The sequence below is a fragment of the Terrapene carolina genome, unplaced genomic scaffold (genome assembly GCF_002925995.2).
Source record: "Terrapene carolina triunguis isolate 2854851 unplaced genomic scaffold, T_m_triunguis-2.0 Scaffold68, whole genome shotgun sequence".
Classification (NCBI taxonomy): domain Eukaryota; kingdom Metazoa; phylum Chordata; order Testudines; family Emydidae; genus Terrapene; species Terrapene triunguis.
In genome coordinates this window covers 63005277-63077365 of record NW_020664419.1, presented here as the reverse complement: position 1 = coordinate 63077365, position 72089 = coordinate 63005277, and the positions used below count along the sequence as shown (strand labels likewise).

At 40.8% G+C, this 72089-nt stretch overlaps 1 protein-coding gene across 1 annotated transcript; it reads left to right on the top strand.

Annotated features, from left to right (window-relative positions):
* Window positions 1-24438: 24438 nt before the first annotated feature.
* On the top strand, window positions 24439-71596 carry CAPS2 (calcyphosine 2). Its single transcript, XM_024212165.2, has 19 exons — window positions 24439-24480; window positions 27346-27455; window positions 28439-28485; window positions 30861-30906; window positions 31011-31136; window positions 32180-32212; window positions 35426-35611; window positions 40076-40198; window positions 45219-45286; window positions 47746-47865; window positions 49460-49534; window positions 50325-50420; window positions 50530-50623; window positions 51768-51883; window positions 59857-59933; window positions 60844-60998; window positions 64154-64273; window positions 65484-65580; window positions 70339-71596. Exons 2-19 carry the CDS (start codon window positions 27375-27377, stop codon window positions 70512-70514), a joined length of 1836 nt encoding a protein of 611 aa, XP_024067933.2. The 5' UTR covers window positions 24439-24480; window positions 27346-27374; the 3' UTR covers window positions 70515-71596.
* The last annotated feature ends 493 nt before the right edge of the window (window positions 71597-72089 follow it).

The following is a 72089-nucleotide window of genomic DNA, read 5'->3' as shown; positions in this document are numbered from 1 at the left end:
AAACCACCTCCCAGACTGACCAGGATAACTAGTCACTGCACTGTATATGTGCCCTGCTGCTGCACCTGCCCCCTGCTAAAGGTGACTGTCCTGTCCAATGACCAAGGCCCTTCCCCCCCCCTCCAGACAGACTCCCCTCCAAAAGAAGAGGATGGAAACAGAAATGAACAGAAACGTATTCTTTATTAACAACCGCACATGGAACGGGGGGGTGAAACTTGGACGGGGTCTTGTGTGAGGCGGGTAGGAAAGGACTTTTCAAATTTTGGGGAATGAGAGCCTTCTAGTGGTAGAGCAGTCCGCAGGGGTGGAGTGAAATTTTTCCCGGCCCCTTCCACCCCTCCGTGTTTGGACTTTGGGTGAGGGGGGTATGGGACTTGGTGGCGGGGCAGGGCAGTTACAGAGAGACTGCAGCGGGGCTCTCTCCTCCTGCCTCCGGTCCTGCAGAACATCCACAAGGCGGCGGAGCGTGTCCGTTTGCTCCCTCATTAGTCCAAGCAGCGTTTGAGTAGCCTGCCTGTCCTCCTGTCGCCACCTCTCCTCCCGTTCCATGTTTGCCCGGTGCATTTGGGACAAGTTCTCCCTCCACTGTGTCTGCTGGGCTGCCTGTGCTCGGGAGCATCCCATTAGTTCAGCAAACATGTCTTCCCGTGTCCTCTTCTTCCTCCTCCTAATGTGCGCTAGCCTCTGGGCAGATGTGGCTGTGGGAATTGGAAAAAGGGAGTGAATTCCTGAGACAGATCAATGTATCTGTGAACAGAGAACATAGTCTTTCTCTGTGAACAAGACCATGCAGAGCACCTATCACACGCGCACTGAGGACAAGGTCGAATTTTCGGCCCTCGCCTACAGTGCCTGCGGTCTTGCTGTGGCGAGCTGAGGAGCAGGGCAGGACACCGGACTTTGTCTAGATGGCAAACATGGTAAGCCGTAGACTTGTGGCCGCTTAAAACTTTAAGAGTGGCACTGGCCTCCTTTCACATAGAAAGCAATGCGAGTCTCTGCTGGCAGCAATCCTGCAAGCATGAACTCTGGCCCTGTCCCAGCCCCTCGCGGCTGTAAACCGCGTGGCTGTAAACCGGCGGTTGCAGTTCTGTAAAGGGACGGGCAAGCAGTCCCAATACTAACTTTCCCCTACCTAATTCACAGCAGGGAGTCATGCCTGACATCACCCTCCTGAAGGTCTCCGAGAGCCAGAAGGAGAAGATGCTCCGGGACAGCCTGCAGAAACCGGGGCCATTTGCTGCACTGCTGTGCAAGGCCATGATCCCGGAGTACCTGCTGGCGTTGTGGCAGGGAAACGTGTCCTACCACGGGGGGCCTAATAAGCTGTCCCTGCCCAGGAACCTGCTGATGAGGCTTGAAAAACACCTGCAGGAGGTGTATGAGGAGTTCTCCCCGGAGGATGTCGCCTCGATCCCCGGTTACATTGACCAGTTCTTGGCTTAGGTGCCCTTGGAGGGACAAATGACTGCAGGGTTTTGGGCACTATAATCATGAAGCGGACATTGTGAGATTTTTTTAAAATGGTTCGGACTATATATTGAGGCGCCCAAAGACGGAGTAATCATGATACACTTTGCACTGATTCCCCTTTTGTTTGACTTTCCTGTTTACATGTTTTTAAGCACTTTACCCACTGTTAATATTTTCAATCTTCCTGTTTTGTTGCAAATAAATGTTTACATGTTTTAAAGCACTTTAGCTACTGTTAATATTTTAAATATGCCAGTTATGTTGTAAATAAATGTTTGGATATTTAAAACACTTACTGCTTGATCCTTCCCCTGAATCTGTGTCTGGGGTAACGGCTGGGGAGGGTTGGTAGGGGATCTCTGTCAGGGTGATGAAGAGCTCCTGGCTGTCGGGCAAATCAGCGTTGTAAGCGCTGTCTACTGCCTCGTCCTCCTCATCTCCTTCCTCCTCTTCCCCGTCCGCTGAGGAACCGGCCGCGGACAATATCCCATCCTCAGAGTCCACGGTCAGGGGTGGGGTAGTGGTGGCGGCCGCACCTAGGATGGAATGCAGTGCCTCGTAGAAACGGGATGTGTGAGGCTGGGATCCGGAGCGTCCGTTTGCCTCTTTGGTCTTCTGGTAGCCTTGTCTCAGCTCCTTGATTTTCACGCGGCACTGCGTTGCATCCCGGCTGTAGCCTCTCTCTGCCATGGCTTTAGAGATCTTCTCATAGATCTTTGCATTCCGTCTTTTGGAGCGCAGCTCGGAAAGCACGGACTCATCTCCCCACACAGCGATGAGATCCAAGACTTCCCGATCCGTCCATGCTGGGGCCCTCTTTCTATTGGATTGCACGGCCATCTCTGCTGGAGAGCTCTGCATCGTTGCCACTGCTGCCACTGCTGCTGAGCTCGCCACGGTGTCCAAACAGAAACTGCGCTTCAAACTGCCCAGACAGGAAAAGGAATTCAAATTTTCCCGGGGTGTGGCTGGTCAGAGCATCCGAGCTCGGACTGCTGTCCAGAGCGTCAACAGAGTGGTGCACTGTGGGATAGCTCCCGGAGCTATTACTGTCGATTTCCATCCACACCTAGCCTAATTCGATATGGCCATTTCGAATTTAGCGCTACTCCTCTCGTTGTGGAGGATTACAGAAATCGATTTAAGGAGGGCTCTATGTCGAACTAAATGGCTTCGTGGTGTGGACGGGTGCAGGGTTAATTCGATATAACGGCGCTAAATTCGACATAAAAGCCTAGTGTAGACCAGGCCTAAGCAACAAACACACACGGTTAACAAATGCTGCTTAAAATGTTAATGTCTAACAATTATGATGAAAAGCTAAAGTGCTCTAATTCTGTTCTACTTTACTTTTCTGAAAATGTTATGAGCAGATTTGGTGTCTGTGTGCCAGAAAAAAACAGGATTAACACCATAATTACAGTGGCATTTCAGGGCTGATGTAGTTCATGTGTCAGATTATTAGAAGTAACCTTTTCTGAAAGTTTATAATTCAGATATCACTTGCCTTGGACTGAGTTTTGGCATATGAAATCTCTGTCCAGGACTAACTTTTTAATCACTTTTTTTTTTTAATTGCAAGATACTCCTTGAAAGCCAGCGTGGCTTCCATTCTAGGCATGGTGCTTCATACGTGATTTGCACTCAGACAAATTCAGGTGAACACAATCAAAACCTATGTGTAGTTTTTGTCAGTCTTACTAATGCCTCTGATTTTGTAAATCAAGATGGCCTGTGGACAGTCCTCTGCAAGTTTGGTTGCCCCGATAAGTTTGTGAACATTATTAAATCTTTTCAAGCAGGAATGGAGGTTTATGTCCTTGACCAAGGCTGCTTCTCAGTCCCTTTATTGACACCAGTGGAGTAAAACAAGGCTGAGTTCTTGCTCCAATCTTATTTATCATCATGTTTGCAGCTGTTCTTATAGATGCATTCAGAGGTATGGTTTATGGCATTTATATTCAGTATTGTATGGATAGTGGTGTGTTGAATCTACATTGTGTGAGAAGACAAAAGTTATAAAAACAATTATTCATGAATTACTTTCCATTGATGATGATACTTTATTGACCTATACACTCAGGGACATTCACCTTGCTATTGCTCACTGATTGTTTTGCACATGCACCAAAATATTTTAGTTTAACGATCAGCCTAAAGAAGAAAGAAGTCATGGTGCATCTTCAATCAGGAAGTACTGCAACTACTCTAGTTTTGTCCATCCACAATGTACCACTCAAGGTCGTGACAAATTGTGCTATGTAGGCAGTGTCATTTCATGAGATGCATGGTTTGATGACAACATTACAAAGCACATTGGTGCAGCCAGTGATGTCTTTGGGAAAACTTCAGCATCATCTCTGGGACAAACATGCTATCAGTCTTCAAACAAACTGATGTTTACTGCAATGTCAACAGCATTGTGCTCCTCTACAGCTGCAAATCATGAACTACTTATCAATGCCACCTAAAATGCTTAGACCAGTTCCACTATGTTGTCTATGGTGGATAATGGGAATTAAATGACAATATTTGATTCCAAACACCAAGGTTCTCAAGTGCAGCATCACAGGCATTGAATCCTTTATAGTGAAAGTGCAGCTCGGATGGTGTGGTCATATGGTCTGAATGTCTGATAATAGAATACTGAAGGCTGTCTTCTACAGAGAATTGCAGGCTGGAACTTGTTTTAGGGGCAGACCAAGGAAACATTACAAAGACTCAAAGCTAACCTCCGATCTTGCAAAGTTGATGTTAACACCTAGAAGTCTAAGACCATGACAAGATCCGATGGCGGCAGCTTTGCCATCTCTGAAAGACTGAGAGCTCGTGGATTGCTGCAATCAAGGAGAGCTGTGCAGGGCACAAAGCTAAAAGCAGCGCACACTTATCTGCAATTATTTGTTTTTAACCTGTGGCATTTGTGGATGGGGCTGCAGGTCTGAAATTGGTCTTTGGTCTTATCTCATGACCCACAATAGGTGACTGACTAGCTCATCCATTGAACTCAATGGGAGATTCCATCCGCCGCCTCCTCATCATCATTAATTGTGTACTGGCTTCATGCTTATTCACACTTCTATAACTCAGAAGCTGCTTTAAGCGAAATCAATTAAATTTAATCATATGCAAGTATGATTGCTTTGAGTCTCTTTAAAAAAGCACAAACGTGCACATTAAATAACTAAAGAGGTATTAAACATGCAAGAGCTAAAGCACAGAATCATTTTAGGTACTGTTTATTTTATCTTGTAAGTTAGCAATATACATGGCATTTTTTTTTCTTCTAGAAGAGTTTTGGAAAACATTTTCCACTAAAATATATAAAAAAATTTTTTTCTAAAGACTGATTTTTATTTTTTTATTTTTTTTATAACAATAAAGTCTCACCAAGCTAAGAGAAGAACTTAAGCCACAGCCTCAACAAATGTCTCTAGTTGGGAAATGGGGCACCAGGACCTTGGAAATACTTAGGTTAAAAGTGTAGGTCTGAGGTAAGAGACTAGATTAGATTACTTCTAGGAATCTATTATGGCAGTGGTTCTCAAACTGCGGTCTGCAAGGGTACTCCAGGGGTCCGTGAGTCATGTCTGGCTCCAGGGCATCCACAAGTCCTATCCGGGGCCTCCGGTCCCACTCATCAACTCCTTCCCCTCCCTCCTGCATGTCATGAAACAGCTGTTCCCCTTCCCTCCCAGCACCTCCTGCACACCGTGGAAGAGTGGGCATGGGGTGTGCTTGGGGGAGGGGAGTGGGAAGAGGAGGAGCAGGGGTCGGAAGGGGTGGGCCCTTGGGGGAAAGGGTGGAGGCAGGGCAGGACCTGGGTCTGAGCAGGGGTTAAGCACCCCTGGGGAAAATTAAGTTGTCTTGGGGGTCCGTGAAAAATTTTAAATCAAAATAGGGATTCTAGGGTTGCCAACGTTTGAAAACTGCTGTATTCTGGCACTTAACAAAATAATGGAATCCTTCCTGAAGCTCAAGATGCTGGCTCCCTGTATTAATAAAGAAATTCTCTAATCTCCACTTTGTTTTTCTAATCTTTATTCTAAATAAGCAAAAGTCACTCCACCTTGAGTTGAACGCTGTGGACCCTGAACATGCTCAGTGAAAAGCCATTTCTAAAATGGTGCCCTGACCAAGTATGTGTGGATCAGCAGAATCATAGCTTTGAGGCAAATGACGAGAGTGAGCTTGTGCAAGATTGGTGGCTACTAAGCATGTGCAGTAAGAGATGATAGGTCAGTTAACTGAGCAGCTAGCTGAACGGAGCCCACTAACACAGGTCACAACTTTAAAACAAAGGTCAGAGCTATCATTCAGAATTCTGAAGTAATAGTTAATACTGGGCATGTGCAAGTGAGGTAATTGCTTCAAAAAATAAAAACATATATTAGAAGGGAGTGACAATGTAGCTTAAAAGGCCAGCTGCCAGCAGGCAGTTTCTGAGCCTGAGCCAGCGGGAGAGAGAGAGAGACGATCAGGAGAAGATGAAAGAAAAGCTGGTGGAAAGAAGTCAGAAAAGCTGTGCCAGAGAGCGAGAAAGAAGACCAAAGCTGACTGACCACAAACCAGAGCTGTAACAAGGAATTTTTGCGCCCGAGGCAAGGGCCGGCTCCAGGCTCTTCGGCGGCGGTAGAGCTGCCGCTAAAGCGCTGCTGATCGCAGCTTTTTTCCCCCCCCCCCTCCGCCCCGCTTGGGTGGTAGAGCTGCGCCCCTCTGCTTTGTGCACCCGAGGCAAGTGCCTCACTCGCCGCGCCCTTGTTATGGCACTGCCACAAACTGAACAGTAACAGTGACTAGAGGAAAAATACTAAAGAATTTATAAAGCAGTACCAACAGATTTATAAAATAAACCTGTTCTTTTAATTATATCATAGTATAAGTATCGTGTAGGATAGTATATAGGGTTAGCGTGTGTATTTATAAAAATGCATAAAATTCAGCTTTTAATTGCAACAATCTATGTAAACTTTAAAGCAATTTTAGAACTGCGGTCAGCGATTTGTTACAAACTGACCGTGTAACAAATCACTTTGCTTAGAATCATTTGAACTATATGCTATTGTAGTTTGAATGCTCTTTAACTTGCAATAAGGGATTGTGTCTCAGGTCTTTTGTGTTTTTTTTTTTTTTTTTTGGGGGGGGGAGGGTTGTCAAGAAATAAAAAAAAAATAATCGTTAATTAATTCCTGATTAAAAAAATTAATTGCACTGTTAAACAATAATAGAATACCTTTTTATTTAAATATTTTTGGATGTTTTCTACATTTTAAAATACATTTATTTCAATTACAACACAGAATACAAAGTGTACAATGCTCACTTTATATTTATTTTTGATTACAAGTATTTGCACTGTAAAACCCCCCAAAAGAAATAGTATTTAATTCACCTAATAAGTACTATAGTGAAAACTCTTTATCATGAAAGTTGAACTTACAAATGTAGAATTATGTAAAAACAAAACAAAAAACCCTGCATTCAAAAATAAAATGTAAAATTTTAGAGCTTCCAAGTCCACTCAGTCCTGCTTCTTGTTCAGCCAGTCGCTCACACAAACAAGCTTGTTTACATTTGCAGGAGATAATGCTGCCCGCTTCCTGTTTACAATATCACTTGAAAGTGAGAACAGGTGTTCTCATGGCACTGTTGAAGCCGGCGTTGCAAGATATTTATGTGCTAGATGCAGTAAAGATTTATGTCTCTTCATGCTTCAATCACCATTCCAGGGTATATGCGTCCCTGCTGATGACAGGTTCTGCTTGATAACAGTCCAAAGCAGTGCGGACCGACGCATGTTCATTTTCATTATCTGAGTCAGATGCCACCAGCAGAAGGTTGATTTTTCTTTTTGGGTGGTTTGGGTTCTGTAGTTTCCGCATCGCAGGGTTGCTCTTTTAAGACTTCTGAAAGCATGCTCCAGGCCTCGTCCCTCTCAGATTTTGAAAGGCACTTCAGATTCTTAAACCTTGGGTCAAGTGCTGTAGCTATCTTTAGAAATTTCACATTGGTACGTTCTTTGCGTTTTGTCAAATCTGCAGTGAAAGTGTTCTTAAAATAAACGTGCTGGGTCATCATAACATGAAATATATGGTAGAATGCGGGTAAAACAATTCTCTCCCCAGGAGTTTAGTCACAGATTTAATTAATTTTTTTTTAATGAGCGTCATCAGCATGGAAGCATGTCCTGTGGAATGGTGGCCGAAGCATGAAGGGGCATATAAATCTTTAGCTCATCTGGCACGTAAATATCTTGTGACGCCGGCTACAACAGTGCCATGAGAATGCCTGTTCTCACTGTCAGGTGGCGTTGTAAACAAGAAGCGGGCAGCATTATCTTGTGCAAATGTAAACAAACTTGTTTGTCTTAGCGATTGGTTGAACAAGAAGTAGGACTGAGTGGACTTGTATGCTCTGAAGTTTTACACTGTTTTGTTTTTGAGTGCATATATGGAAATGTAGAAAAACATCCAAACTATTTAATACATTTCAATTGGTATTCTATTGTTTAACAGTGAGATTAAAACTGCGATTAATTGCGATTAATTCATTTAATCACAATTTTTTTGAGTTAATCAGGTGAGTTAACTGCAATTAATCGATATACCTCATTTTTTATTTAGAATTTTAGGATTCATTGTATTAGGGATTATTAGTTACATTAATAAAAAATGTTGTTTTGAAAAGAATACTGCCTGCGACAATTACTTTATCAGAAAGTTACATCCGTGTCCTTTAGTGTTTTCTTAACCACCCTGGAATCTTTTAATGCAGGAAGAACAGACTAAGGGGACGATAGATGGGTTATTATAGCAGCATCCCAAAATCCATTTGGGGGGTGGGGTATACAAAGCTTATTAATATAGAGGATGTAGGGTTACAGTTAGCCCGACGCTTGCTAACAAACTGTCATGCATTGCAATCCCCTTCATGTCAGTTCTTTCTCTGCTGCCACACTGATATGATTTTTTGGGGGAGCGCAACATACTCAATACTACTGAAATAAAATAAATCCTTTAAATAAAGTTAGTCAACTCCACTGATGTAGGATTTTAAACTTCCATATAATGGACCAGATCTTCAGCTGCTGTCAATGGAGCTATGATAAGTTCACCAGCTGAGGATCTGGCCCTACCTGTCTTCAGAAAAATTCTGATAATAGGAAAATCTCTGCTGCTAGCAAGAAAAAAAACAAACTGCAGCTGCAGTCAAAAAAGCAAACAGAATGTTGGGAATCATTAAGAAAAGGATAGATAATAAGACAGAAAATATCATATTGCCTCTATATAAATCCATGATATGCCCGCATCTTGAACACTGCGTGCAGATGTGGTCGCCCATCTCAAAAAAGATATATTGGAATTGGAAAAGGTTCAGAAAAGGGCAACTTAAGTTATTAGGGGTATGGAATGGCTTCCGTATGTAGGGAGATAAATAAGACTGGGACTTTTCAATCTGGAAAAGAGACGACTAAGGGGGGATATGATAGAGATCTACAAAATCATGACTGGTGTGAAGAAAGGAAATAAGGAAGTGTTATTTACTCCTTCTCATAACACACAAAATAGGGATCACCAAATGAAATTAATAGGCAGCAGGTTTAAAACAAACAAAAGGAAGTATTTCTTCACACAATGCCCAGTCAACCCATAGAACTCTTTGCCAGAGGATGTTGTGAAGGCCACGACTATAGCAGGGTTCAAAAAAGAACTAGATAAATTCATGGAGGATAGGTCCATCAATGGCTACTAGCCATAATGGGCAAGGATGGTATCCCTAGCCTCTGTTTGCCAGAAGCTGGGAATAGGCAACAGGGAATAGATCACTTGATGATTACCTGTTCTGTTCATTCCCTCTGGGGCACCCGACAGTGGCCAATGCCAGAGGACAGGATACTGTGGGCTAGATGGACCTTTGGTCTGATCCAGTATGGCCATTCTTATGTTCTTAAGTAAGAGTTTGAAATTGGTCAAATATTACTTACTTAAACTAAATGAATGCTATTTCAATTAGAGTTGTTGATTAATTGCAGTTAATTCATGCGATTAACTCAAAATTAATTGCAGTTTTAATCGCACTGTTAAACAATAGAATACCAGTTGAAATGTATTAAATATTTTGGATGTTTTTCTACATTTCCATATATATATTGTATTCTGTGTTGTAATTGAAATCAAAGTGTATATTTTTTATTACAAATATTTGCACTGTAAAAATGATTAACAAAAGAAATAGTATTTTTCAATTCACCTCATACAAGTACTGTAGTGCAATCTCTTTGTCATGAAAATGCAACTTACAACTATAGATTTTTATTACACAACTACAATCAAAAACAAAACAATGTAAAACTTCAGAGCCTACAACTCCACTCAATCCTACTTCTTGTTCAACCAATCGCTAAGACAAACAAGTTTGTTTACATTTACAGGAGATAATACTGCCCTCTTCTTATTTATAGTGTCACCAGAAGTGACAACAGGTATTTGTATGGCACTTTTGTAGCCAGCATTGCAAGGTATTTACGTGCTAGATATGCTAAACATTCGTATACCCCTTCATGCTTCGGCCACTATTCCAGAGGACGTGCTTCCATATATTTCATGTTATAGCAGACTCGGATGATGACCCAGCACATGTTGTTCATTTTAAGAACACTTTCACTGCAAATTTGACAAAAGTCAAAGAAGGTACCAATGTGAGATTTCTAAAGATAGCTACAGCACTTGATCAAAGGTTTAAGAATCTGAAGTGCCTTCCAAAATCTGAGAGGGACGAGGTGTGGAGCATGCTTTCAGAAGTCTTAAAAGAGCAACACTCTGATGCGGGAACTACAGAACCCGAACCATTATTAACAGTGTGATTAATTGCGATTAATTTTTTTAATCGCTTGATAGCCCTACAAAAAAACCACAAAATACCTGAGACACAATCCCTTATTGCAAATTAAAGAGCATTCAAACTACAATAGCATATAGTTCAAATGATTCTAAGCAAAGTGATTTTTTACAAGTCATCAGTTTGTAACAAATCACTGACAGCAGTTCTAAAATTGCTTTAAAGTTTACATAGCTTGTTTCAATTAAAAGCTGAATTTTATGCATTTTTATAAATACACACGCTAACCCTATATACATCCTACATGATACTTATACAATGATATAATTAAAATAATAACAGGCTTACTTTATAAATCTGTTGGTATTGCTTTATAAATTCTTTAGTATTTTTCCTCTAGTCACTGTTGTTGAAGAGAGCTGGCAGATCCCAGTCCTAAACAGCAGCTTCGGGGGAGACAATCCAGCAACAGAATCCAGTGCCATAAGCCTGCAGAGCATATTAAAAATGACTGCCAGCTTGGAGATGTTGAACCAGGGCCATAACCAGTGTGGGGAGAATGGGGCGGGCGGGTGCATAGGCACGTGGTGGAAAAATGGGGCAGAAAAATGACATAAAAAAAATGGTAGGAGGTACAAATATGCTTGCTCATGCCAGGCGCTAAAATGCCTAGTTACAGCTCTGTGTTGAACTGTACCCTCATTGTCCTATAAAGAGACAGTGGATGAGTGCAGTAAGATTTAAAATGTACTAGTGTGGCTGGGTGAGAAAATGTGGCAGTAGCCATTTTGGAAAGGTCAAACAAAGGGGAAGTATGATAGCAGCCATCTTGGGAGAGGTGCAGCAAGCAAAGAGGAAAGGCAAAAAGATCTTGATGGCTGGGAAGGGTAAGAAATCCTCCAATACAAAGATCTCTCCCCCTCAAAACAAAAGCACAGCCAAAAAACAGAGTAATGCTTCCTCCAGCAAACAAACTATGGAAGCAGGTGGAGAAGCACCAGTTTCTACAGCTGACCTGTAGGGCCTGTTGTTAGAAATCAAAAAGATGAATAAAGTGACAAGGGAAGAATTTTAGGCTTACATTAAAGATAGAAAAATGAAAATAATTAGTTTAAAGGGAAGATATCAGATGTGGATTCAGGCTTAAACAAGCAATTGGATAGCATTACTAATCTAGATGAAAGAATCTAAATAATTGGAAAAAAATATAAAAAGAAATAGAATTAAAGCTGGAGGACAGGGAGCACAGGAATAACATAAGAATTAAAGGTATTCCAGAGGAGGCTTAAGGGAGAAATCTGCTGGACACAGTCAATATTTATATAAAAAATGGAAACTAGGACAGATTACAAAGGATGAATATAGGCAAACAACACAGGAATGCAGGGGCAAGATTAGAAAGGCAAAGGCACAAAATGAGCTCAAACTAGCTAAGGGAATAAAGGGGAACAAGAAGACTTTTTATCAATACATTAGAAGCAAGAGGAAGACCAAAGACAGGGTAGGCCCACTGCTTAGTGAAGAGGGAGAAACAGTAACAGGAAACTTGGAAATGGCAGAGATGCTTAATGACTTCTTTGTTTCGGTCTTCACCGAGAAGTCTGAAGGAATGCCTATCCTAGTGAATGCTAATGGGAAGGGGGTAGGTTTAGCAGATAAAATAAAAAAAGAACAAGTTAAAAATCACTTAGAAAAGTTAGATGCCTGCAAGTCACCAGGGCCTGATGAAATGCATCCTAGAATACTCAAGGAGCTAATAGAGGAGGTATCTGAGCCTCTAGCTATTATCTTTGGAAAATCATGGGAGACGGGAGAGATTCCAGAAGACTGGAAAAGGGCAAATATAGTGCCCATCTATAAAAAGGGAAATAAAAACAACCCAGGAAACTACAGACCAGTTAGTTTAACTTCTGTGCCAGGGAAGATAATGGAGCAAGTAATTAAGGAAATCATCTGCAAACACTTGGAAGGTGGTAAGGTGATAGGGAACAGCCAGCATGGATTTGTAAAGAACAAATCATGTCAAACCAATCTGATAGCTTTCTTCGATAGGATAACGAGTCTTGTGGATAAGGGAGAAGCTGTGGATGTGGTATACCTAGACTTTAGTAAGGCATTTGATACGGTCTCGCATGATATTCTTATCGACAAACTAGGCAAATACAATTTAGATGGGGCTACTATAAGGTGGGTGCATAACTGGCTGGATAACCGTAGTCAGAGAGTTGTTATTAATGGTTCCCAATCCTGCTGGAAAGGCATAACGAGTGGGGTTCCGCAGGGGTCTGTTTTGGGACCGGCTCTGTTCAATATCTTCATTAACGACTTAGATATTGGTATAGAAAGTACGATTATTAAGTTTGCGGATGATACCAAACTGGGAGGGATTGCAACTGCTTTGGAGGACAGGGTCATAATTCAAAATGATCTGGACAAATTGGAGAAATGGTCTGAGTTAAACAGGATGAAGTTTAACAAAGACAAATGCAAAGTGCTCCACTTAGGAAGAAAAAATCAGTTTCACACATACAGAATGGGAAGAGACTGTCTAGGAAGGAGTACGGCAGAAAGGGATCTAGGGGTTATAGTGGACCACAAGCTAAATATGAGTCAACAGTGTGATGCTGTTGCAAAAAAAGCAAACGTGATTCTGGGATGTATTAACAGGTGTGTTGTGAGCAAGACACGAGAAGTCATTCTTCCGCTCTACTCTGCTCTGGTTAGGCCTCAGCTGGAGTATTGTGTCCAGTTCTGGGCACCGCATTTCAAGAAAGATGTGGAGAAATTGGAAAGGGTCCAGAGAAGAGCAACAAGAATGATTAAAGGTCTTGAGAACATGACCTATGAAGCAAGGCTGAAAGAATTGGGTTTGTTTAGTTTGGAAAAGAGAAGACTGAGAGGGGACATGATAGCAGTTTTCAGGTATCTAAAAGGGTGTCATAAGGAGGAGGGAGAAAACTTGTTCACCTTAGCCTCTGAGGATAGAACAAGAAGCAATGGGCTTAAACTGCAGCAAGGGAGGTCTAGGTTGGACATTAGGAAAAAGTTCCTAACTGTCAGGGTGGTTAAACACTGGAATAAATTGCCTAGGGAGGTTGTGGAATCTCCATCTCTGGAGATATTTAAGAGTAGGTTAGATAAATGTCTATCAGGGATGGTCTAGACAGTATTTGGTCCTGCCATGCGGGCAGGGGACTGGACTCGATGACCTCTCGAGGTCCCTTCCAGTCCTAGAATCTATGAATCTATGAATCTATGAATCTATGAATTTTTCATGTCATATTAAAACTGGGCAATAACAATCATGTTCATATTGAAAGGGCTGCACATCCCTTTTCTCCAGGTCCCCAGCGGGCTCTAGACTAATAGATGTGATTGTCTATTTACAATGCTATCAAAATAAGGATAAAATAGGGAGAGCAATGAGGTAGAGAGCTGAACCATTGATCTGGCAACCTCAACCCTTAGAAAGTGAAGAGAACTATACCAGGTTACCATAATTCGTAGAAATAACAAGATACAAATGTGGGTTCCCATTTAGACTGTCCTTTAAAGCAGTGGTTTTCAACCTGTGGTCTGTGGGTCCCTTGTCAGCAGACTACATCTAAGGGGTCCACAAAAGATTGTTGTTACCAAAGAAGAGTGGTTTTCAACCTGTGGTCCGGGGACTCCTGGGGGGTCCCGCAGACTATGTCTAAGATTTCCAAAGGGGACCGCACCTCCATTTGAAATATTTTAAGGTCCATAAATGAAAAAAGGTTCAAAACCACTGCTTTAACTGGAAGGACAGATAGATATCTATCTTAGATCCAAAAGAAGGGAAATGGGTACTTGTGGACATGGGAACAGGCAAAACAGGTCAAGAACAATCTGAATGGGATCAAAGGCATTGTTCCTATAGGTCACCAACAAATCAGTGAGATTAAAGAGAGCCAGAACAGCACAAAAAGATGCAACATCAAGACAACAGGACAAATATGAGAGCAGAAGAAACAGTCCAGGTCCAGAAGAACAAGACATTACAATAAATAATGGATAGTAAATCCATGTGGTTATAATGATAAAAGGATATAGTTATATGGAAGCTGGGCTGTATACCATACAGGATATTTTACTCTATGTGGATACAGTATACTTAGGCTTGGAAGAATTGAATTTTTTTTTGTATAATTTTGACAGATGCTATCAATGTTTATTTTTAAGCATTGTTTTCAATTTTTATCTATTTAAATTTTCAGTTGCACAAAATTATGGGTTATAAGCATTTTTTTCAATATTTAACAATCAAAATGGTTAGAGTTTCAGGAAATTATGAGGGAAGGTCAGTCAGTAATTATTTAATAACAGTAGGCATTGAAATTCTAGAAGTTAAACTTTATAAACTGTTAAAACACAAATTGTCAGCATTGCATGTCAAAATATACAAAGTAAGGGTATGTCTAGACACTTTATCACCGGGGAGAGCGCTCCCAGCAATAGAAACAAAAAACAAACAACCCCCCTCAGACACACACACCCTGAACGAGGGGTGGTAGCTTTATTGCCGGGGATATAGCACTGTCTAAACTCGCGCTTTTCAGCTCTAAAACTTTTGTCGATCGGGGGGTGTTTTTTCACACCCCTGAACGACTAGTTTTAGCACTGTAGACACAGCCTAAATATCCTTAAATCAAACTTTAATAAGTTCTCAAGCTGCATTTTTCTTACTTTGCCTATGTGGTAATTTCAATTATTTTTGATGGAAATATTTTTTGTCAGTTTGTGTTTGTGTACTGTGAAATCAACGTTTATCAACATTTACCAATAAAAATCTAATCCTTCCAAGTCTAAGTATACTTAATAGGTATAACATTACACTTAATTTATTGTGATTTGTATTATAAACATAAACAAAGTTAATAGCAAGAGACCTAGATCTCCCCTATTGAGGTAAATTTGACTTTAGAATTATCACAAATATTCCAAAATTTATATTAAATGAAGAAAGGTCACCTATGGTGGAAAATTTTAAGAATAAGTGAACTCAGATATGATATAATAATCTCATAATTTCCAATGTTATGAAGATGTTTGATAAGATTAGATAAGGCTTAGTTCTTAAGAATATATACATATTAAAAAAATAAAAAACAAAAAAACCCACCAACGGGGAACTAACATGCCCATGGGGGAAGTAAGGAGAATCCAGGCTCCCACAGCTAGAGGGGGATCAAGTGACAGTGGGTGAAATGCACAAGGAAGGAGGGAAACAAGGGGATCAGAGAACAGTATTGACAAATAGAAAATGAATGTATTGCTTGATCTTATCAATGATGAGCAATTAGCCAAATAGTATTGTCCTCAGTGCATAATAGAAGTTATTGTGAATTGGCAGTGCATTAAATGTTGTAGGTAAATTCCACTTTAGTACCATTTGTAGTCTGGGGTCAGTGACATTGCATCCTAGCTGAGGCACATTATTCAAAATAATCTTGATCTGTGTCTGGTTCTATGTAGATTTCTTTTATGGTACCGTTACCAATATTGGATCCTCACACAGCGATATTTTAATAAATTATCTACAGTCCATTCAGTAGGTTACCAGGAAGGTGGTATCTAACAGTAGTGAATGGATCTATCTCAACTATAGGGGTATCACACAGCAACACAAACACACTATAACAATGCCTATTCCAGTTTTTCAAAATGAATCTATGATTCAAAGTTTACCCCTAGTATCAGAGATGAAGTTGAAAAGTATCTACCAATTTTTAATGTGCATATTGACCGACTTCCTTTAAATTTAGAAACATAATTAGATCAAAAAGTCTCACACATGATTCAGATTAGCAAGGACATGCACAAGGCAAAGCAAGCCTCAAAAGACTTATCTGTGGGAATCTTAAAATGCTGATTTCCCACACTTGGATAAAAGTTGCATTTAAAGCTTTGGTTGTATTACAAGTTGTATTAGTCTTAGTTGTGTGAATTATGTATTGCCGCTTATGCAGTTTGTTGAGATGGTATAAATCACATATAAATGCCTTCACCACTGCTTCATATAATAATTTGACAAAAGGGTTGCCTTGTTAATAACAATTGTCAAAGCAACAAGCAGGGGACCTGTGGACCAATATATATGCTGGGCTAAGATTATATATAGCACATTATCAATATGTATTATTCATACCACATATATGAATATGTATTAAGCACACAATGTTATACCAATAGAATAAAAACCAGCAGGATCTTATTAAGAGGGATAAGGCAAAGATGCCACATTTATTGTAAATATAATGATAAAGCAAAAGATAAAAGTAAACAACGTTGTTTTGACTACTTATTCCTATCACTACTTATTCCTTATACACACACACATATATATAGAGAGAGATTCATTCACACAATCATTCATTTAAGTTCTGTATAGGTGTTATAGTTACCAGCCTAGAAGTTGCTCATGCCAAGTTACTGGCCAGGTATCTTGGTCATGAGGATGGAGCCGAGTCTGTGTCAGGTGCACCTGATGCTCCTGGAGGTTGGCAGCAGAACCAGAGATTCAAAATCCTCAGTCTTGAGAGTCCATTCTTATAGGAATTAATTCCTATGTTAGTCTATGGGAGCTGTTTCATCCTGCTGTTGCTGACTCAATCAGCGGATGGCACATTCCTGGGCACATTCCTGGTGGCTCCACACTGTCCAAAGTTTGTGTTTCTCATCCTTCCAGGTGATGGGGTGGATCCCAGTTTACCCTCCGGGGGTTTTGGTGGTCCACTTTACACATTCTTCGGCCGATGGATACTCCCTTTCTAGGCTGGCACCTCCCTAACCATTCATGTATATCAAGCATTCATCAGCATACATTCCATATCTTAACCATATTTTAATTTACTGTCTCCACCACTTTCGGGGTGTGTGCTAATTCATTTGAGACTCCCGGCCCTTTAATCACAGAGGGTGGGGGTCTGTCCTAGGAGCCACTGAATGAAGTGAAAGTCACTTAACGGATTATAGTGTTTGTTTACATTGTATTAATTACTTCAAGAACAAAGTCAATTAACTTGTTTGTAAGTTTTACATAGTAACAAAGTATCTTTCACAGGATAGATATAATCAATGGTTTCTACAGACAGTAGCTTACAAGATTTAACAGAAGACCCAAGAGATTTTTGTACTTGGTGAAACTGTTGGATTTTAAAGTGTGGGGGACAAATTATGAGGGGGTCACTGTCACTTGGGGGAATCACTGTTAGTACCTTCTTTAATATCCCTACAACAATATCAATATAACATTATTTATTTCTAGCAGTTATATGGTCTGAATTGGCTTATGTCTTTTCATAATCCTGTTCTCTTATGCTAAGTATCCCATAACAGTTTGAAAAGCTTAAATTAGCTTTAGCATTAGAAAATAGGAAATTTGTCAAAGGCTAAATACATTAATGTTATGCCCTGGTACAAGCTAGGGAGGTACCCTCACAGATCAGTACCTGGAATGCTAGTATCCAATCAAAAGATAAGAAAGGTACAGAACAACAAGATAAGGACCTGGGACAAACTGAAGGGTTGGATTTTAGTGATATGCAAAGAGTTTTGTAGCCTGTAAGATCATCCTATAAATACTCCTAGCTGAAATTTGTAACTTTGGAAGAATGCCTTTTGTGTAAGTGTATTGAACAATGCTCCATGAGATGGTGTCCTGAACACTGGTATGGTACAGAACCTTTTTCCTTGTACTTTAATATTATTGACTTCTACCAATAAAGGTGAGTGTTATTGGTTATTTGGTCTCTTGAGTATATTTCATAATGAACGAAAGTGTGGTCCAGCAATTGAATGTACAATTTACCAACAATGAAAACAGATGTTAAATGTTGTTTTATGTTTTAATAGAATGATTATATTAATAAAAATGAATTTAAAAATATATGGCAAATCAGACTCAGGATCAGGGTACAATAATATAGGTGTTAAAAAAGAAAAGCAATATATGTGGGAGTTTTAAAATTACTGTGTGTATGATGGGAACTCAACCAAAAATGTCTTGTTTAAAGAAGGAGGTGCAAATGTAATCGGGACCTTTTTAACAATCGGGACTGGGCCAGAGCAGCCTTGGTACTCAAGGATGAGTTTAATAATGTCATGATTGCTAATGTTAAGGGAATGAACGATCCAACAAAATGGAAAAGGGTATTCTCCCTGAAAGAGGATTTTCTTAGTATAATCTATTTAGAGTAAATACACCGGAAGAAAAATGTTGATAAATACCTGAATGCTTCTTGGATACAGCTACCATATGTCTCTCCAGGGCAATATAATAGAAGAGGGATTGCAGTACTCTTTGCTAAACACTTCCCTTTTCTTGTTTCAGCACAATTTAGTTACAGAGGGCAGATATATTTTCATTAAGGGGTCCTTGAAAGTTAAATTTCTCACCGTAGCTCATGTATTTACTCTCGATCAAGGGCAAACTTTCTTTTTTAAAATCAGTTTCTAGTTTGGGAAGAAACATGATATTACTCTGGGGGTGGGGGTGGGGGTGGGGGTGGAAGGGTGTTAATGAGGCACTTAATCCCCTTTTGAATTGATTGAATGTGCCCAGAGGGCATCCAGGGGTAGCAAGTGCAAATTTGTTCCATTACTTAGAAAATTATGATCTGGCAGATGTCTAACTGGAGATAAATCTGGATGTCAGGGATTATACCTGTTATTCCGCTACTAATAAATCTTATTCCAATCTTGGTATGATTTTCGTTTCTAGGACGTTGGGCTAATTTGGTCAAAAAAAGCTGATCTGGGAATTATAACTTGGTCTGATCATGCACCTGCATTTATTATATTAAAAATTGGGATTCAGTGGAAAAACAAAGTGCCTGGTGGTTGAATAGAGCTTTGCTGTACGACACCATCTTAGAATTCAAGAGCTGGAAGAACATTTTCAGAAACACAGAGAAGTAAATGATAAGGAAGGGTCAGTAACAGTGTTCTCTGGGACACTGGAAAGGCAGTAATGAGGGGGATCCTTATAAAGCATCATACCTCAAAGAGATGAGAGCTCTTGGAGAAGAGTGTTTGGTTAAAGAACTTTCTAATTTGGAAGGTAAACCATAAATCTACAGGATCTAAAAGGGTGTATAAGATAAGAAGGAAGATTAACCTGTTACAAACAAGTAAGGCTGAGCAAACACTTAGATATATTAAACAAAAATATTATGAAAAAGGGCAATTAAGTTGATAGGTTTTTAGCCAGAAAGTGTGGGGGGGGAGGGGAAGGGCGGGAACAGGATAAATCCGTCATCCCTCTGATTAGAAATAAAAAGGAAGATTTATTCATTGGCATCAAACAAATCTCTGAAGCATTTGCTAACTTTTTTTATATTTTGTATGCATCAGAACACCCCAATCCTGAATTTATTAATAGATATTTGAGAAGTATGAGACTACCTCAGGTCTCAGAGGAAGATGTGCCAGCTCTAGATAGGCAAATTGCTGCAGGGGAAATTGAAGGTGTAATTAAGAATTTAAAATCCAATAAAGCTCCAGGTCCCGATGGGTTTTCTAGAAGTATTATAGAACTCTAAAGCAGGAGTTGGTCCCTTTTTTAACTGAATTGTTTAATACTACATTGCAGGGGAATGAGATTCCAGATTCATAGAATGAGGCAAAAATTGTGGTCAATCTAAAAAAGGAAAATATCTTACCAATTGTACATCATATGGACCTATTTCTTTAATTAATGTGGATGCTAAAATTTATGCCAATGTGCTGGCAAACAGATTGAGTGTCATCTTGTCCAAATATGTTCACCCTGACCAATCTGGGTTTGTTGCTGGCAGGCATCTATCTGATAATATCAAAAGAATTCTGAATTTGATATATAATGTTAATTCTTCCTGTGTGCTACTTTCTTTGGATGCCAAGAAAGCTTTGAGTGGCTGGTGGGAGAACTTCAGACTGATTTTGATAAGGTTTGGTTTTGGAAATCAGTTTTAAAGGGGCATATCAGCACTATATACTTATCCTTGGGCATGTACTTTGATTAATGGTCTTCAAATTCCCTCCTTTTAATTGGCCTAGGTCAGGGGCTCTCAAACTGGGGGTTGGGACCCCTCAGGGCGTTGCGAGGTTATTACATGGGGGGGGTCGCGAGCTGTCAGCCTCCACCCCAAACCCCACTTTGCATCCAGCATTTATAATGGTGTTAAATGTATTAAAAAGTGTTTTTAATTTATAAGGGGGGGTCACATTCAGAGGCTTGCTATGTGAAAGGGGTCACTAGAACCGAAGTTTGAGAACCACAACCACTGGTATGAGACAGGTTTTCCTGTCATTCCCCCTGTTGTTCACTTTGGCAATAAAGCCATTTGCAATAAATGTGTTTGTGACAGAGTGCTATCAGCAGCATCCTGAACTGATGTTGCTGCAGCATAAAGATGACCACAGGCTCAGCTGTAACCAATACACACATGATGCTGGGGGATTATGAGCACCTGTGTGGTAATTACTGGGCTAATGATATAATTGGAGACTATAAGTAGAAGGAACAGGAGGCATGGAGAGGCTCAGAAGGTAAAATGTACCGAGGAGGAAGGCTGTGTGGAAAGTGCCTTCTAGAAGAGATGTGTGTTACGGTCTGTGTGTAGATGAGCAGAGGAATAAGAGGTACATGTGATGAAAGGAAAATAGTCTGGCATGTTTACAACCATGAGGTGACAGAAACAGGCTAGACCAGGGGTAGGCAACCTATGGCACGCGAGCTGATTTTTTCAGTGGCAGTCACATTGCCCGGGTCCTGTCCACCGGTCTGGGGGGGCTCTGCATTTTAATTTAATTTTAAATGAAGCTTCTTAAACCTTTTAAAAACCTTATTTACTTTACATACAACAATAGTTTAGTTATATACTATAGACTTATAGAAAGAGACCTTCTAAAAACATTAAAATGTATTACTGGCATGTAAAACCTTAAATTAGAGTGAATAAATGAAGACTCGGCACACCACTTCTGAAAGGTTGCCGACCCCTGGGCTAGACAGTGCAGCACACTGAGTAGCTGAAAGAATGCTTTGAGACATATGGGGGCTTGTCTGTCAGTTTAACACTCTTGATTGAGAGAAGGTGAGTGACGAGGTAACCTGCGTGAGGGCAGGGGGATCCGGACTCAATGAAGGAGATGCTGCGCTGGCTAGTGGAGCAACAGACAGAAATACAGAAAACCCAGCAGGCAGAAAGGCAAACACTCTTAGGTTGGCAGGCAGAGCAGCAGAGGATGCTACAGAAGCTTATTAAGAAACCGTCTCAAATAAAACAGCTCCTACAAAGGTTAGTAAATTCCAGTGAGGGAACTGGAAATCTGGCGGTGTGCTTGGGACTATGTAGGATGGCCCTGATGCCTTTTTGGTGATGTTTGAGTGCATGGCTACCAGTGCCAGATGGGACAAGGATACTTGGGCATTATGGCTGGCTCCCTATCTCATGGCCACACCATTCCGTGGATGGGCATAGATGAGTGGGGGCGCGCTAATAAATAAAGGAAACACTAAATTTGGAACAGAAGCTTGTTTCTCTTTTTGTTAAATGTGGACAAACTTAGTCATGGTATAAAACTACTCATTAACGTGAAATTAAACAGCTATTATCTTTTTGTGTGTGTGTGTTGTTGTCCCCTCCCCCCCTCCCAATTAAAAAAAGTGGTCTGCTTGTGTGTGTGCATTTTTAGCCTTTAGGCTGCAAGTGCTTCAGGACAGTGGGTGATGTTTATGTGGAACTGGGCAGTGCCCTGTATGTTTGTGGTTGTGACATATTGTACCCCATGTAACCCCCATACGCACATATTCACCACTGTTATATATGTTTTGTACAAAGTATGCCTTGTGAGATATTTGAAAAGTCACAATCTGTTGAGCATTAATATCCTGTTGAAAGGTATGTATATCATCATTGTATATGAAGTTATGAGATTTTGTTACATGTTTTGAGAGTCTGGGGATGGGCCACAGACTAGCTCCTCAGAGATGATAAAAGAGTGACTAACACCCAGCCAGGTGTTAACTGACCATCACTGGCTATTCTCCAGCAGGGGAGTAAGGCCCGCTGACAGCAATTCCGGGCCCCAGGGCAGAACAGTCAGTAGGCCCCTTAGAAAGGGATGGCTGAGATTTGATGTATGCAGGGCAGGCTGGAGCCTGGCCCCACGCTGCTGCTGGCCCGGCGTGGTGTTGCCACATGGGCACAGAGCTGGACTATGTGTGGCGGCTGGTGCACACAAGCACAAGCTGCACCTGCACGGATGTGGTCTGTGCCTGCACTGGCTGGTACCCAGTGGCTGCTGCTGGCTGTGTGCTCTTCCGGCACAGCTGGCATAGGCGCCAACTCGTGGATGCTCCGGGGCTGGAGCACCCACGGGGAAAAAACAGTGGATGCTGAGCACACACCGGCAGCCCCCCCTACTAGAACCTCCTGCTCCCCCTAGCGCCTTCTGTCCACCAGCAGGTCCCACCAATCAGTGCCTACCGCCAGCTGCGGCTCAGCTGTTTCGCGGTGTCTGGAGGATCGGGGGGGGGGGGGGGGGGGGGAGTATGCGCGGGGGGGGGGGCAGAGGGGGGGTGGGGCAGAGCGGGGGTGGGAAGAAGCAAGGTGGGAGTGGGGCTTTTGGGGAAAGGGGTGATGTAGGGGTGGAGCTGGGGGGGAGCACCTCCCAGCAGATTAGAAACTCAGCACCTATGACAGCCAGGGCTTCCACATGCCCACCCGGCTGCCTTCGCCGCCGGAACCATCCAGGCGATTTAAAAGGGCCCGAGGCGGCGGCTGCTGCTGCTACTGCAGCAGCGGCAGCTGGGGCCCCCCCGGGCCCTTTTAAATTGCCTGGCCCCCTGGGCAATTGCCCCCTTTGCTCTCCTCCACCCCCATTGGTGGGCCTGAGGGGAATTGTAAACAAAGTCAGTTGCTTAAGCACACACATTATGGGGGCTGCCTAACCTCATGACACAGCAAAGATTTTTCCTGTACGTGGGAAAAAGTATAAATGAGGGACAGTGACATCACTTTGCCTGCCTCTTTCCCCCTCCCCCAATCTCGCCAAGCAAGATCATGGGGAAAACAAGAGATCTCCATGGAGACTTTGGGAGAGGCTGGACCCAACTGAAAGGTGTTCTAGTTAGCATGAACTGCTGTGAAGTTTTGGGTGAGAAAAATCCCCTTGCTTTTAGAATTATTAGCCCGGTAAAGTTTAGGATTTAGACTGCAGCTGTCAAGGCTGATTCCCCACTCTGGCACTTCAAGTGCAGAAGGTGAGGGCCTGCAAGGGTTTTAAAAATTAATACTTGCCACTCCAGGCTTGTATTACACTCCGAAGATGACAGCTTTTCTCTGACCTTGGCTTGGTAAATGCTGCCACTACCCAAATGCAAAAAACCCCCTTGAACCTAGGAAGGAGCACTTGGGAATTCCTACCTGTGGGGTACCCCCAAGCCTTTTCACCCGCTTCCGGCGAAGAGCTGAGAAAGAAAACAAAGGAAATCAGCTGTTGCCACGAGCTACTTAAACATGTGCACAAACCTCTGAGGGACACAAAAATCCAATCCTGTTCTTAAAAAAGGTAAAATTTATTAAAAACAAAGAGAAAGGAAATACATTTGGAACTTAGGCTTTTTGCTAGATCTTAAAAGAAACAATTACAACAATTAAGCATCAAGATATCTCTTGAGGTTCAGCTTAAAGGTTACAAGCAAAACAAAAGCATCTGGGATTAGAACAGAGGAGTCCATTAGCCATAAGAAATAAACAGAAATAGCCCTAATCGCATATTTCTAAACATTCCTGAGCTACTTACATATTTGGGAGTTCCAGATAAGTAGTTCTAGGTATGATCTAATGATTTATGATCATTCCTGGTTTAAAGCTGCTTACAGCATTGCTGCTCTGTTTCCCTGCAGCCCAGAGAGAACAACACAGAGCTCGAGGCTTTTCATCACTGGCCGCTGCCCCGCGTCTCAAGCCCAGGGGGCGTGGCTATGGGGGGGGGGACACACAGGGTGGGAGGAGCCTGACTGGCTGGGCCGGGCCAAAGAGCGCAGACACACACCTCGGCGCGCGTCCCTGCCCCTCGAGTGCACGCGCAGCAGAGCCGGCGGATGCGCGCACAGGGACGCTGCAAGACTTGGGAAAAGGGGCGGCGGCCGCAGAGGTGAGCGGGCAGCGAGTGCGCGCCTGGGGAGGGGGCGAGAGGCTCCTGGTCCTTCACTGCCGGGGGCTGTGGCCCGCCCCCTAGCCCGAGAGTAGCGGGTGCTAATGGCCTGCCGCGTCCGGGCTTGTTTACTGGAAACCTAGGCAACGGGCGGGGCGAGGCCCGCCCCCGTGCGCGGGGCGCTGCCCCTTCAGGACGCCCCGGAGGCCCAGTTGCGGGGTTCCCGGGCTGCGGGCATCGCCGGCAGAGACACCTCGCTGCCAAGCCCAGCGGCTGATGGCTGGCCCGGGCTTAGCCAGGACAGTCCTCACCCCCCCGCCTTCCCTGCCCCAAAACTCGGGTGTGGAACAAAAAAAACGGTTCTTGTTATTTTCCATCTGGTTTGTGAGCCTGTAGGGTGCTCTTGATTCAGGTTTCCAAACGTTTCTCTGCAGCCACGGGGGTTAGAAACTTATAAAACAAAACAAAAAATGGAGCTGCTCATGTAATTGCTTGGCTGCAGGAGCTTTAAGAAAAACACCAAATACTGAGCTTTAGGATGAAATCACACTAGCTGGCAGTACTGTGAACAGGATGGATCACTGGATAGGGCTGTCCCATGAAGTCCACAGCCAGAGAGCTTCAATGTCGCGTTTGCACTTCTAACAACCTGTTCCAGAGAGATCAAAACTAAGGGTGAGAGGATTTCAGTCCCTATCCCTTTTCATCCTGTTACCTTTCGTTTGATACTACTAACAAGACTGAAAAAGTGGGCAAGGTAATATCTTTTATTGGACCTGCTTCTGTTGGTGAGGGAGAGAAGCTTGTGAGCCACACCAGAGCTCTTCTTCAGATCTGGTAAAGGTACCCTGAGCATCAAATGCAAAGTGGATCAGATTATTTAACATAAGTAGTTAGCACATATTCTAAGGGACCACTAATGGGCCACTCTACCTTGAATGGTCCCCTTAGAATATGTGCTAAGTACTTATGCTAAACAATTTATTCCGCCTTATGGCAGTGTTTCTGTGAGATGGATACTTGTCCACAAGAAAGTGGAGATGGTTAACTTGTGAGCTTTCTACTTCCCAAGATTTTTCCAACTGTAAAAGTTTATCTTTTATCTTTTCTGTGCGGTGGTTAAATCATTGTGAACACATAGTATTAAATATTTTGACTAAATATAAAAATACTAATTTAAAAATCTGATTACATTAATTTGTGAATACTAATAATGAATATGCACTAGTTTGACTGTGTTTTCCCTGTTATGATTATGAAAATCTCCTTACGTTTTAAATGAAATGTTTGAGGTTATGTGAAGATAGATGCATTTTCACTTTAAATAACAAATAGGCCCATCGCCTTCACTGGGGAGCAGAGAATGCTTGAAACGAACATCTGTTGAGTATCTGAAAACAGGGCCAACTTTTACTCCCGCATAATTTAGAACATACACCATGGGGCGTCGGGTTTCTGGGAATCTTGAAGTTGGGAGGAAGATTGCCTGCAGGTGCAGAACTGTCCAGGATAGGGGAGGAAACTTTGCAGAGGGGGTGGTGTGTGGCATGAAGGGAGAGTTTGGAGCTATTAGGGATACAGTAGCTGGGAACCAGAAGGATTCTTAGGGTATGGCAAAAGTTCTGGTCTGGCTAAAACTATGTAGGATGTAAGTTAGGAGTGGGGAGTGTTGACGCATCTAGTACAAATTGCAAATGCTAGAGCGGGGTAGGCAACCTATGGCACGCGTGCCGAAGGCGGCACATGAGCTGATTTTCAGTGGCACTCACACTGCCTGGGTCCTGGCCACCAGTCCAGGGGGCTCTGCATTTTAATTTAATTTTAAATGAAGCTTCTTAAACATTTTAAAAACCTTATTTAATTTACGTACAACAATAGTTTAGTTATATATTATAGACTTATAGAAAGAGACCTTCTAAAAATGTTAAAATGTATTACTGGCATGCGAAACCTTAAATTAGGGTGAATAAATGAAGACTCGGCACACCACTTCTGAAAGGTTGCCGACCCCTGTGCTAGAGTTAAGAAGGGACTAGGGGGAGCCTGAAGCAAAGAGAAAACTAGTGTTTCCAGGGAGTGAAGCTTGGAGCTAAGACAGAAGCCTGGAACTGCTTCCAGCAAAAGATAACACTGGCAAGGGAAGATTGAAGTCAGGAGTTACTGAGGAGATGGGCATCCAATGCAATATTGATAGGGCCCTACCAAATTCATGGTCCATTTTGATCAATTTCATGGCCAGAGGGTTTTTAAATTGGTCAGTTTCACCTTTTCAGATGTTTACATCTGAGATTTCATGGTGTTGTAACTGCGGGGATCCCAACCCAAAAGGTACCTGGAGGTGAGTCTGATCCACACACCCCTCTGTCCCCCCAGGAGCTGTGCAGGTGAAGAGGCAGTTCTGAGTGCTGTCCCTCCCCAGCCCTGTGGGATTGGCAGCTAGGAGCCCCTGAATGTGGCGCTCCCAGCAGCAAGGGGGAGATCGGACCCACTTCCACAAGCCTCTTCCGGCTTCAGGAACCTCCGGGGTTGTTGCCCAGCTCCAGAGCTTCCTGCAGCCCCAACAGTGGCTGTGCAGGGGAAGAACAAGTCCTGTCCCTCCCCAGCCCGGGCCGGGACTTGCAGCTATGAGCCCCTGGCTGGGGCATTCCCAGCAGTATGGGGGAGATCAGATTTCATGGGGGAAGGGCTTATTTCACAGTCCGTGACATGTTTTTCATGGCCGTGAAATTGGTAGGGCCCTAATCATTGAATAAAAACTCCCAGGTTGGGAGTTTTAGGTACATACCCTGTAATTTAATTATTTTTATTTATAATAGTAATTATATAGAAAATATATGGTTTTCATATAGTCTTTTTTATTTACAGTTTATTGTGAAGTCCACAGTCAAATTTGCATGGATTTGGAGGTTAAAGGAGTTGCTGCATCTCCTAGACGGCAAGCTGAGCTGTCATCAAGGGGGAAGAAACTTAGTCAAGTATGTTTAATGGAAAGATTAATGTTTCTATTTTGATTTACAAATATTTTCAGGTGTGTTCTATTATTTCACAGACCATTTAGCTCCATCTTATGTTCAGGATTTTAAAATAGTATAGTTTATAGTTTATAGTAAAAGTTTATAGTATTAAGGTTACTGCAATATAAAAGAACTTGCAGGCTAATTATTGAAAGTAAATAAATTATTGTCTTGGTGAGTATGAATACAGTCTTGGATAATGGTAGTCATTAGTTTGACTGCGACTGGTCTGAATATTAATACTTTCTGAATTATGCACTGTAGATATTTCCTTTTTTGTTTAATAAGTATTGTGCCCTTTAGGTTTATAGATTAAAAATAGTTAACTGATTCTTGATTAGCATTTGCTTTTCTTCAAGTCCACATACTTCCATTTAACTTCCCTCTTGTTGCTAGGTGACCACATTAGGGAGTCCAGGACTGAGACCTGTCAACTATGGCAGACTGCCTTTCTGCTACCTGACAAGATGTCTTTCTGTATTCTGCTGTCAGATGTGTTCTGTAATAGCATCCTCCAGCCAGTAGTCCTGTGAGAATGCTGTTTTGTACCCCAATCATTCAGTAGGGGCCTCTGTGGTGTGTTGCAGAAAGGAGCATTCCTATGTTTTCCTGATCTCCCTAAGAGTTCAGAATGTAACCATTGTAATACTTCTGCCTTCTGTAACAGAAAACAGTCTTAAAACAAGATTCAAATTCTGTTCTCCAAGGGTATGTCTACAGTGCAGTTAAACACCTGTGGCTGGCCCATGTCAACTGACTTGGGCTGTGGGGCTGTACAATTGCAGTGCAGACTTTCAGACTCTCTGGGAATTTGTGATGGAGGAGTGTCCCAGAGTTCAGACTCCAGCCCAAGTCCAAACGTCTATACCACAATTTTACAACCCTCAAAAGACAGAACTGTGTCTTTAAATCATGATTTAATTATTATGCTGACATTTTTGTAGGGATGGAAACCAAATATACAAGCAACTCATGGCCTTCGTCCAGCTGAGTAAGTCTATTCTTCCTACTTATGAACTGTCTGCTTTATTCTGCATTAAGTAACTTTGGTAAATTTCCTTATTTCATTGTCTTCATGCTGATGTATAAATCAAGGAGTTAGGTGGAATTTATCACCATAAACTTGTTGGCTATGCTTTATACTTAAAGAGGAATTTAATTGTTTTCCTTAAAATGATACTTTTAAAAGTCACACTTATTTGTATAAATTTCACTTTAGTAAAGTAGGGTTTTTTGAAATGTACATTGAGATTAATTGGAATCTGGTGCCGTCATTAGTGATTACCCATTAACATTTTTGCTTTCTTTCAAATATGTAAAAGTTGGATGGTTGAGCTTTACTTTTTTAGGTTTCAGAGTAGCAGCCGTGTTAGTCTGTATCCGCAAAAAGAACAGGAGTACTTGTGGCACCTTAGAGACTAACAAATTTATTAGAGCATAAGCTTTCGTGGGCTACAGCCCACTTCTTCGGATGCATATAGAGTGAAACATATATTGAGGAGATATATATATATATACACACACACACACACACACAAGTACAGAGAGCATGAACAGGTGGGAGTTGTCTTACCAACTCTGAGAGGCAAGTACTCCTGTTCTTTTTACTTTTTTAGTTACTATCTAAGCTCATGGCAGTTATTTCTAATTGTAAACAAGCTATCTTTTATACTTGTTACCATTATGAAAGGGGGTAGGAGAGAAGAATTGCTGCTCCTTATAGATATTTCATTATAAATACAGAGAAATTGTCATATGAGAGTATTTTAAAAAGTGATTTGAAATCTGCTTTGTATAGTACTTCCAAAATTGGGGATTCTGAGGCCTGGGAATAGGTATATTAACGTCATCTATTATCAGTGCCATATTTGAGACTGAACTGCCTTATTTTAAAAAATCTTTACGGTCATTTTAGCTCTCCATAAGATTCTGCCAGTATGTATCAAACATGACCTTGGAATGTCTATGGCTGAATAAAGGGATAGTTCAATCTCTGTGTGTATTCAGTCATTCTCCACTGACTAGGTGGGCCTGGAGAGTCAGCATGTCTTCCAGTCCTAGAAGGGACTCTGTTATAATAGAGTTTTGAAAAATGTTGGTAGCAAAGTGAGAGAAAATATGTACTACTGATGCTCAGACTATACTTGGGTTGTTGTTAGAAGGCTTACAGTGTTTGAAACTGAAATCTGGCATCTTTCACAGGTACTGTTTTTAAGTGCACATTCCAAGTCTTAGTGTGACTGGTAGTTTTGTAATGTATTGGTAATATAGATAATTTAATCAAGCCTTTATTTAGCCAACATTCGTCTGTTTTGCTAAAATAGAGTTAAATACCAGCAGCCGTACACCGGGGAATTTAGTTACAGTATAACTCCCCTTTTAGAGTACGTCTAAGCTGCACTCTCTTTGCGGTGGCCTGTAGGATACATACATTGCATGTCCGGCTAGCATGGGTATAAATAGTAGTGTATCTGGTGAGGCACTGCTTAGTGGAGTAAAGATCCCCGTAAATCCTTAGAATATGTACTCTACACAGCTCAGAACATGACCCTCCCCCTCCCACTGTTTTTGTCTTGCTGCCTCCCTGCTGCCAGTCTTTCCCTGCTGCAGGGAACTGTGGGGAAAGCTCTGGCAGGGTGTGACAGCGGGAGCCTTTCCCCACTGATGCATGTGGCTATGCACCACAGTGTGAATGCAGCTCACTTTTTTCCTGTGGCATATAACTCATTACTTAGTGGGATTGGGGCTAAAATGAAGTAAAAGTACAGAATTGCTTTAATGTATTTCAATTGACTTTTTAATTTCTTTAAGCTGAATGAAGAGTCACTATTGGTATTTAATTGCAGTATAGTTGGGACTGTGCTAATTCCCTTCCAATTAGTTTTGAAGAGCTGCATTCAAAAAGGATTACTTTTTACTTCCCCATTGCCTCTCTTCTGGCTGATTATGGAGAGGAAAGAATTTGCCACAATACTGTTGTGGTAGAGGGGTAATGAGAAATCCCTGGCTTCTGATCTTGCTGCAGCTGCTCCTAGTGGGGAGCGAAGAGGAGCCAGGATGGTCTTGATAGAACTATCTGAGGCTGGAAGTGAAGATAGGGCCTTCCAGGGGCCCTTCACAGCTGCCAGTGTCCTCTGCAACTGGGGATGAAGAAAGGCTCTGTTACCACTTCCTGAGGTGAAACGAAGGGGGTTGGTAGGGACTTTTGCCAGGTAGGCCCTCTCCTATTATAGTGAAACTGTTTATAGTGAAGATATTTTTGTGAAGGGGAAAAGCACTTCATTATCAGAGGGCTCCCTTGTACTGCAATTGAAAGCAAGAGACTGTATTAAAGAATTACTAAAGCCATCTTTTAACTTCCTGCAGGGTGCCATGCCTTGATTTGGGCAAGCTGGGATCTTCAGATGAAGAGGTAATCATGAGTTAGTATTATCTGAAAAGTTTGCAGAAGTTTGTCAAAACATTCCTTTTGACTATGAAATAAGTACAAATAATCTTGTTCTCTTTGTATTTTAGGATGGAGATTCTTACATACCATACAGTAAGAGGTTTCCTCGCATTGGCCCTCCAGATTCATCTTCAACTGTTAGTTGGGGTTCACCATTACAGACTCCTTATGCACAGCATCATCAGACACAACAGGTCAGTTTGCCATTACTGATATCTTAAAAATACTGTCTTTCATAAGAATTGAAGCAAATAAAGCACATCTAATTTCATTACACAATTTAGTTCTTTCTATTTGTGTGATTAAATTAAAAGATAGGAGAGTATTATTGGTCGAAGTGCTTTCTAATGAAGGTTTTTTTTGCTAGGAAGCTCTTCAGAAATTTCAAATTCCATTTCTTCATCACAGTAACTATTTATTGTAAACTGTTGATTTATACACTAATTCTTTTAATTTTGCCTACTGACAATTTGTACACTAGTGGTCGCTATTGTTAGTAACAATTTGTGAAAGCATCTGAAAATTATGATTGCATTAAGGTAGCATATAACTTTGATTTCTAATTCTAAACAAATCTTAAAAAAATTGTGAAAATCAGAAAATAATAAAATAATTAACCAAAATAAGAAATAGTTCTAAAACATAAGATATGAAAAATAACTTTTTGTTTACAAATAGCAAATATTTATTTTGTGGAAGAATATGAGTTGATCTTTGCTATGATAGTCTATGAATGGCTGAGTGCAGTAACTTCATTATTAACATTTTTCTTCCTTTCTCTTTCAAAGAGAATTGTGAGTTAATTTCAGAGTAATATCTAGTTTGGTTGACAACATAAATGTATATATTTTAAAATAAATCTAAATAGAACATCAGTATTTATTCTTCTCTTTCCGTGCTGAGTACAAACCTAAAATTCTGGAAAAAAACCCAGCTACACCTAGTTGTTATAGAAGGAAAATCAGTTATTCAGTTTTAACATACTGCTTTCTGGAAAATTCCAGAGTTGTTCAAAATCACTGTCCAAATTACTGAAATTAAGAACACATTTGATAATGACTCTGCTGAGCATTTTTTCAGTCATTGTTACTTGAGAGTGAGAAGAGGTGTCCTTTGAATTTTTCTGTTTTGTTAACTTCAGAAAAATGTATTTGAAAAATTTTCTTTTGATTCATGAAGCATAGATGGCGATAATTGCTATTTAAAATAACATTTATTTTTCCTTTCTATTAAACAGATGGCTAGAAAACATTGTCAGAAGAAAATGGAGGTAAAATAGCTGGAAAAATACATCCTGACATCTATGCACATATTAGCAATTGAATAGCAGAGGATTGTGATGTATGACCTGAAAAATAAATAGGTTTTAACTTCTTTGGTATGATAATGAAATGGCTTAGTTGAGAGACTACTTTTAATCTCCTATCATTATATATAGTTACAGTTTCAAAATGCAAATGCTATCAGATGTTATAGTTTTTGTGATTAGAAGAAGGAAAAGGTTCAGGGGTTGCAAAGGTTAATCTTCTGAGATTGATATGTGCTTAAGAAGTGGTTTCCCAAACTTCAAACCAATTCAGGAGCTGTACAAATCTACAGGATTATATTCTGTGGTAAGGGAGAGAGGTGTATGCCAGTTTTTAGTAAATTGCATTATATTTCTGTAGTTAAGGAACGGAAGGCATCCTAACCTCCCTATATGTGTATGTCCGGATGGAAAATTGGAAAACATCCTTTGGTAGTTCTTTTAAAAATATGTAATTTTCTTTAAACCCAAGAACAATTAATACAAAAAGTGAGTCCATATCAGCAGTCTAACCATCTGAGGGCCTGATCATGAGAACATCTATGCACATATGCAGTCCTTAAGCAAATAATCCCTTGAAGTCAATGGGTCACTTGCATGAGTAGTGGTTTCAGGACTGGGTCCTTAGAAAGCAGCACTGTGCTGCCAGTGTAGGCTGGAACATTGTTTGGTACAGTGTAAAACCTTTTATCACCTGTCAGCAATTGTTAATAATACAGCAACTCACATTGATTAACTTAGAACATGGTCATTCACTGTATGAAATGACCACCTATTAGGTCACTTTTTTCCCAATTAGGACACTGCAAACCATATTCTCTCTCCCTTTCTCTGTCTCTCTCTCCGTCTTTCTCGGCTTGTCTACGCTACACTACACGTTTTTTGCCTGCGTAGTTATGTTAGCAGAGCCTCCTGGTGCAGATACAGCATGAGCCAACAGAATAAGTTCCTCTGGCATAGCTAAATCACTTCCCTGTTCGACATTAGCTAAGCCGACAGAAGCACTCTTCCTTTGACATAGTGGCATTTACAACAGGTTTTGCTGTCATAGCTATGTTAGTTAAAGGGTGTGGACTAAGTCTGTATATATGTGTGTCTGTCTCTCTCTCTCTATTGTCCTCTCTAATAACATGCATGTGGTCTTAAGTTGGTCGATGTGAGTTGCTGTGTTCTTATTAGCTGTGTGTGTGTGTATGCGTATATATATATATATATATATATATATATATATATATATAAAATCTTTTGCTAGAAGGCATTTTTCAAATTGATAATCAGTGAACATAAATCTATTTTACTATGTAAAGTTACCAAAAAGTTGAAATGGCTTTGACTACCTCCCAGTCTCTTCTTTTCCTCTTTTTGACTTTCTTTTACCTTTCCTCTCCCTCTTTATCCCCTTCATTGTTTCCCAGATGCCACAGTGATGGATGTGGTATAAGAACCTAAAGAGACTAGATCTCCTGCTCATTCTCCCTCTTTGTTTCTATTCCATCTGAATCTACCTTGAGGAGAAAAGGTAGTCAAGTGCCACTGATATATTTTAACATATTTTTGTGTGTGGCCATGATTTCTGCATTGTTTGCTTCAGATGCCTGATTGTAGCAATACTTCCACACAAAATAATAAAAAAAAATCATGCTTCCTCTGTAGGAAACTTTATAGGTGAATCTTCCCTAAGAGACTAGGTAGTAGAATAATTTAAATATAGATTTTTTTTCTTTATTTCTTGGTCATTCCCACACAGTTCTACTGTTACTCCTTGGCCTGGTCTACAATGAGATTGACCTAGCTATGTCACTGAGGGCTGTGAAAAATTTCACGCCCTGAGTGCCGTAGTAAGGTTGACCTAGTTCCCAATGTAGATGTGGCTAGGTTAGTGGGAGAATTCTTTCACCGACCTAGCTATTGCCTCCCAGAGTTATGGATTTAATTACAGCGACAGAAAAACCCATTCCATTGATCTAGCAAGCAGTGCGATAGTGGCTGTAGGGTAGGCATGCTCCAAGTCCTATCTGTAGAACATTCATAAAATCAACAAGTGAGTGGGAAATAATTTCTCACTTTTGCATTTTGTATAGTCTTTTCTACACTTTTCTTGAAAGAGATTCACATCTTCCAATGGAGGCTAGTTTCACAGTGTGAGAAACACTGTTCTAGAACAGGGCTTGGTCTACACTTGAAAGTTATATTGGCATAGCTATGTCAGTCAGGGGGTGAAAAACCCACACCCCAACTGATGTAACTATGCTGAAAAAACCCTCAGTGTGTCGGAAGTGTATAGTATATAGATGGAAGAGTGTTCCGTCGACATGCTAATGTTGTTCAGACAGGTAGTGTTCCTGCACCACCAGAAAAAAACCCTTCTGTCAATGTAAGCTGTGTCTACACTATGGGGCTATGCCAACATGGTACAGTCTCTGTGGTGTAGACATACCCCAGGACTGCTGAACTACTTGTGCAGGGCCCGCATATGGTTCATAAGGTGACATTGCTGGATCCGCTATTGTTTGGCAGGTGAAAGGGGGTGGTGAAAAATCAGCAAAATCCCATAGGTGCTAGGACCCAGTGAGAGACAGAGGAGAGGAGAAAAGAAGCATTTTGGTTCCTCCTCCCACCCTGCTCTTTCTGCTGCTGTTTCTACCCAACCCAGCACAGCACTTGACTCCAGGAGAGAAACTCAAGAAACTACGTAGCTGGCTCCAAAGCCTTTTCAACTGATGTTGTCCTTGGAGTTGAGCAATGTATAGGGGAAGGTGAGGGAGCAGCACCCCAATGACTAGTCAGTACCACTACAACCCCTGATCTAGATAACCTTTGGCCCCTTCATTCAGCATTCCAAACCAAATATGGGTTCATGCTGTTGCTCCAGTCTTACAGTCCTCTGCATCTGCAAAGGCTGGCAAGAGACCAGGTGGATTTTGGTTTCTGGGTATAGTTGAGAGTTGCTTCATTCGCAGAAGAAAAAACTTCTCTAAGCAAAACAAGAAGAGTTTCACGAGAACAACCTAATGTTGTTATACAACAGTATTTATTTTCTTCTAAATGTTAAGTGTGGTGTCAAGGAACATCAGTCCTTTAACTGTAAAAATGTACTGAATGAGTATAATAATCCTGCTGTTGACATTGTGTATCACAGCAGGAGGCTGTTATTTCTGATTATTCTTTGCTTTTTAGCTTTCTTTGGAGCAAAAGACAATACCGGAAAATCTGCCATCCCCAACAGACAAATACAAACTAAAATATCAGCAGTATGAAGCAGACATGAAAGAGGGATATAAACAGTATTCTCAGAGAACTACAGAAAATAAAAAAAACAGTGCCCAGTCTCAGGAGTCTTCAAGAAAAACAGCAGATAAAGAGGTAACATATTTTAAACTTTCAGATGTACTTTGGTGCTCATCCTCATTAGTATCTGAGCATCTCTAATGTTGAATAGGCATTCAAATAGAGGAAGTCTATTTGAACCCTTTCCTCTTATGAACACTAGAAGCATAAGTCTCCAGTGGGAGAGCAAGTCTATGCCTTGGGAAGGCACTTCTCCCAGCCAGATGAGCAAGATTTGCATGAGCTATAGATGAGAGTTCTTATTTGCAATTTTATTAGAAGGAAAATGCATAATTGGTGACTCCAAAAGAGGAAGGATGATGGTAAAAATGTTACATTAGAATGGTGAAGTGCTTTCGATCCTTATTTAAATATGTATATAGAGCCATAACTTTGCATAGTTTATAAAAACAGAAAAAAATTGATTACCATTGCCCTATAGAACTTACAGACAAACAGAAAATAAAAATTAGTAGAAAAAAAGATAATGTGGGGAGAAGAGGGAAAGGGGTTAAAATAAATAAAGATAATGTGAACTATTTAGATTGTAAGTCCTATGGGGGCAGGGAAAGCTTATTCCATGTGTGTATGGTACCCAGTACAACAGGGTCCCAAACCCTGATTGGGACTTCTTGGTGCTACCACAATACAAACAAATAATAATAATTGTATTATATTATTAATGAATCTTATAAATTCTGCTATTTAAAAAAAAAAAAAATAAGACAAAGGTGGTGTAAAAGATGTGGAGTAGACAGCAGAGGAGTGGAGATCAACAATGGAAAAACAAAATGAAAAAAGTTGCCTTTCATTTTCTTTTGAAGAAAAGGGAGAGGGTGAGGATGCTCAGCACACCTGAAGAGTTATCATTCCAGGTGTGAGAAGAAGCATGAAAAAGACATGAAGGTGGGAGTAGGAGGTGAGCAAGAGGTGTGGAGGGGGATGGCTATTGAAGAGAGAGAGAAACTGGATGAAGCCTTGATCAAAGACGATGAGTTTGAATACCATGGAAAGAGAGAGGAAGCCAGTGGGCTACAAAGCAGTGACATGCTTGAAATGACAATGATGAAGGATAATTTTAGCTGCTGAATATTAATAGAATGGAAAGGAAAAAGTTATGGAGGAGGGAGACTAGTGTCCCAGGCTGAGATGGCTACTGTGTATATTGCTTCATTGTCTTAAAAGGACACTGTCCACTTGAAATCAAATTTTCAAATGTACTTACTAGTGTTCGAAGTAAAACTTAAGAGAACCTATAACTGAAAGAGAATTGAGACAGGAAAAATATCCTTTTTTTTTCTAATTGTGTTTATTTTGTGCATGTTATAGCACCTTGTCAGTGATAGTGTTTTGTTGATGGTGAGTTTCATTTCCTGCACAAGCACAACATCACACTGTCTTGCATCTGGCTAAGAGTAACTCACTTGCATGCTCTACTTCTCCAGGCTCTGCAAGAGAGCATTTATGGGAGCAGCACAATTGAAATTGAAACTGAAAGGATAGCAGGTGGATGTTTTCAAAGAGGAAGAGGAGGGCAAAATAGAGTTGGAGTTGCCAGTGTTTGGTGTTTGCTTTTGGGCCCACTCAAAAGATATTTCTAAACATGAGAGGAGTAAAACAATTCTTATATTTTTTTTTTAAAAAGTAAAATGAAAAATCAGGCTATTCTATTTTTAATATCCTGATTTTATCCTCAAGTCTTTAATTACTTTTTTACATCAGTCTTCACTGAAATAGTTAATTGTAATCAGATGTTTAACAAAGTGAATATTAACAAGGGAGAAGGATCTCTGGTCAGAATAGGAAAAGAACACGTTAAAGAAATACTTAAATAGGCTAGATGTATTCAAGTTGGCAGAGCCTGATGAAATTCACTGTAGAATACTTGAGCTAGCAAAGCAATCTCTGAACATTAATAATTATCTTCAACAATTAAGGAGAACAGCTGAGGTCCCAGAGGACTGGTGATGGGCAAACATAGTACCTATCTTCAAAAAGGGGGAAAAGGAGGTCTTAAGGAATTATGACCTGTCAGCCTAGAAAGATAATGGAACAAATGATTAAACAATCAATCTGTTGAAACCTGAGGAATAATAAGGTGAGAAATAATAGCCAACATGGATTTGTCAAGAACAAATCGTGCCAAACCACTCTAATTTCCTTCTTTGACAGGGTTACTGGCTTAGTGGAGGGAGGAAGCAGTACATATGGTATCTCTGGACTTTAGTAAGGCTTTTGACACTGTCCCACATGACATTGTCATAAGTAAATTAGGGAAATATGGTCTAGATGAAATTACTATAAGGTGGTTGCATAACTGATAACTAGTCTTTGAGTACAGTCTATTAGTGATTCACTGTGAAACTGAGAGGGCATATCAAGTCCTCCAGGGGTAAGTCCTGCATTTGGTACTATTCAAAATTTTAATTCATGACTTAGATAATGGAGAGTATGCTTATAAAATTTGTGGATGACATCAACCTGGGAGGGGTTGCAAGCACTTTGGAAGACAGAATTAGAATTCAGAATGATCTCAATATATTGGAGAATTGATCTGAAATCAATCAGATTAAATTCAATAAAGACAAGTGCAAAGTACTACACCTAAGAAGGAAAAATCAAATGCCAAATTGATAATAATTGGCTATGCAGTAGTACTGTAGACACGGATCTTGTGGTTGTAGTTGATCACTACTTGAATATGAGCCAACAATATGTTGCAGTTGCAAAAAAGGCTAATATTCTGCAGTGTATTAATAGGATTATTGTATGTAAGATATGGGAAGTAATTGTTCTGCTCTACCTGTCTCTTGTGAGGCTTCAGGTGGAATACTGTGTCCAGTTCTGGGTGCCACACATTAAGAAAGATGTGGACAAATTGGAGAGGGTCTAATGGAAAGCAACAAATGTGATAAAAGGTTTAGAAAACCTGACCGATAAGGAAAGGTTAAAAACAACTAGCATATTCAGTCTTGAGAAAAGAAGGCTGAAGAGGAATCTGATAACAACCTTAAAATAAGTTAAGGGTTGTTATAAAGAGGACAGTGATCAATCGTTCTCCATGTCCACTGAAGGTAGGACAAGCAGTAATTGGCTTATTCTGCAGCAAGTGAGATTTAGGTTGGATATTAAGAAGATTTTTCTCACTGAAAGGATAGGGAAGCTCCAGAATAGTCTTCCAAGGGAGGTTGTGAAATCCCATCTTTTGGAGGTTTTTAAGAACAGGATGGACAAACACCTCTCAGGGATGGTAGGTCTACTTGGTCCTGCCTCAGCACAGTGGGATGGACTGTATGACCTCTGAGTCCCTTTCAGCCCTACATTTCTATTATTCAGTGAAAAACAATATGTAAAATAGCTGGTGAGTCAGTAGTACTCAGAAAAGAATTTGAGTGTTATAGTGGATCACAAACTGAATATGAGTCAGTGTAATACTATGCCAAAAAAGGCAAATGTTGTGGGATATATTAACAAGATGGTTTTATATAAGAAATGGAAGGTAGTTGTTCCTCTCTACTCTGCACGGGTAAAGCCTGAGCTGGAGTACTGTGCCTAGTTTTGGGCACCACATGTCAAGCAAAATGTGAACAAACTGGAGAGAGTCCAGAAGAGATCAACAAAACTGATAAGAGGTTTGGAAAACATAATCTATGAGGAAAGACTGAAAGAATTGGACATTTTTAGTTCAAAGAAGAGAAGGTTTAGGGGGAGCATGATAAGTCATCAAATATGTAAAGAAGGTGGTGATCAACTGTTCTCCATGTCCAATAAGGGTGAGACAAGAAGTAATTGGCTTAGTTTGTAGCAAGTGAGATTCAGGTTAGATATTAGAAAAAATCCTTTCTAACTGTAAGGATAATTGAACACTAGATTAGGTTACTTAAGGAGGTTGTGGAATCTCCATTGTTGGAGGTTTTAAGAACAGATTAGTCAACGCCTGTCAGGGATGGCCTAAGCATAATTGGTCCTGTCTCAGTGCAGGGGGATGGACTAGATGACCTCTAGAATTTATAGAATACACAATCCGATTTTTTTTAATCAGTCCCTGAGAACATAAGTAATTGTTTTATGAAAATGTGATCTTTGCATTCAGCATAATTAATTAAAAAAAACCAACTCAGCTTCTGGGGAATTCTTCTGAAAAAAGTCTGTATTTCTTCCCCTTCATTTCTAAATATATTACATTTACCCTGTCCATCCATCTCCTCTTAAGAGCACTGTTAACTTCTGTAAAATTGCAGGAAATGTCTAAGAGAAGTCTAACCCAGCGGTTCTCAAACTGTGGGTCAGCACCCCAAAGTGGGTCACAACACCATTTTAATGCGGTCTCAGGGGTGGCATTAGACATGCTGGGGTTGTGTAGTAATTTTTGTTGTCAGAAGGGAGTCGCGGTGCAATGAAGTTTGAGAATCCCTGATCTAAACCAAAGAAAAATATTTTTGTTTGCTACAACTGATTGTCCATGATGTTGTAAGTAGAATACAGTGTATTTCTTTGTAGGATCCACAGCTTGAAGACAGGACTGATCATGATCTTACGGCTCTTGATGAGAAAGCCCTCTTGCAGCAATGCTATACAAGCAAGCCCTATGCAATGCAGCACAGCATAAGGAAGTTAGAAGCTGTAAGTTTCTTGGATGGTATTAAATTGTTATATAAATATCCCTATATATCAAGGCTTGTAGGTATAAATTTTGATATGCTGTAGAAATATAGAAAATCTCATTGATAGATGTTTGTATATATGTGTATGTTTACATAATATATTTATATTGATTAAATCATACATGATCTAGCATTGACAAGGAAATTAACTGGGTGACCTCTCTTCTATTTCTTCTGTGATCTTTTGTCAGAACTGTGCAGAAAAAGCACAAGAACTCCAAACACTGAGTTTAGGATTATTTCAGCAATGATCAGCAGCCTCCAGAACTTGACTTTTTGCTGGACTACACCAATAAAACAACAAAAAGGCTTGATTTATGGATGATCTGATGTATTGAACTCACTCTGTTGTGATTAAGGACTGTAGCACATAGAATATTCTATCAGAAGGTCTTGAAATAGTTGTTGAACTTGGATATCTCATATACAAAAATACATAGGCACAAAAAGTGAAAGCTGCCAAGGCATCCTTAACTTAGAATTTCAATTTAGAGTTGGTTTGTCATATCCTTAGTGCTTTGAGAGAGATTTAATATGTAATATATATAATTTGAGTTCTTATCCATACGTTTTTTTTCTTTTCTGAAAATATCAGACCTATTGTCAGTTGTGCATATTTATTTTTAAAAAGCCTTAAAAAGATTCTTAAATATATAATATATGTTAACATTTCCTTTGAGTGTAACTATTATTAATACATACTTTTAAAGGGAAGTTTTTCTGTAATTTCCTTCTGTTCATTGTTTTGCAGTATCAAAAATAATTTAGGGGTAAGTTGTATTTTGAGGAGTATTTTGTATTTGTATTGAGGAGTATTTTGAGGAGATAGCAACCATGATGCAGTCTTCTTTGATTGAAGGTTTGCATCCACAATTGGTCAGTTCGGTCTGTAGTCTAGGAGTACTCTTGGATTCCTCGCTGATGCTGAGCTCTCACATCACAATGGCTGTGAGACTCTGTCCCATTCTGGCGGGTGAAGACCTGGCCTCAGTTATTCATGCCTCCATTACCTCTCGGCTGGACTACAGCAATGCAATATGCCTGGCATGAAACCGTCAGCACTTAGGAAATGCCAAGTACAAAACATTGCAGCATATCTCTTCAGCAACACAGGCTACTTTGAGCACATTGCACATGCCCTATGCTCTCTACACCGACTTCCCATAGAATTTTGAACCAAGTTCAAAGTCTTGGAACTTATCTTCAAAGCTCTCCATAGCCTGGGCCCAGGATACCTAAACGATTGTTTAAAGCTTCTGGTCAACAACTTTGCTTCTCTGACACAATGGAACTCTCAACAGTAAGAGTAAAGCTCATCTGTATGGGAGACAGGACCTTCTCTGGAGGTTGTCACAGACTCTGGAAATAACTCCCCCAGTAACCAAGGTCTATCACAAACCTCACCAGCTTCCACTCCCAAGTGCAATGTGCATTTCTTTGACCTTGCCTTCTTTAACATAAACACATAGGAACAGGTACGTCTAAGAAAACAACAACATCCTACAAAACCAAGGCTCACCATTCCACATGTTTCTTCCTCTGGGAAGTGAATGAGAGAACAAACAATACTAACAGGTGTGTGGTCACCTGGCTTAACACACTGCTGGAAGGCACTCAGATACTATGGTGATGAGTGCAGTATAAAGTCTTGGATATATTTACTATGCAGAATATCTAAATGATCTATAAAAATGAGTGAAATGAGAATTCTTCTGTTTAAGGAAGACCATGGTACAATTTGTGTGATTTGCTCCAGGATGTCACCAATTAGAATTTTGCAGGAGAAGTTGTATTCCTTCTAAATAAAAAGGCTATTTTGTTCACAGTAGAGTTCCTTCCTTTTGTCCTATGACCTCTATTGAAATCAAATACTTGTCTCAATAGCTTTGTAAAAGACCCACCATGAATTTCTCTAACAGCTGAATGAAGGATGCACTAAAAAAGAAAATGTCTTCTGGCATTGAATTTAAATTCAGATGTTGAAGTTTCACTCTCTAAAATGGGATTCTCCCTTCCCAACATGCACACTGCTTGAGTCTTAGTGTCGAAATCTTTGGGCATTTAGGAAATGCTCCATGGACTACATTTGCAGTTATCACTTTGTCCTCTAGTATACAGACGCTCCCCGGGTAATGCAAACCCGATTTACAAAAATCCACACTTATGGAAAAAGTTCTGTACATTCCATAAGTGTGGGGTTTTTTTTCGTAATTGTTGGGTATATGTTCCCGACTTACGCAAGGTGTTCCGGAATGGAACACTTGCGTAAGTCGGGGAGCGTCTGTATAATTACTTTTAACCTATCCCTTGGGTCAAGTAGTGGGCAAGAATGTATATGTTCAATAACTTAATATAATGCACTGATAATTGTGACACCTGACTGCATCACAGATGAAAACCAAGCATTTGTAATTCAGAAATCCAGAAAGGAAAAAAATCTGTTCAGAATAAACAGTTTGTGATGTATTTGAGTTAGCTATTGTAGCAAGTGGTAATTCATACTTGCTGGATAGTGTTGGCATCCTTTCGTCTGCGACAGACTGTGGGAATTGCAGCCTATGATGTAGATGGTTTGCAATGTCTCAAGTGACTGAATAGTTCAGTCTGAGATTTGCATGATCTTTGCCAGTTATTGAAAATGTATGTATCTTGGTTGGGAGCTGCTTGCTTCTTATGGGCTCTTTTCTCTTCAAGCTGTAGGAGCCAGCTTCTGTTATGGACTTTGATACCCTGATGGAGATGATGGTACCTCTTGTTACGATCACTTGCCAATATTTCCCATTGGTCAGGATCAATTCCAAATTCCTTCATATCTCGCTTGCATGTGTCTTTATAGCGAAGCTTGGGACGTCCTGTTGTTCTAGTTCCCTCTGATAGCTCCCCGTATAACATGTCCTTGGGTATCTGTCCATCTTCCAACCTACTCAGATGGCCCAGCTAGCGCAGTCATCTTTGCTTGAGCAGGGATGTCGCACTTGGTAAATTTGCCCTTGAAGAACCTCTGCATTGGTGACTGTATCTTGCCATTTGGTATTGAATATGCGGTGTAAACAACGTAGGTGGAAACTGTTTAAACTTTTCTCCTGATTAGCATAAGTTGTCCATGTTTCCCCAGCATACCATGAGAGTGCTGAGGATGCAAGCATTTTGGTACACTAGCATTTTGGTCTTGATGGTAAGCTTTGAGTAGTTCCATGCTCTTTTAGTTAGTCTGCTAAAGGTGGTGGCAGCCTTTCCAATGCGAACATTTAGTTCTTCATCCAGTGAGAGGTTGGCGGTCACTGTAGAACCTAAATAGCTTAATTTTTGGACTACTTCTAACTGGTTTGCGTTCGAGGTAATTGAAGGATCTTGTGGAACTCCCTGTTCTAATACAACCATTTTCTTGGTGGTGAGAGCAAATGCCTGACAAGCACTTGAAAGGCCTTCCTTGAGTTCTTGTAGTAGATCTTCATTATGGGCTATGAGGGCAGCATCAGTGAATAGAAGTTCCCTGGTTAGCACCTTTTTGACTTTGGTCTTTGACTTAAGTTGGGACAGGTTGAAGAGTTTCCCGTCTGATCTTGTGTGGAGATACACTCCATCTTTCATGTCCTTAAACACACAATTCAAGAGTACTGAGAAGAAGATTCCAAAGAGTGTAGGGGCAAGAACACATCCTTGCTTCACTCTGTTTTTCATCTCAAAGCTGTCCGAAGTGGACCCACCAAACTGGACAGTTGTTTTCATGTTGTTGTGGAATGAACGTATAAGACTTAACAGGGTTGGTAGGCATCCTATCTTTTCTAGTATTGCAAATAGACTGGCTCTGCTGACTGTGTCAAATGCTTTGGTTAGGTCCACAAAGGCGATGTACAATGGTCTATGCAGAGAGAAAACTGACTTACTGGGAGACTTGTGAATTAAATCCTTTACAACTTAACCCTTTAACAATTTTGGTAAAGTTAGTGATTATCCTTTAAAATTATCTGGTGTTTGATTGGCAACCAGTTTTTCATCCTCTTCAACTATAGTAGGCCTTGGTCTATATGGAATTTGGCTTGCGCATGTAAAAATGCCTACCCGGGAAATCTTCTCTCAATCACAGATTGTCTCTGTATTTAGCACATTAGTGAAATAGAGTTGCACTAAGATAAAGGGAGTCACAGCTGATCAAAGATAGAGAGAGATAACTAATCACAGGCATGCACATTGGGTTGGGAGCTTACATAAAAAACACTGAACAATGTCTTTGTCTTCCCATGAAAACCAACTATATAAATGTCATGGAAATAAGGGCAAACCTAAATGCAGTAGAGAAGTTAAGAAATCGGATATATATTAAATGATAGGGTTTTGCCAGAGAGTAAAACCCACTGCCAGCAAGGAAGAATAGTTGGGATAATCTCTCCAATGAATAGGGCGATTCCTATAAGACTCTTCCAATTGTCATATATCCGAGGAGGAGAATATTCCAGCACATAGCTGACCTGCTTTCAAATAAATAATTGAGAGCGGACAATAAATCATAAAAGAATCTTTCACAAGACAAAATCAAATTGGTAGAGGTAAATCTTCATTGCTTCAAACCATAATTTGTATCTGCACTGATTCCTATGATACATTGGACAGGGAGGGAAGTTTCTCTTATGCTTTGTCCCACTTAAATAATACACTTACTGAAAGTAATGTGAGAGCAAATATAAAGAAATCTGGCCCTCTGCATAAATGTTAGATTTCTCTTTTATATGTAGACAATAAAATTACACAGAGCTAGTGCATATGTAAACAGTTTAACTGTATCAGAATGCATTATGTGGCTCTAATTTAACTGAACCTCATTCACCGTATAATTTTCTTGATTAAAAAAAAGATAAGGTGAGAGAGTGAAATGACACATATGAAAATTCCATATTACTTAACTGCATCTTCTGAAGATCATCTTATTTTCTGAAGTGTTTATTGTATCTCATAGGCTCTTAATGGGTTTTTCATTTCAGGAGGATGTAGCTGCGGAGAGGAGAAAGCAAACTGTAGTAGAGCAAGTGATGGTGGATCAGTTATCTAGGTAAGAGAATATACAAAGTATAATTACAAGTTAACACTGTAGAAGAATCAACTATTTGAAAGTGTGCCCTACCTTGTGAAGGAAGTATTATTTTATTTTATTTAAAATTTGTGAACATTCTTTAAATTCTTTAATTTTTTTGTAAAACTTCTGTGATGAAAATGATCAACCTTCTAATTTTTAATGCCGTAAGTATGATCTAAGTATCTCTCAGAAGAATTAAAAATGTGTTAACACTTGCACCCTAATTTTAGTGTTTTACAGTAGGACACTCTTGAGAGCTAATCTGCATGCTTTTTTGCAAAATATATTGGTGCCGTTTGTAATACATTATACTTCTGTAGTGAAACTTTCTTCTGAGAAACTCACATTTTTAAAACAGTAATGAATTAATCAGCACAACACTCCTTTGCAGTAAGACAATATTGTTCCAGTTTTACAGAGTTGGCTCTGAGAGATTGAATTGGACAATGTCACACAACTAGGCAGTTAACACCCAGGGGTTGGCAGGTCTTTGAAGCACTGTAGACAGCATTTCAGTGCCTTGAAGGAGGAAGGATTTTGTGATTTTGTTTGGTGACCCTCACTAGGCAGTATAAGTAACAGCATTGACTGTCTCTGGAAAGAACCACAGGAAAGTGATAGAGCCTTTGCAGGGGACAGAGGGAATGAAAGTAACTTTGTGCTGCTTCGGATTGCAAAATACATTGGAATTTTTTTCTTATTTAAAAGTATATGTGATGAAACACAATAAGATGTGCACTAACGGACAATTCTTGCATTTCTTTGTGCTTGAAGCAGGGCCGGCTCTAGGCACCAGCGTTCCAAGCGTGTGCTTGGGGCGGCACTTTTCAAGGGGTGGCACCCCAGCCATTTGGGGGTGGCACTTTTCAAGGGGCGGCACTCCGTTTTTTGGGGGGTTTTTTGCTTGGCGGCGGCAAAAAACCTGGAGCCGGCCCTGGCTTGAAGTAACTGATTATCAGGCTTATTTTCCTTAATGTACCTTAGGTATGCACAATTAATGCCAGCCTGTGAAGTATGATTATATTACTCTAGCATTTACAAGAGTTAGAACAAAAATGATCTACAAATGTATATTTACCATAGAGCAATGGTTCTCAAACTTATTTGAGCGCGCTTCACTTCTTAGTGTCTATAGTAGTTTACACCCCCACCCCCACCACACAAGCACATATACTGATAAAAAAATAATCAATATGCAACTCTCACTAAACATTAAAAACAGTAAGGTATTTAGTCAAACAGAGCCAATGATCCATTGTAATGAGAGCAAAAGCAAAACTGTGATTGTGGTCGATGCTTACAATTAAATGTGCACACCGTGTCGGAGCAAACAGATTAATGTACAGATGGCAACGACTTTGTGTAATTGTCAAGGCTGTATCCCCAATTTGAACTTTAGGGTACAAATGTAGGGGCCTGCATGAAAACTTCTAAGCTTAACTACCAGCTTAGCTCTGGTCCCGCTGCCACCATTCTCACTGGATTCCCTCCCTGGGAAGCCTTGAGAAACCTCTCACCAATTCCCTGGTGAATACAGATCCAAACTCCTTGGATCTTAAACAAGGAGAATTTGACCCTTCCCCCCTCCTTCCTTTCACCAACTCCTGGTGAATACAGATCCAAACCCCCTTGGATCTTAAAACAAGGAGAAATCAATCTGGTTCTTAAAAAGAAGGCTTTTAATTAAAGAAAAAGGTAAAAATTATCTCTGTAAAATCAGTATGGAAAATAGCTTTACAGGGTAATCAAACTTAAAGAGCTCAGAGGACCCCCCTCTGTCTTAGGTTCAAAGTACAGCAAACAAAGATAAACACTCTGGTAAAAGGTACATTTACAAGTTGAGAAAACAAAGTAAATCTAAGACGCCTTGCCTGGCTTTTACTTACAATTTTGAAATAAGAGACTTGTTTAGAAAGATGGGGAGAACCTGGATTGATGTCTGGTCCCTCTCAGTCCCAAGAGCGAACAACCCCTTAAACAAAGGGCACAAAACAAAAGCCTTTCCCCCCCCAAGATTTGAAAGTATCTTGTCCCCTTATTGGTCCTTAGGGTCAGGTGTCAGCCAGGTTACCCGAGCTTCTTAACCCTTTACAGGTAAAAGGATTTGGAGTCTCTGTACACAGGAGAGCTGTTACCCTTCCCTTTATAGTTATGACAGTAATGCTATGCAAGCTTAACAGAAATCCGTCAAAATGCACAGAACCATCTAGAGTCAAATGCACAGCGCCATCTGAGGACCTGATATGTCTGGAGGAATCAGCTTTGCTAGTTATTAATTGCTGTGGGTAAAATGTGCTCAGTAGCTCCTCTCCCCCCCCATAGCTTCTCATGCCCCCCAGAATACATTCCGCGCACACACACATGGGGAGGGGTGCCCACCAGTTTGAGAACTTTTGCCATAGAGTAATGTTGCTTTTTTTTCTTTTTTCGGTCAGGGCTGTAATAAGTGACCCAGAGCAAAGTACAGATATTGGTACTTACCAGAGAGATTGGACCTTTGCAGGTCTTGGGACAGCACCATTGCGCTTTAGAAAAAGAACATTACATGAAACAAAGTAAGTTTTCTTTTGCGGTGGTGGTTTGGACTTTTTTGAGCTACGGGCTTATAGGTGTAATTTCAACCAGTTGTAACTTTAGCAAAACCGATTCCTTTCAGGCTGAAACTTTTCGTGCTTGGTCTTTCTCGCTTTCTTTCTCTTTCTTTTTTTTTTTTTTTTTTTTTTTTTTGCCAAGTGTAGTAAAGTTTGTTCCATCCAGTTTTAGAGATGCAAAAACAAGTCTATATATATGCAGTCTTGGAGGTATGATATTTAGTATTAGTTATTGCTACACTTTGACAGGTTGTTGTTTTTTTTTGTCTCTTTAGTTGTTTTTGGTTTTAAGCCTTCCTCATGCCGTTTCATGTATTTTATCCATTACTATGGCTGAATCCAATGGCTTCAAGCTATGCCTTCCTGCAGTGGCACTATGGCTGTCACAGATAAATGTGCCTTTTCTGCCTCAGGGAACGATGTTTTCCTGATGATTCTTTGAGTGTAAAGGTTTACCAAAAGTACATGTAGAATGTGGAAAAAAAATCTTAAACTTAAAGGCTCCAATATTGAATGCCACTTCAGTGTCGAGATGAAGTAGAAGGTTTGTTAAGTTCTTAAGGGACTATTTTTCTGAGTAATGCTTTTCCAGCATTGGTTTTTCTCGAGAGAGCCAAGGAAAATGAAGAAAAAGAGTCAACAGATTTGTAACTCTTCTTAGCACATCTAAATAACACCGATGGGATGTCCACCCTGCATAGGTCTGACCGGGGTTAAGGTGGCCAATTAACTGCCCAGGCTGCACCTGGAGGAGGAGCCAGGGTGCAGAGAACTAAGTGATTGCAAGCAGGCCCACCTATGCAGGAACAGGCGGGGCCTATAAAGCCAGGTAGGGGGCTACAGATGGCGGCTGCTTAGAAAGGGCAGTCACTCCCTGGGAAGAGGGAGGAATGCTTGGGGAGCTGCTGGGAAAGGCTTCAGGAAGACAGGCAGCAGTCACTTTCTGGGAAGAAGGAGGAAGCTTTTGAGCTGGTACACCCAGAGAAAGAAGGGGAACCACGGTGTAGGAAGCAGTCCAGAAGCAGTGAGGCCAGAGAGAGGAAGCCCAGAACTGCTGAGCTGAGGGTTCCCCTAACAGCTGCCGAGTGCGTGTCACAGAACTGAGGCAGTGAATGAGAAGACTGCTGATGGACTGTATCCCAGAATGGGGAATGCTGAGTGATCTAGCTGGAGAGCTAAGTCACAAAGGAGATGCTGTGGGTCCTGGAGCGAGAGGAGCTGCAGACCAGAGTCAGGGTGACAGCGTGCAAACTGTGGACTGAGGCATTGTCTTCCAGAGCTAATCACCAGAGTGACCAGGAGGAGGCGCCAGACCTGCAGTGAGTGGAGCACCCCGGGACAATAACATTAGCCCCAAAGATATCCAGGCTTGCTCTCCCTGCATTCCAGCTCTTTCATCTGCTTTATGACTCAACAGCAAAGGGTAACCTGGATCAACTCATAACTAGGTTACCACAATGCAGGTTTATTGGTAGTTCTAGAAATGGTTGATATTTAATGCAAAATTTTACATTTTTGGAATATATCTGTAGATAAATGTCGTGAATTCTTTTAACAGAATAAGGACCAGATCAGCATTAACTGAAAATGTGCTTTCTAATAAGTTACGCTTTGATGGCAGAATTATATCAAGGTAATCATAGAACTCCTTTTTAAATCTGTGAGTAATGAATTATTTTCTTTTGCATATTGGAATAATTGCAGTACATTACACATCTGTTTAGAAGTATGTGCTTATAATACGTACATTAGAGCCCTGTGTGGAACTAGTGTAGAGCCGTGCAGCGAGACTGGGATCTCGCAGGTCCCACAGGACCCGCTCCATAATAGCAGGAGCGGGTGGGAGTGAGATTAAAAATAGTCCAATGCAGGGCTCTATTGTACATTACAGACATATGTGTAATTTTAATTTTCTTAAGGGGCTGTTATATGCTGACATAGTTTAGAACAGCCCTGAGTCTCATTTGACCCAAGAATCAGGGTTATATAAAGGACTCCTTTCTGATGTCTTTTGCTGCAGCCAGTGCTTTCTGGACGCAGCTGAGCATTCAGCCCATTAGCTTCAGAGATCATGATGAACATAGCTGGTCCTAATACATTGTAATCTGTTGGTTGAGTTGTGAAAACTCTTTCTGAATGTGGATTATGGAAAGCATTTTAGACAAATAGCCTAAAATTTAATTTAGATATGTGGCTGGATCCACAAGCTACATTGAACAATATTTCAAATTAAACTAAAGCAATCAAAAACAGTAATATTCTTAAAATAATTATTATAATAATATTGTAGGGCATTTGCCATTGAACTGCTACTAAAGATGCATGTTTCAAAATAGTGATATACTCATCCCATTTCAGTTTGAAATAGATTACATTGAAATAGATTACAAAACTCTAATATTGCTTTTCAATTACTGTTGTAGGAATGGGCGTGATGCTTGCAGAGAGCTGATTGGATTCTTTTTTATGTATGACAGATCTCTTACTGTATATGAATATCGACAGTTTGGAAAAAATAGGTAGGATAAATAACTGTTAAAAATTCTCAAGAAAAAATTCTCCAGAATATATCCAGAAGAATTTACTTTCAAGTTTAATTATTTAAATTTATTTTAAATCATCTCACAGAACAAATGCCTTACCTTTCATTCAGAAAGGAGTTTATAGTCATCAGCATGGACAAAGAAAAGGACAACAATATGATCTTAGTGACTTTTATGTTGTAAGTATTTTTCTATTGAAAATATATCAACTTTGCTGATGATTTGGAAATGCCACTTGGGTTGTTTGAATTCTGGGCTGAAGCAAGGACTCTAATCTAGCATTCAAGGGACTGATCCAAAGTATGCTGCAGTAAATGGAAGTCTTTCCATTAACTTTCAGCTTCTTTGGTTGAGGCCCTAAGTCTTAAAGAGTCTGGACTAGAGATGGTCGGGAATTTTCAACTAACTAATTTTTCGTTGGAAAATGCCAGTTTGTCAAAACCAAAACTTTTTGTGGAAACATGTCAATTTCAGTGAAAGTTTATTTGAAACTGATTTCTCAGGTTAGGATGGAATGTTGAGGGAGATCGACCCGCAGAATAGCCAATAGCCCAATGGTTAGGGCACTCAGCTGCGATGTGGGAGACTCAGGTTTAGGTCCCTGCTCCAAATCAGGCAGAGCAGGGACTTGAACCGGGGTTTCACATATCCCAGATGAGTGCCCTAACCATTGGGCTACTATTCTGGGGTGGATGCTCTCATTTTTTTTGCAAAAATTTTGAAAGGTTTTTGTTTTTTATATTGTGAAACAGTAAATGCATTGAAATCTTAGATTTTTACAGGATGGGAAAACCCTTTCCCTCCCAGCTCTAGTCTGTACCATGTGCTATATAAAAGCACCCAGCCAAATACTAGAGATGTCAGTGGTAGTCTCAAAACAGGCTGCATGTTCTACTATTTTCCACCAGAGGGCACAAAGCTGCAGCTGGGAAAGGGTTTGTAAACATATATTGTTACAAAAGTGAGTAACTGTGAAAGGGAAGAGGGCCCTGATAACCAAGGAGAACAAAGTTGTGAGTTAGATCTCATTAGGTATGTGGCAGACATGTTAATTCTGATGGGAATTCATGTTCATTCCATATAAGTACAGCTGCTAGCATAGAATTTGACTTACTGATTCTCTTAACTTTTAAAATCTCATGTTTTGTGTTTTAAATTACAATACTGAACTAGAAATTTGTGCCATATTCTAATTGTATCCTAAAATAGCACTTTTTTTCTGTTAAAATTTTAAAAATTCTAGTTCTTCATGAATTTCTTGTATAGTATATTTTATAGAATATACAACTTGCTTGTAAATCGTTCATTTGTTATTACCTACAGGGTGCTAACCTGACTTTTCTGAGTTGCAATCTTAGCCTTCCAGAAAGCATTAAACAGAACCCAATACTTACCCTTCGTGTCACAAATATTGATGAAGCTGCAATTGACATTCTAAAGTAAGTGCAATAGACTAGCTTTTCTGATTAGTTTTCCTTTTTTGCAAATATCTTCCCAAATGAAAAATTTATATACAAGCTTTAAACAAATACATTTTATTCATGCTGCTAAAAGTTTCTGCATTTAGGTTCTTATTAGGAAGAACTAGACATCTGAATGAATGGTTTTGAAGTAACGTACAAAGGAGCCTTTAACTGTTTATTGGGGGGGGAGAGAACAGTTGTAAAATAAAAGATTTCTATTCCTTAAAGGTCTTATTCTCTGCATTTTGGTGCTGAACTTGAACTTAAAGACAAATTAGATAGGTTTTAATATATGATTTCTATCTTTCTGATGGTAATAGCTTTGATTACTTCATTTGAAAGAATAAACGTTCCGCTTCCTACCTTAAGGGAAAGAAAGCCAAAAAACTGAAAGAAAAGAAAGGAATACGATGTAACTGGTGCATTTCCCTAACAATAAGATACCTCTTATGGTGCCAGGTTGGGAAACCTGAAAGCCAGAGAATGTAACCATGTAATCTCTCTCTAGTCCTTGTCATCTTTGTCAATGCAGACTAATAAAGGTTTGACTATCTTGGCTAGATTTGGCCCTTCGCTGACCACCAGCATGGCTGAATGTGGCAAAGAATGGCTAAGAATGTCACTTAGAGGATTTAATGACTTTGGCAGGAGCGGCGCCAGGGTTTTTGCCGCCCTAGGCAGCAGCGCTCCTCCACAGTAATCGGCGACAGCTCTTCCTCTGAAACTGCGTTCTCGGCGGCAGGGGTCCTTCCGCTCCAGGTCTTCGGGGCACTTCGGTGGCGGGTCCCGGAGTGAGTGAAGCCCCTCGCCACCGAAATTCTGCAGAGGGCGGCGAAATGCCGCTCCCCACATCCTGCCGCCCTAGGTGACCGCCTAGGGTCGCCTAGTGGAAGTGCCGGCCGTGGACTTTGGAGTGTACCTAATCAGCAGTGAGTGACATTTCTGGTTTAGAAGATAACTTGAATAAACATCTGTAACTTTTTCATAATGAAATGTGAGTAATCTTAATACATTTCACTAAGAATGTAGGGCCTGGTTGTGTCCTTAAGAGAAACTCTGTACATGGATCTTTCCCCTTCCCCACAGAAAGGAGACTCAGCCACCTGGGCAGCAGCATTTCCTCATCCCAAGGGGGTGCTGCTGCAGGAGGGTGGGCTGTGGATGTGAGGTAGGACTCCTCCTTTCTCTCTTTGTTTCCTCTCTTCCTTATGCCCAGTGAAATCCAGGATGGAAATGTAATACAGCTTGGAGATATTGTGTATTTCTACAGTGGAAAACCTCTCTTGAAGGGGAATTCCTACATTTATTCTTTCAAAATAGGCTTTGATAAATTCACTTGTTTCATACACTAAAATAAGGGAACTTATAAAAAAAATTATTTCACTTTTGTAACAGCTAGATGAATGGCTAATCATTGAATGTACATTATTTTGTAAATTGGACTCAGCTAAATATCTCTGCAAAAGTAAACTGTCATGTACATTTAATGCCTTCCTTTGGGTTTCTGGATTTCATTGTCAATATACAAATAATTTTGTTTGAAGATTATGATTCCATTACTGTGTGGTCTGAACAATCCTAATTCTATTAAGTGATTTTAAGATGTACTTTCATGGAGTTTGCTGTCTGAAATTATGGTGAAGAGTCAATGTTAGCCTATAATATATATTTAAAGATTTAAATCATCCTGTCCTATCAAAGCAATAACGATGCCACAATTAAGACATTCATTCAGATCTAAAGACTTTATTAGAATAACTTAATTGACTATTGCTATAAATTTCATGTTGTCTATCAAAATGCCTAGCTATATAAAGCCTGTTCTCAATTACACTAATACCCACTTTAGGGCCCCATTACACTGCCATGGTGTAAAGGGGCCTTACTGTAAATGAGAAACAGGCCCCTAGAATTTACAACTTATCTGTATATTGTTGTGTCCAGTAATATACAGTATATCGATATATTTACAGCTATTTTTTCCTTCTAATTATGGCAAGGTTTTCACAAAATGGAGGACAAGAGTTTAATTGTTGATAACTCACGTAAGGCACTTTGCACCTCATGAATATATTCTTTCTGCTGCACAGCTTCTCTCCTCATTCATCACTAATAGTAATGCCTCCCACCTTTGGAATTCAGAGAGGGGCTAGTGTGGCAGCAGAGTGCAAGCATTAAGCCAAGTCCAGGAGGTGCTATAGGCAGTTTTTTAGGGGAGCTATGCTCTGCTGCCATAAGTCACTGACCCTCATACTGCCAGGACATGGGGGCTTTTTCATTGGATAGGCATGTAGGGCCTTGACTTCTGCCCAAAACTGTGAGGCCTTGTCTACACTACCAAGTTTTGTCGCCAAAACTGCTGTTTGTCGACCCAGACAGGGAGTGTGTACACACTGCGAGGTGACTTTTGTCGGGGAGAATGCCCCATTTTGGCGACAAAATACAACCACCCTCATGAGAGATTTACGTCTTTTCTCTCCACATTTTTGTTGATGAAGTGCAAGTGTAGACACCACGCTTCATTTCATCACTTTCATTGGCCTCCAGAAGATGTCCCACAATGCCCTTCCTGATCGCTCAGGTCAGCAATTTGAACTCCACTGCCCTGCAGCCAGATAGATAACCATCCACCCCATCCCCTTAGAAGCCCCGGGAATTTTTTACATTCCATTTTCTGTTTGCTCGGTGTGGAGAGGTCTCATCGCATCTTTCGAGGTGACCATGGTGGGTTATCGCAGCAAATGCTTGGACCACTGCAGAGCTGTTGGATCTGATCAGTATATGGGGAGAGGAGGCTGTGCAGTCCCAGCTGTGCTTGAGCCGAAGGAATTGGGATATCTACGGGCAGATTTCTCGAAGTTTGTGTGAAAAGAGCTATGATGGGGACACGCTGCAGTGCAGAGCAAAGATAAAGGAGCTGAGGCAGGCGTACCATAAGGCGAGGGAGGCAAACCATCCCTCAGGTGCTTCACCTAAGACTTGCCGGTTCCGTAAGGAGCTGGATGCTATCCTCAGTGGCAACCCCATCTCCATTGCCAAGAGCCCCATGGATACTTTGGAGGGCACGGAGGCAGCAGAAAGAGGACCGAACCTGGAGGACGAAGTTATTGAGGAAGAGGTGGAGTTAGATGAGGATGTGCAGCTCCTGGCGGGGTCGCCCGGTGGGGCAGGCAGCCAGGAACTGTTCTTCACTCCCGAGATGTCTAGCCAGTCTCAACAGTCGCTCTCTGATGAGCAAGAAGCAGGAGATGAGACTCCTGGTAAGTGGCTGTGGCTTGTGTAGCGCGGAGGTGGGTTTAGGGCATAGAAATGTGGGAGGCTGGCTGTGTTTCTGTGAGCTGGATATTTTCCTGTGTAGCTAATCAGTGCGGTGGAACAGGGTGTTGATGCGCGCCAAGATCTCATGGGAATCCTTCAGAGAGATCTCCAGGAAAGTTTCCTGGAAGTACTCGGTAATCCTCTGCTGAAGGTTCCGTGGCAGAGCAGCTTTGTTCCTTCCCCCATTGTAGGAAAATTTCCCACGCCATTCTGCAATCACTTGTGCAGGGACCAAAGCGGCACATAGGCAAGCAGCACAGGGAGCAGGGCGGAAGCCACAAGCATGGAGTAGATGTACTCTCGTTTTCCTGATTACCCTTAACAGTAAGATGTCTGCTAGAATTACCCCCGCCTGTGGAAAAGTGTGGGAGAATTTTAGAATTTGTTCCCTAGAATGCTGCCCCATGACCCTTGCAAAGAGTGTGTGCTCTTTTTCCCCATGTGGAGCGCGCTCCCTCCCTCCCCACCCACCAAAACTCACCATGCTTTGGGTGTTCGCAGAGATGTGTACTTGGCTAGGGTCAGTGAGAAAGTAATGACAATGTTGCTGGAAATGTTTCAATGCTGAATTTAACAATCTCGCTTCTGTGCTTCACAGATGTGGCCTTCAGGAACACCCCACACATCCCAGCCGAGCATCTCCACCAGATAAGAAAACGCCCAAGACACAGCAAAGACGACATGTTCCAGGAGGTCCTGCAGTGCTCCAATGCAGAAAAAAGGGAATGAAAGGAGTGCTGGGAAGCCAAATGGCAGGACAGAAAACAGAACCATGCATTTGTTAAGGATGCTAAAAATTATGGAGGAGCAAACTCAGATGCTGAAAGCCTTAATAATGCCACAGACTGAGCAAATCAGTGCTCGACCTCCACTGCAGCACATTCAGAGCTCTTTTCCATGCCCTCCCTCCCCCCCAACTCCGCCTGCACATTCCTTTCCACCTTCCAGGACTTCTCAGTTTCCCCTTCACGTCACCCCCTCGGACAACTTTCACAATGATAGCTGCACTTCTTCAAGGACTCCAGGGCTACCTGTGGTCATTGGGGGTGTATACGCTGGCAGTGCAGAGGCGCCACCATGTTGACTAACAGCAGGAGCCACAGTGCATGTTCTTCCCTCCTCTGAGGCAATGGAACTATCCCCGGAAAGAGGGATAGATCCCACAGGAGAAAGCAGTTTGGGGTTTGACCAGTCCACATACCCTCCCCTGGGGTTTGACCGGTCCACATTCCAAGTTCCCATTTTAACTCCTGGGTCCAGAGCACTGTTCTGGTAGTTGCTTCTCTGTCTTCATCTCACCTCTTTGGGGACAGGCTGGCCCACTTTCTTAATATTTGGGCCTTGATTACTACCAACAGCTGTGTCCTAAACACCATCAGATTGGGTTATGCCATCCAGCTCCTCTCCGTCCCTCTTCAGTGACCCCTCTCATGAGATACTGCTCCTCAAGCAGGTCTGCTCTGTGCTGGCGGTGGACGAGGTTCCACCAGAATACCTGGTACTTCCCAATACCCAAATCCAAGGGAGGAGTAAGATCCATCGTCAGCCTTCGTGGACTCAACAAATATATCCGGTACATGAGGTTCTGAATGGTCATTCCATCAATTATCCTCCCTGCATTGTCTCAGAATGACTTGTTTGCTGCTCTGAACCTTCAGGACACCTATTTTCACATGACGATTTTACCAAGCCACAGAAAGTTCCTTTGGCTCATCGTGGCGGAATGCCACTTTTAGTACACAATGCTTCCATTCGGCCCATCTTCTGCCCCCTGTGTTTTTTACCAAATGCATGGTCATCGTTACAGCGTATCTCAGGAAGAAGGGGCTTTACATCTTCCTGTATCTGGATGACTGGTTACTGAGGGGCAGATCCAGAGAGCAAGTTCTTGCTCAAATTAGCACCACACTGCACTTGCTCGACTGTCTGGGTCGTCTGGGTCTCATCTAAACACCGTAAAGTCAATCTTGGCTTCCACTCAAAAAATAGAGTTAATTGGGACTCTGTTAGATTCCATGCTGTCAAGAACATTCTTGCTTACTGACCATTTTCAGACAACTAGCCATCTTTGCCTCAGTCTGCAATCTCAGCCTTCCATGACAGTTTGAATGTGTCTGCAACTCCTGGGCCACATGCAGGTGGTCCAGTTTGCAAAGTTGTGCCTTCACCCCCTTCCATTGCACCTGCAAAAACCACACGTTTCTTGAAGCAAGGACTTCTCCTTCATATGGACCTGGGGAACCTATATTAACAGCCTGGGCATCAGAAAAGATGTGTAGTTAAGTGGGATTTCTTGCATTAGTCTCATCAGTACTTTTTGGTATCCAGACAGAACTCAACCAGGAAATTTCATTAATTGATCTGGTCAAATTATGTTTCTGGTGTGAGGGGAAACAGAAAGCTCTTTGGGGCAGGGATTGGCTCTTTATTTGTACAGTGCCCAACACAATGGGGCCCTGGTGTCCATATACTACCATAATACAAGTTATAATAATAACCACACAATTCTGGTGATTCAGCCACACTAGAGTTTCTCCAGGTTGGTTGATTAGAGTCCTGTAACCATAGAAAAGTGGGTAACAGTTCTAGCATCATTCTTTAGGTGGTCTCCCCATTTGAGTATCATCAGGTGTCAAGATTCGTCAGAATGACAGATTAGACAAGTCTGTGGCAGGGCTTTTTAGATGACATTAGGTCCAAAAGACTGAGTTTGGAATTCGTTCCTCTGTCCATTCAAGAACAACTCTACTATTGTTGTAGGAAAAGGTTGTTCTTTTAGCTCCAGAAACCTTTCTGTTCAGAGTACATTGTTCTTTCCACAATTCCTGTGAAATGATTCTTCTATCATTTTGTTGCAGTGCTTAGCACCTCTGAATGTTGAAGCATAAATGGGCATTAGGGTTACAGGGCTAACTGCACTTCTGTTCCCTTGATTGTCTCTGTGAGCTCACCTTCTAGAGCCTTTACCCACCCCAGGGTGGAATTTTGCAATTCTCCTGCTTTTAGTCAGGTTTGGGCTATGGTACCTTGTGTATCAACTCTTGTTACCCTGCAATTCCTACTGAGTTTGGGAGTCTGCAGCCAGAAGTAAATAGTGACCACACAGACTTCTTAAAATAAATGTATTGTTTATTTAGCAGTAGAAACAAAGCACTGAAGGAAAAAAGGTTTTAAAGCAGCCTCCACACATCTATCTTGCCATCTGCTGATGGTAACCAAGGGAGACATAACTTTCAAACACCCATGGCAGGTTTCTGTGTCTGCTAGATTCCCCTGAACAGCTGCTGGCTTTTTCTTGAGAGACTGCCCCTTTAAATCCTGCCAGAGATTTTTTGTTCTTCTGTGTTAGTTGGGTCCTTGGTTGTTCCTAGTCAGAACCAGTTTTGTAGGTCATCTGGAGACTGAGATAGTCAATACTAATATAATCAAAAATAACAGTTCTGGCATTGGCCCTTAACAACTCTAACCTGTCAGTTGATGGGTGGATTGCTGTCAGGAGCCATCTCCTCCTTCTTGCTTGTATCCCAGACTGACCCCCAGTGAGTTAAACAATATAGTCATACAGAAAACATTTCAGTAACCAGGCCAACGTACAGTATCAATAAATTATTACAGGGCAGCTCCGAATCAGTCAGATTACACATCCCAGTTGTACTTTGTTCATTTCATTCTATCCAAGATAGAGGTTTAGGGCCTCAAAGTTGTTGCAGGCAAGATGTTAAAATCCTGCACCTGGGAAACTATGAAGGGGAGTCAGGACTCCATCAACCAGGTCCATTGTGGCATTATGGGGAAAAGTGTATGAGACTTGTCAGAGGAAGATTTGCAAAGTAGAGTTCCATTCCCCTGCAGAATGGTAGGAAGGTGTTGCTGGGTTTGTTCCCAAATAATTCCTTAAATGACAAAATTCTTGCTCTGTATGGAGGGTCTTGTATTTCTGCTAATTATTTGACTCTGATAATAATTAAAATTCTGCTTATCCTGTGCCTCCCCATTTCTGTGATTCATTGCTCACTGCTTCCCATTAGTGGTGAATGAGGAGAGAAGCTGTTCAGCAGAGTGAGAAATTTCTTACCTGATAATTTTTTTTCCGTTAGCAGCATCTCTTCTTATTCAACCCGCCCTAGCAGTCTGGTAAATAACTGTAACATAATTTGTTGTAACAAATTGAATTTTTTCTCTAAATGGAGACCTAGACGTATAATTACCTTAAGATTATTTATATATTATATCAGTTTGTCATCTTAATGCTAATAATTGATTGCTGGAGTATTTCTACAGCTTTGGAAAAACTCACCTGGTGGCCTAAGCTAAAGGGAGGGGTTTAGTACTAGAGCCTCCAGCAACACCATTGCTGCTGAATTCCACAGGTGAGAAGTGTTTCTTATTAGTGATGAATGAGAGAAACTGCTAACAGAAGATTATCGGGTAAGAAATTTCTCAATCCTACTGTTAACTCACAAGAACATTTTGTATGCCAGTAGCTATTACAGTTCAGGCACTCAGTTAGTGTGCTGATGAGTGATATAAGAATCATGGGTTTTTTTTTTTCTGTTCAGAATATTTTTGGTAGCAATCTTTTTGTTTTGGTAATATAGGTAACTTTATCATTATGAACTGATTAATTTTAGAACTACTTCTGTGGGAATCAAGCAAGACATTACCCAGCAAGAGATTGATGAGAGCAGAGTTTTCAGGGTTGTTCAAGGTTTGTATACTTACCACAATTACGTTTAATTTTTTGTTAGTGTCTTTGCTACTCATCTAAAAGAGCACTAAAAAGTTTTTTAAATTATTTCTTTTTTAAAGAAATAAACACAAGCAAGATATTTAAGTTAATACAATAATTATTACTACTGGCATCAGACAACAGAGAAAAGGAATGCAAACATAAATGTCTTTCACTTTGTGCTTTAATATATGTGTGTTCTTTGAGAATTTTCATTTTTTTTGACAAAGGAAAAGCCCAGCACAAGCTCATGTGTAGATTAGTTACAAATGTAATGTGTAAAATGTTGCTTTCAGTAATGACATAACGTAGGAAAGAAATGTTATGGAACCCCATTCGTGTGACACTGAATTTTAATAGATTTTGCCCATTTGTCGCTGATACAGCATTGAGAAAATAGCTTTATGTTGGATAGCTCTTTTGGTCATTCTTAATACACTGGATTTGTTCTAGATTTCCATCATCTGCATATTAAATATTTTGCTTACAAATAAAGAGGTCAGGGCACATTTATTCATGTTCACTGGAAGATTTAATTCATCTGTACACTGCAATTGATAGACTTTCGGAGAGAAGACATTACTGTTTCACACTAACATAATTCACTTCAAACAGGAATACATTAATGCAAAGTAGGAACCTTTACGTTCACGCTGATAGGGTCCACATGGGGGATTTACAGCACAGCATTTTGATGTGCACTGCTATTCACATCTCGCATTCCAAACTGCAGGACAGTGTTGAGAACGCTTATACTTCAAAAACAAGGGAACTTGGCTGTATGGATGTGCTGGTTAACTAGCAGTGTGGTAAATGGGAGTTTTTTGGAAAAACACCTTCAAAACATCTTCATGTAAACATTGTTTCTTTTATTTCTCCTGATCCTTAGGTATACTTAAAGAGAAGCTAAGTAAAAGGGGAGTTCGTGTTGTAACAGGATTAGGAAAATACTTCCGAGAACGGGATCAGAAGAGTGATGGAGCTCTCTCTAAGGCAGTCTTTAAACAAGCTCTAACAGTATTTCATTTAGAAGTGCCTGAAAAGGTAAGTCTTGATGCAACTGTAATCAAGAGTGTGATCCCAAAGTGATTGTCCTCTAAAAGTTTATGGAGTCGCTACTTGCCTTCATTTAAATCTGCAGTTTGATAACTATATTTGCTGCTTTTTTTGTGTTTTTTGGTGCTTCTGCTTTCAGTCTCACATGAAACCCTTTTAAAAAAATAACAGTCAGGCTTCTTTAAATATCATACTGAAGCAGAAAGGGCACAACCCAATTTTTTTTTCTTTTAAGTCTCCTTTAAAATAATATTAAAAAAAAAAAATCCTGGGGCCTAATTGAGAGAGGGCTAGTATACTTCCAGCTGATAGGTAGGGTAGGAGAAACTTACTTAAAAAAAGGTTACTGACTGATTGGTTGTTTGTTTTCTGTACCCTTAATTAATAGTTTCTTTATTGCAGTCTAGACTATTCCATATATTAGATTAGGTGGTAGATTCCCATTGCCAAAATAGATTACTCCTGGGGGAATTCTGCACTACTGTGCATGTGCATAATTAATGAGTCCTGTATATTTTAAATTTTTTGCGCAGAAAAAAGCCTCTGCCAAAACGTTGCTGCAGTTCCGCCTTTTGCCCACCAGAGGGCTGTGTCGCTAGAACAAAGCAGCAGCTCCTTGCCAGTGATGGAAGAGAAAGAGGCCTGCCTTCTTTGCAGTGGGCCAGGTCATTTAGAGAAAACGGAGAGACAGACAGTGTGGGGTGCTGTGGGGATCAGACAGGGGCTCATACGGGCTAATGAGGGAAGACAGACTGGGGCAGGGGCTGAATGGGAGTGGAGGCACAGAGGGCAGTGAAGTGCAGGGCCACATGGTGATGGGGAAGGGGTGCAGAGCTACATAGGGACAGTGGGTGGGGGCACAGACACATGGGGACGGGGAGGGCGGACAGGGACACATAGGGACAGCGGAGTGGCTGGGTGGGGACACATGAGGTTGGGGAGGGGGTACAGGGACATGTAGGGATGGGGAGCGGCTGGGTGGGGGCACAGACACATGGGGATGGGGAGGGGGTGCAGGGCCAAATGGGGATGGGGGGGAGTGGGTGTCTGAGTGGGGATGGAGGGACACGTTGACGGGGGTGCAAGGACACATGGGGTGCAGGAACACATGGGGAAAAGGGCAGATGTGCCTGACTGAATGGGAGAGGCTGGGGTTAGCCAGGGTCTGCATGGGGGAAGCTTCCTAACAACCCCTCCCCACCCCCCCCCAAAAAAACCCTGTTCCATACTTTTCCCACCCACACCCAACAACCCTTCAAGTTCATACCCAGACTCCTTCACAGCAATTTACTTCCCTCTCCCTCAGCTCCTCCATTACCCCTGACTCCCCCAAGCCTTTGCTTCTGAGGGGTGCGGGAAATACGATTTTGTATTATAGTTTAAATGAATTATTACTCAGAGTTCTGTATTAATATGCCTAGGAAGAAATCTATTTGTCAAAAAACATTTCCTGAATCTTTTTTGTTGTCTGTATTGTTACAGACATACTTGCTGACACGTATTTTGAAATAAATGACCAAAAATAATTGAAACTGGTGTGATTATATTGTGTTATTTTTACAAATAAAATATGCACATTTTTGCAGAATTTTAAAATATTGTGCACAGTATTTTTAATTTTTTGTTGCATAATTTTTAATTTTTTTTGGCACAGAATTCCCCTAGGAGTAATAGATGTTGACAAGCTGTTAGTTAAGGATCTCAGGAATTCTCTACTCTCTTACCATCCAGGAAGGGCAGGGGTCAATCATATGTGGTGGCTCTGGTTGCCATTAGTGCTCCCATGACTGTTGTTTGTGTTACTGGCCTGAATTCTTGGAAAGAGTATTGTTTCTGTTGCTGCTCTTGGCTTGTTTTTGTTGACGTTGAGGGGAGATGGATTTAAATGAACTTCTCTGTAAAATAAGATTTCTTGCAGCAGGAGGTGCTGGGTTCTGAGATTGAGTAAAGACAGTTTATCAAGTGGTTATTTAGTCCCGAAAAATTCTGTGGGGGCATGATTTTGCTGCATCTCTGCTATAGGAGAAGTGGGATTTATTTGCCTCCTAAATAGCAGTGGCATAGATTTTTAAGCCTTTATGGGTTCTCAGTAAACTTTGGGAATTTCAGAGGGTTTGATACCCTCCTAGAGCAGGGGTGGACAAACTTTTTGGCCCGAGGGCCACAACTGGATGGGGAAATTGTATGCAGGGCCATGAATGTAGGGTTGGGGTGTGGGAGGGGGTGCGGTGTGCAGGAAGGGGCTCAGGGCAAGGGGTTGGGGTGCAGGAGGGGTGCAGGGTGCAGGAGGGGACTCAGGGAAGAGGGTTGGGTGCGGGAGGGAGTGCAGGGTGTGGGAGAGGGTGCGGTGTGCAGGAAGGTGCTCAGGCCAAGGGGCTGGGGTACAGGAGGGGTGCGGCGGGGGCTCAGGGCAGAGGGTTGGAGTGCAGGGTGCAGGAGGGATTCGGGGTGTGGACTCTGGCCCGGCGCCGCTTACCTGGAGCGGCTCCGGGGTGGCAGTGGCGCACAGTGGGGCTAAGGCAGGCTCCCTGCCTCCCCTGGCCCTGCTCCACTCCTGGAAGAGGCCAGCATGTCCAGCAATGGCTCCTGGGGGTGGGGTAGGGCAGACGGCTTCACCGTGCGCCACCCTCGCCTGGAGGTGCCACCCCCAAAGCTCCCATTGGCTGCAGTTCCCCGTTCCTGGCCAATGGGAGCTGTGGGGGCGGTGCAGGCAGGGACAGCGCATGGAGCCCTCTGCAGCCCCCTCCCCCAGGGGCTGCAGGGACGTAGTGCCAGCTGCTTCCGGGAGCAGCGCGGGGCCAGGGCAGGCAGGGGGCCTGCCTTAGTCCCGCTGCGCCACGGTGCTAGCAATCCCACGGGACGGATTGAAAGCCCTGACGGGCCGGATCCAGCCCGCGGACCGTAGTTTGCCCTCCCATGTCCTAGAGGGTGGGATCAAGCCCATAGTCCTTGCATTAACTACCAACGGTTGGACTGTCTTACATAATTGTTTGTATTTTGGTGAATGCAGTTGCAGTCTTTCCTTAATAATGTGATTCTCTTATTAATTTGTAATATAGTCTATTATATATGGAGCTGACTAGCTTATGTTCAGACTGGTCTTGTAAGAGGTAACTTTGGAAAGTCACTCTTTTAAATTGCAGGATTTTGAGGCTTTGTGGCTCATTCTTGATGACAACTGTAATGATAAAGTCGATTATGGGGAGTTCACTCGCGCCATTATTGGGGAAATGAATGAGTATCGAAAAGCATTTGTTAGAAAAGTAAGTTTGTTTTAATTATTCTAAATATGGAAGTAACAATATACATGAAAAAAATCTGAAATTGTTGAATGCCTGTTTTTGATCAATAATATATTACAGTTTTGATTTTTTTTTGTTAAGTTGCGTATCTGAAATTTAGGCATCTAAGAATGTCATGCTGGTTTGTTAAACTAATCTAAATGTAGATTAAAAGGCTGCATCTGCTTTGCTTGTGTGGATTTACCCAGTTTTGATTTCTACAACTGGCATCAACATTTTCCCATTATTTCATGAGTTATTAGCATGCTCCCTATACTTTCCCATTCTTATGGTGCAGTCTAGTGGATTGTTCACTGGACTGGGACTCTGAAGAGCTACCTTCCAGTCCCGGTTCTACCATAATCCTGTTGGCTGATTTTGGGCAAGTCACGTCAGCTGCGTGCCTCAATTTCCCCTTCTGTCAAATGGGGATAATGACACTGATCTCTTTTATAACCATTTGAGATCTACAATTGAAAAGCACTGTGTGAGAGCAAGATATTATTGTTATTTATTTAAAGTACCATTTTGTAAGATGATGCATGTATGAAAACTGGATAGATGAAGGGATTGGTAATGTAATGTGGAGCCTTTCGTTTTCTAGGACCCTTGTTAGAATCCATCCCATATTGTAGTGACTGGAAGTTGTTAAATACTAAGACCAATGCCCTGCTTTTTGGTATCTTTATTCCTAGAGGACCTGTTTTTCCCAGTCTTATATTGAGTCACACGCTCTGTGAGTAATGCCATTGAAATAAATATTGAATTACTACTGCTAGTAGTGTCCATGCAATACGGTTACAGGAAATTTAACTGAGTTCTTTTTCTGCCCCATATAACTAGTTGTCAATTAAGAACTGATTACAGAATCTTTTACTGTTGTTGCAAAAGGCAGAGAGAACACAGCTTGATTTCAGATCCTAGGTTGAATTTGTAGTATTAGTGGGGAAAAAAAGATGTTTACATTTTATATAGAAGTCATTGAGAAAAAGTAACTATGGAATCCCACAACGTTTTGAGTCAGTTTTCTGACTAAATTGCAGACTGAGATTGCTCATGTAAAATATGTAAGTATTTCAGTCTGAGTACAAATCTGTTATATTGGACATAAAAATATCTGATGTAATTAAATACATTCATGTCATAATTTCTGCTAACTTCTGTACCACATTTCCTTTTTATCTTTGCTTAGGCTTATATGAAACTTGATTTCAACAAAACTGGCCGTGTACCTATGGTAGATATCAGAAAGTGTTATTGTGCCAAGAAACACTCTCGAGTGTTATCAGGTAATTCATGTAGAAAGAAATATTTTAATTAGCTAGCTGATCTTATTTGTTAGCAGATATACAGTACCTGTGAATTGTTGCTGTTATTATGAGCTGTTTTTCCTAGTGGCTTGGACTTGAGGTTGTTAATTAGAATTATTTTGTCCTCTGGTCAAAACACCTTGACAAACACCAGTTAGGAAAGGTCTAGTTACTACTTAGTCCTGAATAAATGCAGGGGAGTGGACTAGATAATCTATTGAGGTCCCTTCCAGTCCTACACTTCTATGATCCTGTGGTCACCTATAATTTGTCTGTCTTCTTAGAACTGACCAGGGAATTATAGACCATCAGACTAACTTCAATACCTGGATAGATACTGGACCAAATTGTTAAACAATCAGTGTACAAGCACCCTCAGAGTAATAGGGTTATAAGAAATAGCCAGCGTGGATTTGTTAAACAAATCATGCGAAACCAACCTAATTTCCTTCTTTGACAGGGTTATTGGCACAGGAGATAAGGAGGAAGCAGTAGGCATGATGTATCTTGATTTTAGTAACGCTTTTGATACAGTCCCACATGACATTCTCATAAGCAAACTAGGGAAATGTGGTCTATATGAAATTACTAAATGTAGGTGCACAACTGGTTGAAAGACCGTACTCAAAGAATAGTTATCAATGGTTTACTGTTGAACTGGGAAAGGTATATCTAGTGGGATCCTGCAAGAGTCAGTCTTGGTTCTGGTACTATTTGATATTTCCATTAATTACTTGGATAATGGAGTGGAGAGTATGCTTCTAAAGTTTGCGGGTGGCACCAAGCTGGGAGGTGTTGCAAGCGCTTTGGAGAACAGAATTAGAATTCAAAATGACCTTGACAAATTGAAGAATTAGTCTGAAATCCGTAAGATGAAATTCAGTACATTTAAGAAGGGAAAAATCAAATGCACAACTACAAAATGGGGAATAACTGGGTAGGTGCGAGTAGTGCTGAAAATGATCTAATGGTTATAGTGGATCACAAATTAAATAAGTCAACAATGTGATGAACTTGTGAAAAAGGCTTATACTTTCTGGGGTGTATTAACAGGAGTGTCCTATTGAGTTATGGGAGGTAATTGTCCTACTCTGCTCGGTACTAGTGAGGCCTCAACGGGAGTACTGTGTCCAGTTCTGGGCGTCACACTTTAAGAAAGATGTGGACACATTAGAGAGAGTTTGAAGCCATGATAGATCAAAATGCACTACGGAAGCTTTAGTGCAAAGCAGCAGGGTCCACAGGGCACTTAGTGCATGACAGGCTTGTGAGCAGTAGATTTATACCCTGGCTTGCTGTGCACTGAATTGCCGTAGACACAAGCTCTAAATGTATCCAGGATATAAGCTACCTTCTGAATAAACAATTAATATTTTTCTGGGGTATGGAGTTCGCTAATCCTTTACAATTTGAGGTATTTTTACAGTTTGTAGCCTATTTTCTTTTCAGGGCTATAAAACAGAACTTACAATGTTTAAATCTAATGTTGAAGGAAAAAGACTTTAAATCATAGAAGAAATCTAATTTCAAGAACACACTTCCATAGAACAAATTAATATTGGATTATTTTTAATCAGTAATATTTCCTAGTGCCTTGAAATATTTTGTGTAGTTTATAAGACTAAAAACTCAGAATAAACTCCAGCCCTCGCAAAAATCAGTGGGTTTTCTATTTGTTTGTTTTTTGTAAATAACTGAGTTGTTTCCAAAATGCATAAAGCCTGGAGCATTCCCAAATATTAAAGTTATTCTGTTGTCCCCTGTCATAGCACTGTTGAGTAGAATCACTCCGTCCCCTTTATGAAAGAGACAGAAAATTTTCCAAGGGACTGCTTTAGGACTTAAGATTAATTGAATAAATTCAAGCTGCATGAAAAAAATATTTCAACATTTGAGGAACTTCAAGCCTGTTACTTCCAAAAGAAGTGTTCAAACAACTTTGTTCAAATTATTTCATAGTTCTAAAAAACTGGGTGTATTAAAAAGGAGACTATCTAAGGGTACATCTACACTACAGGGGGGAGTCGATTTAAGATACGCAAATTCAGCTACGTGAATAGCGTAGCTGAATTCGACGTATCACAGCCGACTTACCCCGTTGTGAGGACGGCGGCAAAATCGACTTCTGCGGCTTTTTGTCGGCGGCGCTTACTACCACCTCCGCTGGTGGAGTTAGAGCGCCGATTCGGGGATCGATTGTCGCGTCCCGATGGGACGCGATAAATCGATCCCCGAGAGGTCGATTTCTACCCGCCGATTCAGGCGGGTAGTATAGACCAGACCTAATAGAAGCAGGGAAGTACGCAGCATTGGTAAGACTGCTGCTGGAAAACTGTCCAGTTCAGATGTCCACACTTCAAGAAAGATGTGAAGATTCTGGAGAGAGTTCAAAAGAGGGCCATAAAAATGACCTAGAGACTGGTAAACAAGCCTTACAATAGAAGCCTTAAGGAGCTCAACTTATTTATCTTATTGAGAAGATTGAGAGGTGACTCTATCACCGTGTATAAGAGAAACTATATGATAGTGGGGGCTTTTCAACCTTGCTGAAAAAGGCATAGCAAGATCCAGTGTTTGGAAGCTGAAGTTAAAAATTCAACCTTGAAATATGAGGCAGTTTACTAGCAGTGAGGGTATTTACACATTGGAAGAGCGTACTTGGGTGGGAGGGTGAGTGGTGGAATTCACCATTGCTTGGACTGTTTAAAACAAGTTTAGAGATCTTTCTAAAATTTATGCCTTAATCCACCTTTTGGGACAAATTCTGTGGCCTCTGTATGCACAGGTTGGATGGTCATGTGGTCCCTTCTTCCCTTGGAATCTGTGAATTTTCCTCTTTATCCCCTTCCTTCATGGGCTGTGGGGAGAACAAGATTGCCTGCATTGACCTCATCATGCTCATAACAGTGGCAGCTCTGCACTAAGATAATGACTAATCAAATCTTATGCTTCAGGGCTTCAGCTGGTTGCCTGCAGGGGTTAGGAAGCAATGCTTTTCCCTGAAGCACAATTGGCCAGATGTATTCTGGGTTTTTTTGTCACCTTCCTCTGAAGCAGTAGAGATTGGCCACAGCTGGAGATGGGACTGCTGATGGAGTGGAACAGTGTTCTGAGGTGATAGAGGGAATCCTCTTTCTGAAATTCCTGGCTGGTGTGTCTTGCTCACATGCTCAGGGTGAAACTCCTAACCAGCTTTGGGAATGGGAAGTAATTTTCCTCCAAGTCAGATTGGCAGCGACCTTGGGTTTGTTATTTGTTTTTTGCCTTCCTCTACAGCAAGGGATCTGAATTGCCTACTAGGGTCATCTAGGCCTATCTCACCTAAGCAGTTCCTTTCCATTACAGAAACCTTGGGTGGCTGCAGATTTGGGGATGGAAATAAGTTTTTTCTGCAGAAGCCTGTCGGTGGTTCCCTATTGGGAGGTTGTCAGGAATGGATTCTGCAAGGGGCTCTCCTAAGTTAGAAAGTGGCCTGGGGGAAAGTGAAGCATACCAGAGTTTACAGTAATGGGGACAGATTCTGCACAATTTAGGGGTCCAGGAGCCTGAAGTAGAGGGAGGGCCTGAGCCTCTCTTATACATTCAGTTCGCCACCTAGTGTGGCAGGTTGATAACCTAAAACTAAGAGGAAAAGAACCACTCTGAAACACCTGCCAGAAGAGAAAGTGAGCCCTGCGCAAAGGCTTAAGGAATAGCTAGCCCAAGGAGGGAGGTGGCATCTTTGGAGAGAAGACTATTACTTAAGTATAATTCTTAGTTTTTGAGATACACTTGAGTGGACTACCACCCATTTGCTCTTCTACAGAGTAATTTCTACTATTCAGCTTGCATATTGGAGTATTTTTCTATTTAACATTATTTATTGTTAGGTGGTTGGATGGAGTATTTTTCCTTCTTGATCCTAAAAGGAACTAACCAAGGAAAGCTATGGGACAGTATTGGCATTGAACAGGTATCATGGTAGATGTCTTATAAGATTCTCTAACTGCTAAGAACTCTGTAGTTAGGGGAATTACTGACTGGCCTCATACTTAGACCAGGGACTCTCAGGGTGAAATCCTGGCTCCTTTGAAATCAGTGGAGCCAGAATTTCACTTCGTGGGTGGTAATCCATTCAGATTGTATCTTCTTTTCTATGCTAAAAGTAATTTTGGATGTAATCTTGATCAAGAAGAAATTACTTCGTGTGTTGTAATCCCAAAACTGATTTGGAATGCAAACTTTATTTCCTAAGATGTTTCTAGAGCTCTGAATTTGTATTGCACTAAACCACATTCACTTAATCACAAAGATTAAACTTTCAGTAATTCAGAAGTGTGCTATATACTGCATCATTCTGTTTTGGAGTCCTTTGAAGAAGCCTCTGATCTCACTATCCATTTAAATCTGTTTTGGACTGATGTATTGAGGAGGTGGTGATGGTGCTGCTGATGATAAATGTGATGAGATGTCCTATGTTATGAAGGTGAGACAGTTCTAGTAGCCTAAACCAAGTGAAAATAAATCTCTACTATTCAGATTGCATTACCCATGTATAGTAAACTAAATTCTGGTTAAAAGTAAAGACAGCAGTCATTTCTTTTGACAAGTACATTTTAAAATCAAAATTTTGTAGTTTCCTAAAGGAAAAAATCTTCACAAACACAATTTAAAACGTTTATTTTTCCCTAAATATATCAAATGCTATATATTGAGTGTTCCTGAGAATGTGTTTAATGGCAAGTAATATTTTAACAGGTGATGCCACAGAGGAAGAAATTAAATCTTCATTTCTAGAAACACTAGAGGATGCCTGCAGCAATTCCAGTGAAGTGTCATATTGTGAGTTTGAAGATTACTATGAAGGATTAAGTATTGGAATCATGGATGATGAAGATTTTGTTAATATTTTAAGGAATGCTTGGGGAATTTAGAACTGAAGAATATATAGAATGTCATAAAAACCCCACTCCAAATGTGGAGTAAATTAAGTGAGGATTTATTCTTGATATGAGTTACTTTTCAAATTTGTTTTAATAGTCTGAAAATATTTGAGAGTAAATTTTCAGAATGGTATATAAGTTATACATAAAGCTCCCTTTCAACATTTCTTTTATGTAAATTTTGTGTTTTATTAAACTGTAAAATTTGTAATAGTTTTATGCACTTCCATCTGGCAGTAGGATCATTTGTCTCATTAAAATACTGTAGCTTATTTTAAAAACAGTAATCTAGAATACAAACATAGGTGAAAGGATACATGCAAGAGAAAACTTACTATGCATCATAAGTACCAGTTGTATGATGTATTGTTGAAAAGCTTTAGATTTGACTATATATATTATATATGAATACAGTGTTTTTTCTCTAAAATGTGTTGCTCATAAAAGAGGACATTTGCTTTATGAAATGCATAGGGCCAGATACTGCTTGGCTCTTACGTTGATGAGAAGGATGCAAGTCATCCCTATCATCTCCCCCGAGTTGGGGAGAGATCCACAATACTAAAAATGCATAGAAAATTAAGAACATTGCATACCTCCTTAATGTTCTAATTTTCAGAGCAAAATACAACTTGTTCTGAATATATTTACTGATCTTCATCAGACACAGTAGATTGAACCGCAGGCTCTCCAAAGATTTTAATGAGATGCTTTCGACTAGAGTTTGGATATACTGTGCATACTTGTCTTTAGTTTGTAGAAATGTGTTCCAGGGCCTGTAATGTACTTCAGGCTTTACAACCTTTTGCTGAATTGTTTTTTACAAACAAATAATAGATTTACTCTTTCTAGATGTGTGACTTGCATATGTTCTGCTGCTATGATTTATTTTTGGTGGAACCTTAACAGTAAACTCCTTAATCCAAACTGATAGGTTTTTCTTAACCTTTCTAAGAAAGCAGCAATCACAACTATAAAAATTAAATTTCTAGTCTACACCCCGCTCAAATTTTCCTTACTACTGTAAATATTTAATCAGTTGTGCCTTTTAATAAAGTATATTTTGTGAATCCTGAAAGATTCATTGTATTAAGAAATGGAAAATGCCTTATTGATTTTTTTTTCTAATTATATTTCATAATAATCTTGGTGAAAGATACCTTTAACACTAGGGCCAATTTGGAATCAGACTATATATGTTCAGTCTTGTGCTGTTAAAATGTAGTTTGCCTTGTACTTGTCTGATTGCATTTTGATTTATGATCTGTCTTGTGTTCTGTGGATAACAGAAGTTTCCTCTGTTAGACAAAACTTGTTGCTCACAGGAATTTGAGGATGACCTTGAGATTTGTTGGACTTTAGTAAACCTCTTTGTCAGGCTGGTTTATTCTATCTGTATTACCTTTTCCTTTACCTATTGTTTTTAACTCATGCCCCCTTGCCTTCTGATTGTTAGTTTCTCGTTGCCGTTGCTCATTTTGAACCCTTGCTCATTTTTAACATCTCTTCCTGCTGTATTTACTATTTTTGTGTTTAACTTTCCGTTTTCATATTTTTAATGTTCTG

What these genes read in the sequence shown, in the direction of transcription:
- CAPS2 (XM_024212165.2), top strand. Translation starts at nt 27,375, where the DNA reads ATGGATTTGGAGGTTAAAGGAGTTGCTGCATCTCCTAGACGGCAAGCT. An exon ending in GCATAAGGAAGTTAGAAGCT is followed by an intron (nt 40,199 to 45,218) that starts GTAAGTTTCTTG and finishes TTTTCATTTCAG; the next exon opens with GAGGATGTAGCTGCGGAGAG. An exon ending in ATTTAGAAGTGCCTGAAAAG is followed by an intron (nt 60,999 to 64,153) that starts GTAAGTCTTGAT and finishes TTTAAATTGCAG; the next exon opens with GATTTTGAGGCTTTGTGGCT.